This window comes from Lygodium microphyllum, chromosome 27 (genome assembly GCF_053477565.2).
Source record: "Lygodium microphyllum isolate KBCC chromosome 27, Lygodium_microphyllum_v1.1.10, whole genome shotgun sequence".
In the NCBI taxonomy this organism is placed as follows: domain Eukaryota; kingdom Viridiplantae; phylum Streptophyta; class Polypodiopsida; order Schizaeales; family Lygodiaceae; genus Lygodium; species Lygodium microphyllum.
Genome location: NC_141161.1, coordinates 84,086,231 through 84,158,319, shown reverse-complemented (window position 1 = coordinate 84,158,319; position 72,089 = coordinate 84,086,231). Strand labels below are relative to the sequence as shown.

The following is a 72,089-nucleotide window of genomic DNA, read 5'->3' as shown; positions in this document are numbered from 1 at the left end:
AACTATAGGCTGATGTATCTCATCATCATAAGTATCCTCAAGTAGATCATCATCATATGGGTATACATTCTCATCCATTTCTGCAAATAACTCTCTTTGTAAGCCATCATCACATATCTCTGCATCGTCATGCTCTTCATTGTCTGTTACACACTCTTCTTCACTTTGATCTTCATCTTCTTGGCTATCTTCATGCTGAAATTCCTGCTCTTGGTCTTCTTGTTCTTCAGCTTGGTCCTCTTCCACATCTTCTTCATTGTCATCCTCTTCTTGAGTGTTGTCTTCTTCATTAGCTTCCTCATTTCATCTATGCTGTAACCTCCTTCAGTTTTCATGGTATACAATCTTGCATTGGTTACCATAGGCTGATCATAATGATTTCCTACATTACTTGGTTCATGCTGTCCATGGTCAACTAAATGTGGCCGAAAATAAGATATATGATGCTCATTCCCATAAGATTGCTCTATCCAAAGCCTATGATATCTAGCATCAAATAGAGGTCCTAGTTTGAATTTTAGAGTGCCAATACCTTTCTCCATTTAAGAATTTCCAGAACTGTCCACAGTAGACAACACCCTGTCCCAAGTACCTAGTTGCATTATTTTGACCATAACTTGAGAAATTCTTATCGGAATGAGGTGTTTGATAGCTTCCCTCGAAGCCCACAATGTCTACCTTCAATTAGAAATTCTGGTTTGCATTATTTTGTACCTACACCCCATTCTGGAAATGGTTCTCTAGGTCTATCCACAATGAACTGCTAGTGAACTGTTGGAACAAAATAGGCTCTAACTTGAGAAATATGTATCCAAATGAAGCATTTGTTAGCTCCAATCCAAGATTGTGATGTCTAGTATCAAGCCCAATTTTCCATTTGTCGTTAGAATGATGCTACTAATTTTTGTAGCAATTTTTCTAGATCTGTCCCTATTTGGACTGCACCCTTTTTATGCCCTGTTTTAGCTTTGTTTTGCCTCATAATCAATACCTTTCACCCAAAGAAAGTTTCAAGGCACTTAAGATCAACAAGAACATTGAGTAGACATGCATAAACCCTGCAAATACATCCTTGATACATCCAAGAGTTGCTCTACAAATAGCTCAATTGACCCTCACTGCATATTCTCAACCACTTGATCAAGCATAAACCATAAGCATTGAGAACTCTAATAGGTTGCTTCAAGAATGAGCTAACCAAGAAATAAGCTCCAATATAGCTTGAGTTGGTTGTAAGCTTCAAATTACCCAATGAGTTTGAATCATATCAAATAGATTCAAAGGTAAGAAGATACCCAATTGCTTGACCCTGCTTGTAGTACATTCTCCAAACCAATCTTGTAGAGAGATGCCAAAGAACCATTCAATCTTGCAAAGTACTTATTGTTACTGACATTAAAGAGCTCAAATACATGCAAAGAATCCACAATTTGAAGAAGAGACCAAGGTTTGATAGGTAAGGTCAATGCTTACTGCCATTAGTTGAATCAAGAGAAGAAGGTAACACATAAGCTTGATCTCCCAATGAAGTTTGATCAACAAGCTTCAATGATCATTCCCGGGCTGACATTAGACAAAAGCCCCTTGAAATTATCTAAGATTGACCAAGAATTGATGCAAAGGCAAAATACCCTACTGTCCAAGTAACAAATTGGAAAGAAGAGTGCTCCAAAGCTTGATTCAATCTCAATACCAACCAATCTTGGTTCTACAAATGAAGTAGACACTTCCCGTAATGTAGATAAGCAAAAGCCCCAAAAGATTACACCAAAATTTGCCCAAGATGAGTGAAAGAATGCTTATTGTCCATAATACCTCAATATGCACTTGTCCAAGAGCTTGAATCCAAGAAATTGCTTCAATCTTGTGTCCATAGTTGATATATGAGTTGAAGACTGGTAAGTTGAGCCTCCAAAGACCAAGAAATCTTCAAGATTAGTGAAAAATTGTCAAGAAAAAGCTTGTTGTCCCAAACTGTTATGCATAGGGTTTGCAATCTCCATATCCATGCTCCATCAAAGCTTCAAGCTTCAAGATCAATCAATGTCGGTACTAGGATGTATGTAGAAGCCTCAAGGAGTATAATAGAGCAAAAACCCTTTGATCTTGATGAAAAAATTTGAGACATCTTAGTGTTGTCCAAAACTGTCATAAAGCTCCATACCTAGGGTTTGAGAAAGCTCCCATCTTCAAAAGGAGTGAAAGATCAAATAGAAGATTATGTATACTCCATAGTTGCACTCCATTTGATCATCCTATGAAGAGTATAATCTCCAAATGCATCATGTTTTGTTGATCAAGAGGGGGGGCTCTAAAAACAGTGCAAACTGCTGCAATATGTCCTCTTATAGCACATGATGAAAATGAGATGGATATGAAGCATATAGGTATTTAATAGGTAGCTCAAGACCCATACAAAATTCCTACATAAGCCATTTGAGCATTGGAGGTCATGGGAAGAAGATCTGAGAAGAAATCTCCATGGCAGTTTGTAGGGAAGCTTGAAAGAAAGAGGAAAGAGAAGAAGAAACCCTTCCTTCTCAAAAGTAACCATAGTTAAAGTGTCCTCCAGCCATGTGTGACCCTCTTTTGGTCCATAAGCCTTCAAAATGGGGTAAAATTTGATGACAACCTACCAAAGTAACCATGAACCTCCATCTTGCCACCATGTCCTTGTCAAGAAGCCCTCAAATAGTCACAGTTTAAACTAGTGAAGCCTGTCTAGTCACTGTCAAGAAGAACTAGGTCTAGGAACTATGCCTTCAACTCTAGTTACACAGAGAAGATGAATGTAACCAGATCTTCCATGATTAAGACCTCCCCAGCAAGATCATAATCATGAAAATGATGGAATTAATGCCTGCCTTGGATCAAAGCAAGGCTCTGCTACCATTGTAAAAAAGGATTCTTAACCTAAACTGATTTAGCCTAATTCTAGCCTATGAACATGAAATTGACAAGAAATGGACAAGAAATTGGCAAGAAACCATAGCTAGAACTATCATTAACTATGAAATGAAAATGGTTACAAGAAGGGAAGAAACAAACCAAACTTCTTGTTCCAAAATAGCATGATCCCCCAAATTTAGTGGCTACTCCCCTATTTATAGGTAACCCTAATCTAACCCTAGCAAACCTTAAAATTCCTACATTACACGTGCTAAGGTGGTAGTGTGGGGGTTATATATGATGGGGAAGTCGTAGCAACCATGGATGTTTGTATCAAAATCTACCCCTACCCTATGAGGATATGCCATGAAGGTGGGGTTGTTTCTCTTAGAGGGGAGGGTATTACAAAAAGCAATCCAAGAGAACACATTATCGTCGCAAATGCATCTCCGCCACAGTGGCTGGCACTCGTATCCGGGTGGCACGGGCTGATTCTTCTTCCTTTGTGGCGAACTCTTCCATGCCTCATTCGATCTAATCTATTTTTGCTACCGATTCCTCATGTTGCATGATTAGCAACTTATGTTCTCTCTACATTTTCACTAGCTCTTGAGTTTTATCTTCAAGCCATTGCTGCTCGCTTTCCTCCTTGTCATATTTGACCTTCAGTTCTTGTTTTAGCTCAAAGATGTCCTTTTTTTGCGTACCTATTTGCCTCATCTTTTCAAGTTGGAAGGTTTCCACCAACTCCTTTTCCACTTCCAACTCGGCCACCGCTATCTTTCTTTCCTCCTTTGCCTTCTCTAGCTGAGAGAGTAGTTCATCAACATACTCACCATAGTTTGCTAGTGGTGTCATAGTAGCAGGGATTGGAGTGGTTGAAGCCTCCACCTTTTGGTGTTTTGGATCTTGCCTAGACTTGGCATCTGTGGCCGATCTTTTCTGCCCCATGGTCGTAGTCTCCATACTCTTCCCTTGGGCCAGTTCCTTATTAATGAAGTATTGCATCCACACCACAAAATTGTTTACATCGGCGCTAGTCATGATGCTTGGAGTGAGAGTGGTTGCTTCACTAGTGGGCACCAAGAGGGGCGGAATGGGATGAATGTGAGCCTTTCCTTTGCCTTCGATGACCACAGGCGGTATGACTTCGGGTACCTGAGAGCTTGAACCAGGTTTCTCATCCCTGGATGGACTTAAAGCCCCTAGGTCATCGAGTCTATCTACTTTGTTGTTCTATGGACCGGCAAGTTGCTTCAGTCATGTCTTCCTCCTCCTTTCTCCTCAATTCTGCCTCCTTTTCCGCAGCTCTTCTCTCTCTCTCTTCCTTTCTTTCCCTTGATTCTTCTGCCATCTTTTTAGCTTTTTCCTTCTCATTCTTCTTCCTCTCTTCAACTTCTCTTAAGGATTCCCTTTTGGCTCTCTCTAGGTCCTCGATGGCTCTTTCTCCTGGTGGATCAGTGACCTATCTGGAGTCTCATCCACTCCTTCTTCTCCTTGCTGAGCTTCTTTTACAACCTCCTGGATTATGGATGTTAGCACACTTCCATATCCGATGAAAGAGGCTTTCAAGGAAGATCTCTTCCTCTTGGTACTTTTAGAGGTTGGAGACTCTTCGCATGCATGTCTGCTGCCCAAGGCTAGTGCTTTGGATGCTTGGTCTATAGTCTTCTACACGTAGCCATTCCAGTCTACCTCATCCAAGGTGTAGGCTGCCACATTCTCTAGTACAGCCACACTGAGTTGGTGCATGAGGGAGTTATAGCATTGGCTGGAGAAGAGTGAGTGCACCAATTTTGCATGTATGTGGACCTTAGCATCAGGGATATCTTGTATGTTATGTCGTTATTTGTCAAAACATCCTCCCTTTTCATCTTTAACATAGCATACACATCTCTCTTATGTTTCTTCTCCACCTTAGGTTCCAACCCCAATGCCTTCTCCACCAAGGCCTGGTTCAATGGCACCTGCACCTGTTTAGCATTCTCTCCTCTTCCCACAATCACTGTTCTGCATTCTTGATCGGGGTTGTACGTTCTCAGAAATTCCACACACTTTGTGTGATCAAGCTCCTATGCAAACTTCTCCAGGTACTTCAAGAGGTTACACTGTTCCACCACTCTCCTTGCTACCTCCTCCTTGGCTACTACTTCCTCGACTCCTTGAGCTCCGTGGATACTATGGATAGCCCTATTCATGATGACTTGGATTCCTTGTTATCCTCTACAGGTTCTTCAGTTACAGATGTTGTATGCTTCCATTGTGGTTTGGGCATGTTAAAAGAAAATGTTTTAGATAGATTAGAGAACAGCAGAGACAGAGATGGACTCGACATGAGTAGAGAGTTAGTGATGCAGCAGGTGTTACCACTCTTTCTGGTGGTGAGGTACATGCAGTTACCCATGATGATGCAGTTGAGCATGTCCTCTTATTATCTAGTTTCCCTATAACTTACTTGCTCAATGATTAGGCCTATGTCTTTGATTGGCTATTGGATTCTTTAGCCTCTTGTCATGTTACCCCTCATAGAGGATGGTTCTCTTCTTACAAGGAGGTTAACAGATGTATTGATTTGGGCCTTGAGCACACTTATGCTATTATTGGTACAAGGGACATACACCTAGCTTTGCCTGATGGGACTTCTCTTGTGCTCCATGATGTATTGCATGTTCATATGCTTAGTAAGAGCTTGATGTCTATCCGTCAGTTGCATGATGCAAGTTACTCTATTTCTCTTCAGGATAGGTAATGGAAGATCTATCGTGGTTGCTTGGTTTTGGCCAAAGGTTCTAGATTTGGTTCTCATTACCCAGTGCATGTCTCTCATGTGGGAGATTCTATGGTTGTAGTTATATGGATACCACATGCATTGTTATGGCATTATCGCCTAGGCCATATGCACCACAAGAGATGGAGATCTTGTCTTATTCAGACTCATTGCTACCTCCTTTATCACATGCAAATCTTGATGCTTGCCCTGATTGTACTTATGGTCCTTGCAGAGCCCCTTTGGCTCATGGCGATCGTGAGAGGCATGATCCTCTAGAACTTGTCCATTGTGCAGTATATGGACCTATGCCTTCCCAGTCACTTGGTGGAGCATCGTACTTTATGACCTTCGTGGATCATGCTATCCACCGTGTTGGGCTTTTCCCTTGGTACGGATTGAGGATGCCGTAGTTATGCTTGACAAGTTTATGGATTCTGCTGGTTTGCAGGCCTAGGTGCTTGTAGATGGATTATGAGAGTCATGCTATCTCTCCCAGCTTTCAGTCCTATTGTCAGCAGTCTGGCATTGATTTTCTATGTCCATAGTATTACAGGATTGCTCATGGCATGTGCTGACTCTATAGGCAAAGGTTGCATCTATGCTTACCACAGCTAGGTTATCTTATGGCTTTTGGGCTAAGGCCCTTATGAAGGAAATCTACTTGCTTAATAGGACATCGTGTCTAACTTTGGATGGTATTACACCACACGAGGCATGGAGTGGCATGAGACCCTCCTATGATTACTTGAGGATGTTTGGTTGCCAGGCATTTGTATGTACGCGAGATATACCTATGTCACACAGATGTATCCTCCTTCATTACGGAGATGGTGACTTTCAAGCTTACAGGTTATGGGTTTTGGATGCCCACCAAGTTATACGCAGCCGTCATGCTATCTTTTATGAGACACAGACATCTCTCAAGCCTCTTGATGCACGTTCAGTGCGCTTTATGGTTGATGCTACAGCTGTATGTTAGTCTTCCACTTCATTGAGGCCGCATACTATCTTGAGACCCCGTCTGACATGTGTCCGGGATGCTAGCCTTCTTCTATGATTGACTTTGGAGAGTCTATGTGCTCTCAGATGTCTCATATGCGCCACACTGATGCTATGTGCTACTCTAATGCTTATGCATTATAGCCTTGCACTCATGAGTTGTGCTTGCTTCATGAGAAGCATTCTTGGATTGCTTCGCTATATGGAGCTGCGGGATCGCTTATCTCCTGGATGTCATGGACTCGGGGATGCTTGACTCTTCTTTCACAGAGGTTCCCGCTTATTGCACAGCTCGCTTTCCGATTGGGCATTGAGCGAGATGTCATGATTCCTCATCTTGTCTCTTTTCCTTTTTTCTTTGTTTTTTCACTCCCTAGCCTATTGGCCTTTTAGTGGGAGGTTGTTGGGTAAAAGGCCCTTGGGTGTGCCCATGTACATTGACCACCCATATTCTTTATTCATATATATGAGATAGTGCAATAAGGCTATCATATCATTCTTGACAACACCTACATTGTGTGTGCTCCTCTCCCGCATCTTCCTCTTCTCCTTCTCCACTGCCATTGCATCCCCTTCAACTAGTCTTATAGCTTGTAGGTAAAGCTTTCATTCTAGATTTTTTTCTATATATTAAGAGAAGGTTTTGTTTGGGGAGGGGGAGGGGATGTTGTGCTCTCACAAACCCCCCACAAAATGCACTATGTTACTACCCCCATTTGTGATGTCCTATGCTCGCCCCATCATGTGCAATCTTCCACCCACCCAAAATTGTCTCTACCCACCTGCGATGTTCTATGTCTACCCATGCCCATTCCCACATCTATGGCCATGACCCCCCCTCTCTCTCTATCTCACATCACACATATATTTGCATATGTAACTATATATATAATATGAGGTTATAATAATATAATGTTACATATAACTAATGATATAATTTTGTGTGTGTGCATGCATGCATGTGTACACACACACATACATGTATACTTGTATAAGGTTACCATATAATTATAATTATATATAAGATATATGTATGTAGATACCTATTAATATAATACATGTTAATTTAGTATTACATACTTTGATTATATATGTTGATACATATATCTTATATATTAATTATAATTAATATTATATGTATTCTCTCTCTCTCTCTCTCTCTCTCTCTCTCTCTCTCTCTCTCTCTCTCTCTCTCTCTCTCTCTCTCTCTCTCTCTCTCTCTCTCTCTCTCTCTCATCACACATATAATTACATACACAATTATATATTTGACAACTCCCTTGTATGGAAGGAGAGGTCAAAAGAAGGAGTAAAGGGAGACTTAGTGGTGCCTTTTACATTCACTTACTAGGGGGAAGGATTCCTTTTCTTTATACTTTTCTATTAGTGCAATTAAAGGTTGGGCTATTCCATCATTTTATTCATTGTTTCTCCTTTTGTCCACTCAACTCTTGTTAAGTGCACCTAAGATTGTGCAACTATCACTAGTGCACCAAGCCTGGACATGTGCACTACACTAGTGCGCGCACACACATACTAGTGCATAGCACACTAGTGGATCATCCCAATATGCGTGTGCTTTGCATTTGTGCACCATCCACCTAACACCCTACACTTGTGTAATCTGCACTTTGCATTAGGCTCACTTAGTGCACACACACACCTTCCTTGCACCTAGTCCAACACACATCATTTTCTCTAATTTGAAGCTCTAGTGCATATGTGTACTAGCCCCACACCATTGATAGATACTAGAAGCACTAACACCACTACACACACATGCAATCAGTGTACCTAGTTCCACATACCAATGCATACATCTCAGTGCATGTCGTCCCCTTCTTAACTACTCTTATGCACTAGTGCACTAAGTGCAACCCCTTTGCCAAGTGCACACAAGTGCATGTGCACTAGTGCATCAACCCCACACACAATCTAGTGCACATACATTTGTATACAACATCATGCACACCACCCCTACATATGACTTTAGGCAGATTAACACCCTTAGCCTCGCTCATGCACAAGGAGTCCTGCATTGTATTGCACGTAGTATCTAACATGTAAACATTTGTGCACATAGCCCTACCAAGAACCCAGAGATTGACAGGCATATGCCTTGTCCAAGGGTCTTGGACACTATCACAAAAGTGAAGTCTAAAAGTAGAGCATTAGAATTCATTTAGAAACATCACACCTAAGTACCCACCCACCAATGCACATGTGCACATGTCCACTTGCACTAGTGCACCCTTAGTCCATCCTAATGCACACATGCACTAAAAATATACATTCCACTAACAGGCCCCATGTGCATTCTACTCGCACATTTCACACGTGTGCACTAGTGCACTCACCTTGCACCTTGATTAGCGTATACATCCCTTAGGACACATTATACCATCGCATCTACTTGCACTCATTCTTGGTACACTATCAAAACACCCTACACCTAGTGCATTATACCCTAGTGCATTGTATACTAGTGCCCACAAGTGCACTTACCTTTCACTATCCTAGTGCAAACGTACTAGTGCACATCCTTGTGCACAATCCACCTAGTAACCTAGCACACTCGTAGTACACACATCTCTACACCATAGTGCATTGCACACACATGCACCTGTATACTTTTTGAATATCCCGACACACCTTATGCACGTGTAGATATGCACCACATTGCACTTATTCCATGACAGCCTTCATAGTGTACACTTTGGGGTGCATACCATTGCACTTCAACCTGGTCCCTTGCACTCCATAATCTACCTATGAATTTGACCACATCAAAATACTCATTTCATTGCACACTACCACACAAGTGCACTAATATGCCCCTAATGTACTAGTACTTGCACATATGCAGTAATATGGCCCTAATGCACTAACATCCTACACATGCACATTAGTATGTCCCTAGTGCACTAGTCCCCTACACATGAACACACCTTGTATACTAGTGCACTACTTCCACATACCATTGTGTGCATTCTTCTTACACACATAACCTAGTGCACATAAACATCAAAGTTATCTTAACCTCATTATCAAAACATACATTGTAGCAAAGACCATCTTCCCTTGAAGTGCTCATGGCCAACATGCACTTGCACAAACTATGGATGCTTTGAACATGAAGCCATGTATCGCATAGCCTCTCACAGGCTTCCAGGTCCTAATCCAAATTTTGGTTATTAGTAATTTAATCACAATCTTAATTATCCAAAACAACACCAATAAGTTCCTGAGTTAGTTTTACCAATCCCAATCAATCAAGGATCAACTATTCTTAGAGCCAAAATCAATTCATTAGGAATACTTAAGCCTCGTAGTCCCATCGTTACTTACCTCCTAGCAACCATGTTGCATATTTGATAGAAGAACCATATGACGAAGAAGAATTACATGAATCCTTACATGGCATATGATGAAGAGGGTAGTGTGATCCTCACAGATGATCGGCCTATTCAAATCACGACCCTAAGACGAGGGAGAGGAAAAATAAAGAACCACTCAAGTCAAATAATTGAGTGTTGCAATCGCTACTAACAAGGTACATCTAAAAATGATACCCTTTAAAAAAAAGAATCTTCATCATAAAATCAAGCAAACCTGAGATGCTAGATGAAATATCTCAATTCAAATGATCAAGGCCATAACCATTGACCTCAAAGATGAAGGGCTGATCCTACCTACTTATCTTAGGGTCAAACTAGTCGTGAAATGAGAGATTGAGGCTCCTGTTGACAAAGGAGTGGATTATAATATCCTTACCCATGATGTGTAGACCACAATTGGTCAACTTGAACTTGTGCCTAATAATGCAGTAATCAACCCCTATGGCAGATCCCCATATTTGCTCCTTTGAAAATGCAAAATCTTGATGACCTTGGAAATTGATAGTGTATCCATTATGTTTTATGTGCTTCCAAATTAAGAAGATATAGAGAAGGAAATCCTACTTGACAAACCCTTTAAACATGTAGCCAAATGTGAAGTAGACTATGAAGCACACCAAATATACTTGATGATACCAATTATTAAGATAATCACAGTTTTTAGCAAAGAGAACCTTGCCCACCCTCAATGGAGGAGTAAGAGACCTACCTTCGAGTTGAAAGAAAGACCTAGTGAGGACAACAAAGAAGTTGTTAGTAGAGAACTACTAAATACACAAGAAGAAAAGCCAATACTACCCATAGGAATTCTTTTAGTCTGAAAACAAAAGCCAAACTTGATAAAAGCCACAACACAACATCAAAGGTTGCTAGGAAAAGGCCGCTATCAAGTAAGAAATGAAGAGTCAACGTAAAGTCGTAATGGGTCCCCAAAGCACCACTACATGCTCAAGGGTATTATATGGGAAATTGATGGATCTAGTTAGCTAGACCACTCGTGCCACCACCTCAGTTAACCAGAACCCAAATCCCACCCAAAGCAAAGAAATGATGAAAGAGTTAAAAACATAGATAAAGTCTAGGACCAAAGTCACTAAGAAGACCAAGCTAGTCTCGGTAGAGACTAAAAAACCAAATCTTATCCATCCATAATAGATGTTTTTGAGTCCACCTTAACTAGGATGCAACAATCTAAGGAAGTTGACACTCCACAAGAGAAGCCACTAGATCCCGAAAGGACATCAATGTAATCAAAGCCTAAGAATCCAACTTCTCCCAATGATATTGCTCAAAAAGAGAAGCCCTAGGGAGAAAATAAGTAATCCACCTAGTTGTCAACTGAGATATTCGCTAATACTATTGAGTGTTTGAAGTCTCCCAAAGTGAACACCCCTTTATCTTTTAAGAAGAAATGAGAAAATCTATACCAATAGCCTAATGTAGCTACTCAACTCAATAAGGAGGATGCAAAAAAGTCAATGGATTCTCCTAAGAACCAATGATCTCTATTTGAGCACAATGACAAGGTGACATCAAAAACCTCTAAGAGGTCATCTCTTCAATTTGAAGAGACAAAACTTCTAGGTCCTAACAAGCCCACTCGCTCTAATCAAGGAAGCAAGATGGTAGAAACATCAAAGATAGCAACAGTCCACATCTATTGGTTTAGTCAAAGTATTGAAGCCTCCTAAAGCGAAAGTTGTTATCACCAAAACAAAAATGTGAAGCACAATAACAATAGCCTCATGCCACTACTCAAACCACAAAAGTGGATCATAAAGGGAAGCACTTGTAGGACAAGCAACAAAAAGATGCCAAAACTACCACCAAGGGTACATCCAAAACTAGTGAGCCAAAGAACACTTACAAACTATTCAATGATCGCTATACAATTGTCCTCAACTATTGCCACAATCAAAACCACTGATCCTACAACCACTCATTCCAAACCTAAAGTGGAAACCCAACACTTGCATCCCTCACTTGTGACTAAAACAATGAACTCTGCCCTAGGATAAACCTATAGTGGTTCAATGAAGCAAGATACAAATATTGAAGCGAGAAGTTGTCAAAAATCTTGTGGTTGGGGGACTTACTTGAGCTAGTACATTAAACACACATAATACACACAAGAGAAGTTCACTCAAAAACACAAGAAGAGAGATGGAGGCCAAAACATTTTATTGCTAGTTTTTATTTCTTCTTCCTCTCATGATAAGAATATGCTAAGTTTAGATATGCGAATCTATCTAACTAGGTGCTTCATCATCAATGTCGCATGTGTTGAGCTTACCATCTTAACACTCCCCCTCAAGCTCAATTGCATCTATGCAACTCCAAGTAAGCTTTGAAATTTTTGAAGCTTCTCTGTACCCAATGCCTTTGTGAAAATGTCAGCTATCCAATCCAGTGTATTGATATATACCATGCTGATCTCTCCTACAATTATTTTCTCTCTCATAAAATGGTAATGCACCTTAATGTGTTTTGACCTAGCATGGAATATTGGGTTCCTAGCCAATTGTAGCTCATGTTGTCATAGTGAATGATGATTGGACCATCACCTTGCACATCCAAATCATTGAATAACTTTTATAACCATATCACCTCACATGTTGCCATAGCAGCATCTCTATACTCATCCTCTGTACTCAATAAAGCAACCATTGGTTGCTTTTTGTTGCTCCAAGTAATTATTGTGCTACTACCAAGGGAAAACATAAATCTAATGGTAGGACTTCTATCAAACTTGCTACCAGTGCAATCTTACATGTATGTACCCAAACACATATACATCCTTACTTGGCTCATAAAAAATTCCATAATGTAAGGTGGACTTCACATACCTCAGTATACATCTGATTGCATCCAAATGAGGCTTCCTAAGATATCTACATAAACTAACTCATAAGTCCAAAGCACTAGCATTGCAATAGTCATATACATCAAACTCCCTACTATCTTCCCGATTATAGTAGGGTCTTTTATCTCATCTCCAAAATCAGCACACTCAACTTTATACTTTTCTCTGGTGGCAATGAAAGTGGCTTACATGCTATCATACCATACTTGGATAACATATCTTAGCCATGCTACCTTTGGGACGTCCATATATCATCAACACATTTGATCACCTCAATACCAAGGAAGTATCTTGACTCACATAGATCCTTCATCTCAAACTTTTGTTTCACAAGGCTCTTAACATTAGCAATCCCACTATCACTATTACCTGTAATAATTAGGTCACCACATAAAAGCCAATATTGATAAGATACTCTTCAATCTTGTTAGACCATACTCTAAGTGCTTGTTTCAACCCATACAATGCCTTCTTTAACCTGAACACATATGTGGGATGATCTAAATCTACATAACCTACTGACTACTCCATATACACCTCTTCTTGTAAATCACCATGCAAGAAAGCATTCTTCACATCCATTTGTTGTAAACTTCAACCTTTGGATGTTGCCAAAGTGACCACAAATCTAATATTTGCCATCCTAGCAACGAGACTAAATGTCTCTTCATAATCTATGCTATATGTTTGTGCATAGCATTTTGCAACTAGCTTGGCCTTATATTTGCTAATATAACCATTTGAATTATGCTTTTTTATAGACCCACTTATAACTAATAGCTTTATTGCCCTTGGGCAATGGTATTAGATCCCAAGTCATGTTGGCCTCTAATGCACCCATCATCTCATCCATTATTACACTCTAATGAGCATGGCCAATAACCTCCTCAAAACAAGTGGGCTCAACATCCTCAATTATATTTACCCTATAAGCACAATGATGGGTTGCATAACTCTCAAAACCAAACCTCATAACAAGGCATCTCACCCTGCTAGACATGCATACCACTAGATCACTCGATGGAGCCTTCACATTACCATGTGTTCTCTTTACACATGGTGTTCTAATTGAAGAAATACCAAGCCAATCATCCAAACTCCTTGAACCACTAGAATCTCCATTAAGAACCACATGACTAGCAGATGCATTATGACTATATTATACTTTCTTATTCCCTTTGTCATTGCCTGCCACACTAGTAGCTGCACCTAAAGATGTGGGAGCTCCCGAGTCTCCTAAACCAAGGAGTAAGTGTAGATTTACTACTAGATAATATCTCTGGTCCGCTAAGAGTTTGTGATTTCTACTTTTCTGTCTGCACATGACTATCATATATCTCACTAGATCCATACCAATTGCTCATCTCATAAAAAATAACATCCCCCCTCACATGAAATTCACCACTAATAGGGTTATAACAAGGATGCCCTTTCTACTTAGTAGAGTATCCAATGAAAATATATTTTTAAACCTTTGGGTCCAACTTTTTTCTTGACTCATTAGGCACATGAATATATGTAATATAGCCAAACACTTTCAAGTGTCAAACATTAAGTTACTTTTCTGTAAAACATTCTTCAAAGGTCATACCATGAACTACAGCCTATAGAAGACCTATTCATAATAGAGATAGTAATATAAGTAGCCTCAAATAAAAAATGCTTAGACATATTCTTTTCAACCATCAATCCACATGCAACTTCTAATATATGTTTGTTTTTCCTTTTGGCAATCCCATTTTGTCATGGGATACACCTACATATAAACTATCACTTTACCCCATGAGACCTCAAAGAATCACTAAACTCATTAGAGAGGCATTCCCCCCCCATCTTACCTCAAGCATCTAACTTTCAAGCATGTTTCTATTTCAACAACAGCCTCCAAAGTTTTAAAGTGCTCAAATACTTCACTATTTTCCTTCATAAATTATACCCAGAGTTTCCTAGAGCAATCATTAATAAATTTGAGAAAATACTTACTACCACCAAGGGATATCTAGGTAGGCACCTAAATATTAGTATGCACCGTATCAAGTATATTCTTGCTTGCATCCTATCATGCAAAAATTGTTGCCTTGCTTGCTTTCCAAATTGACATGCTTTACAAAATTTACGTAATTTTGCAACCTTAAATGTAGGCAAACTTGCAACCAACCCATTCAATTACATTAATTTTAGCCTTTGTAGATTTGTATGTCTAATGTGTTTGTGCCATATTTCAATGTCTCAAACCACATCTTTGCCTTTAGTATACATAGCAACATTTCTAGTAGGAATTCCAACATTCAAAGTAAACATGCAACCAACTTTGCTTCCTTTTATAACCAGTTTGCACTTATTGTTGAAGTCTTCAACAAAACAACCATTTGCATTAAATCTAACATGTAGCCCTTGCTCTATTATTTGACCAACAGATATCAAATTCTTTATGATAGATGACATATATAAAACATCGAACAAATACTTTGTTTAACTATCGTGCAAGAATAAGAAAAGTTTTCTAATATGTGAAATTAGATGACACAAATCATCACATGTCTCTACATAACCTAGACTTTGTAAATACTATATCTCTCCAAACCATTTAGCATGGTTGGTTATATGATTAAATATACTTGAATCAACATACCATACACAATCACATGTTCCCTCTCCTATAACAACATTTATCATATGTTGGATAATAAATAATTGCTCATTTTTATCTTTATTATGCATTGAAGACGATGCATAAATTTCTTGTTGCAACTTGCCACTGCAAATGCCATATTTCTTATCAAAACAATGGGATACAATATGACCTATTCTTTCATAATAATGACAAACAATACCATAATTATTAGAAATTTTATTTTTCCATCCACTTTTTCGTCTTGAGTTTCCCTTACCTCTAGAATTACAATGGCCTCTTGAAATCTACATGTTACCAAACTATAGATTTTACCTATTTTACTGGTCACTACTAACATGACCCATATCATAACCTCTTAGAGAGGATCTACCATGTCCCCTTTCTAAACTTGAGTAAAAATCTTGGACCTATTTGCCAGTTTTTTTAGATGATTCATTTTGCATGTTGATCTCTTAGTGATCAACAGAGACCCCAACTTGTCAAAATTTGGAAACGGCTTCTGTACATATACAGAAGTGACAAAGGATTTCCAATTATTCTCATTATTAAGGCCATCCAAAGTAGATGAAACCAAATCATCATCGTCAAGCATTGGATTGATAAGCTATTAAGATATTTGCAATGCTATGTACCTTCAAAATATACCAATTTACATACACATATTTTCTTCTTCAAAGTATTTAACTCTTGCTTTAGTTGAATCTTTTGTGCCTTCATATTTATTGAAAACATATTAGCAAAGGTTGTCCAAGTTGTATGTGAACTTTTTACATTTTTTATATGCTCGACATAGTGTTATCAATGATTGCAGATAGCCAATACATTACTTTTTTTCTTTTTCATTCCATTATTTGCATGACTTTCATTTTTCTATAGTCATAGGATCACTTAGCTTTGGTTCCTTTTTTTCACTCGAAATATACTTGAAGAGGCATTTTCCAGTAAGGAAGTTCATCACATGAAACTTCTATGATGGATAATTGTTATTGTCTCACTTCTCGATAATTGGATTTTCAATATTCTCAATCATTATGACACAACGGAATATCAAATAGTAAGCAAAACTTTTGCAACCCTTCACAAAAAGTGCATAGTAATAAATTGTGTAATCTTTTTTTTTCATTGCTCAATAATACATAATAATCTACAACCTATTTGCAAATAAACCTGTTTACTTTTTGACAAATACTTCAAAACTTACAAATTTGAAATTTGTAACCTATGCACTAAAGAATTGTTGATATAGCCAAAATTACAATATACCCATAAACCACTATCCATAATCTTGCGAAACTAAAACAAGGCTTGAAATGACCTCATGGCAAAAAATACAATGGTAAGCCCTGAAGGATTTAGTAGAAAATACGTCATTTTGCTGCCTGCCAAATCTCATAGCAATCTGAGATTTTTGCCTCACTCTATTTTTTATGTCTCCTTAGGTGTTATCCACCACAACAAAAAGAGAGAAAGAATGGTAGAGCTTCTTACCGAGTGCTTGTTTTCTTGAATCTTTGGTCATTCTCCTTTGCTTCAACCTTCAAAACCAACCTCTCTCAGTAGCATTGCTCCAATATCATGTCACGAATCATTTGATGGGGTGACTTGCTTGAGCTACTATGCCCGAACACACATAATATGCACAAAAGAAAGCTCACTCAAGAACACAAGAAGTGAGATAGAGGCCAAAATCTTTTCTTGCTAGTTTTCCTTCCTTCTTCCTCTCACAATACAATGAACAAAAAGTATGGATAAGACAAAATAAAGAAAAGTAGCATATACAAAGTCAAACAATGTATAATTGATTATACCAATCAACTGGTGCTATAACTATGCTAATTATAAGTAGATGTAATACACCAAATATAATAACTGATAAGTCAATAGCCATGTAAGGATCATAATGGCCATTGACGTGCTAAGTGTAGACATGTGGATCCATTTCACTAAGCAGTCCATTATCAATGTTTGCACGTGTTGAGCTTGCCATCTCAACAAAAGTATCATAAACTAATTATTGGATAAGATACGTTTCACTTTACCAAAATCTCTTGCAAACTTGAAGGCCAAGTAGATAGAAATATATCTTATGAATATAGCAAAAGAAAAGGCATGAGACGACCCTTGAGTAGTAATGGAGTGCTACAAGGAGATTGATAATAATATACAATTATTGATATAGGCAATCATGTATACCGATCTTGGCTATTTGCATGAGGAACACGAGGAATTTCTATGTGGGCCATTAATATGAGACTAGCAAGAACACGTTTGCAATCACAACCTAGAAACGATACATGCACTCATACAACATATACCAAAAGTTAAAGCTGAGGAGATTCACTTAATTCTCTCTTCACAAACCAAGTTGTACGAATGACTAGGATATTATATAGGCATTAGGCTTAAAAGCAAATGGATTGAGCAAGTTCAATAAGAACTAGCATACTATACAAGTATCGGCTGCAAAACTAGGTACTCAAAATTGACAACTTTAATTGAGGAAATACTAGTTATGTGGACTTCCATAAATGACTCAATGCATGTAGCTTCAACCTCCTTGTGAGTACTTGCAAATGTGCAAAATATTAAATTACCTGAACTGGTTCTAGATCACTCTATTGAATAAGATTCTTATAGAGGAGGAACTACGCATTGCTAGTCGATTGGGCTAAAGAAATGTGGTACTCGTCATTGCATATATGACGAGCTTTGAAAAAGCTCCATAACTCCTCAATGCTCATGTTACACTTCAATAAATCCCAACTTCTATAAATGGCTTATCCCTAAGTGGAGTAACATTGTACCATAACTTATTAGCATACATAAAAAGTGAATTCATTATGATTATTGTACATCATAGAATTGATTGTATTAATTTAGAAAACAAAAAAAAAAACCACGCACACCATAAAAATGATATGCCTACAATCATGTAGCATTTTTCGTGCAAGGAGGGAGCAACTGAGAAGTGAGTCTATAGTAGAATTGGTAAGTACCAAAAGTTAAGTTAAATTTTTCAAACATTTGAAATTTTAATTCAACCATGTATACTCTCAAAATCTATCAAGTGAACGTAGATAAAACAAGTGAAAAGTAATATGCTTGAGCCTAACGTTGGTATCAAGAAAGCAATAAGCCAACAACTTCTAAAGAGCTCATGATCATAAAAAGCTTGAATAACAAATACATAGAATCCTTGATTTACCTTAATGACACGTAAAAAAAGACCTGTGGTGAGGGATAAAATAGCAGGATAGTCGCCTAAATGGGCTCTGAAACTTTGGAAGGTGTGCAAAGTTCCTTCCGGGCCAGGTTGTGCACCCCTACGAAGTCTTAAATAGCAAGGGAGGGTCACCTCTCTTTTGTTTTGCTATCTCATCCGGCTTCGACCTTTTTCCTTAGTCGGAATATACATGGAAGATCTAGTATTCTATCAATTAAAGTATGATATGCATGGTTGAATCAAGATCTTTCCATTTCATGATATGCAAGAATAAAATGGAATATGACTGAATCGAAATGGATATGGGTAAGGAATACCTACAGTAGTGACTCACTACTTTACAATTCTATTCCACTTACCGATTGATTCTTATTTTTAGCCATATTGCATTTCATCACAACAATAAATTCAAGGTTAGGATTAGCATAATTTTCCAACAAATGGAAGGGATTAGCAACAATTGGCTACTGATTTTTATTGGGTAAAATGAAAAGAATTCAGCATGACATCATCCAACCCAAAGTTGGGTCTACATACAATCAAATGGTAATTCTTAGATGAGATTACTCTTAATTATCCCTTTTCAATAAAGGAATGGCTTAAGCAATTTATGGAAGTAGATGATTATGGAAGCTCCAATACCCATATGAGACTTAGAATTCTTGAACTCTCGCTTAATGTAGCAAAAACTATTCTCAAAGTACAATCCCCATGATGAATATGTAGCTTATAGACTCCAATTTCTCTTCAAGGAAGCTCCAATATCCAAAAGCTTGATAGAAATGATCCTTGTACCCCAAATGTGGCTGGAAACTTGTAAGAGAGTCAATGATAAGCATCTTCCATTGTAGCACATAAGCTTGCATATGCTTCCCATACACTTGCAATGCCAAGAAGAAGCACTATTCTTGCAATATTGATGCAAAGGCCATGAATTCTTGATATAATCCTATGCATAGAAGCTTTATGATGCATAAAGAACCAAAAGCCCCATGATAACATGCTTCAAGGATAAAAAATTCTGAGAATTCAAGTGGTTTCCCTATTTTGACTCATTTTAAGAGTAGAAATGCTCTAATCTTGCAAGAAATCTTCAATGTCAGTTCAATGAGTGCTGAAGAAGCTCAAGGATGCTTGTTAGAACAAAAGCCCTTTGATATTTTGAAGAAATTTCAGAAAAAACTCACTACTATCTTGAATCTGCCATAGCCAGGGTTTTGAAAGCTCAAGAATGATAAAGGATGATCAAGGAAGTGTGAAGAAACTATGTATGCTTGCTGAAGACCTTCCATAATGATTGTTTAAACTTGTTATGCCTGGGCTTCAGCCTGACATGGCTGATTTCATGAGGAAGAGAGGTCGGTAATTCAACGCAAATTGCGCCAGCTGCTCCTCCTGTCTTGGAAGATCAGGCTCACCAAGGTTAAGTGATATGCTACTCTACATGAAGCTCATAGCACTAGGAGTCAAGCTCTGATATCTCCTCAGTGGCCATTGGAAGAAGATTGAAGTAGTAGAAGCCATGGATTCTTGGAGAAAAGCTCGAGAGGAAGAAGAGAGAGAAACTAGTCCCTAAAAACTAATCTCAGTTTAACCTCCGTATCTCCAATTAGATTCCAGTTAGGGTCAAAAACCTTCAAAATGGACCTCCATTTGACCATGTCCTGCTATTTCGGCCAAGAACCTGTACCAAACCCTGTGACCAAATCTTGGTACTCCAATTAACTAGTTCTTGTCCCTGTAACTAAATTCTCCAAGAAAATGGCTCTTCCTATGGATCAAAGTCTATGCTCTAATACCAATGTAATAAACCAATTCTCACACCAAATCAAATAATTGAAAATTCATGAAATACACAATTCTTGCAAAGAAATACAAGAAATACACCATGTTTGCAAGGTAGCCATAGCCAAGCTAGCTAAGCTTGAAATAATATTGCCATCAAGGCTGAGTATCAAAGATGTAAGATCCAACATAAATACTCACCTCATTTCAAGGTGGGACATTGTATGCACCCTATATCTTGGTGGCTAAGAGTATGCACCCTCTTAGTTGGTGAAAGGAAAGAATCTCAAAACATGTATTGTTTGAAATGGCAAAAAGATACCTCACAAGTTACATCTAGACCTTTTATACTTAACCCTAGCCTACTCTAGACTAAGGTGACTTATGCTTTATTGCAATTATATTATCATATTATAATTTTTGTGTTTATTATGTACACTATATGTGTGTGTGCGTGTATAATCTATCTTATTATTGCTTATTATGTCTCTTGGAGTTGGTTTCTTTGTGGTTCAACTACCTATGAATCCTCTTGCCACATGAAATGTGCCTTAGGATGCAAAATGCCTTAATTATTACTTATATTAGTATTTCAAACTACACTAGGATAACATTAATGAGAAATGCAGAGAGAATCTAAGTGTAAAGCTCCTTCTCTTTTCCTGCTTGTGTCTCCCCCCTCCCCCTTGCTTGCTCAAAGCACATTAAAGGCAAGACATAACTAGTGAGCCCATCTCACCTATAGTTAGACATGTCACCTTGAGTCATGCTTTTCACTCACTCACTCACTCGCTCTCACTCTCTCATTTACCTTAGTGCCATCACGATCAACAATGAAAGCAAGGTGGAAAGACACTTGAAAAGGAAACCGTTCTCTCCAACATCACAAGGAGCTACAACTATCGAAGACCCTGATCCTTAAAATCATTTAGCTACGATACAATACCTTGTCTAACATACTAGTGGTGTCTCCCATGATGGAAATATTCCAACAGTATCGCTGTTCCGCCAAAGAGACCGGTGCTGGCATTGGCACGCTCTGGTAGCAGAAGCAGTAGCCGTAGCGGTAGCGGTAGCGGTAGGAGGCTAGAACGAGAAGGAGCAGAAGCAGCGGCAGCAGCTATGTCTCCTCTCGAGGGCAGCGTAGGGGTCGTCCGGGTCGACAACCATAGTTGCTCGCACCTCGCCGTCAACGAAGTTCACATGCTGCCCTGCTGCATCAACTACAGCGGCCCTGCCCCAGTCTCTGATTACTTCAAGCCCAAGACCTCGGGTAAGCATCTGCATACTCATCCGTGCTTCCCGACCTTCCGCATGTGGGCTCCCCATGAAAGCAGGAATTGGGCTCTTGTTGCCCGTACAGTGGATGCAGAACGGCAAGAACTCCTCCAAACTTGAGTTTAAGAATCGAAAGAAGATTTGTCAAAAAATAGGCTAACAAATGCGTTCTCACCATTGCTCCTACTTGGCAAATACAGCAAATATTCATGCTTGCACTTCACGTCATTTTACCTGCAGAAGCCAGTTTTCTCTGGCAAATGAACTTTGTCAATCCAGAGAGTTTAAAGTGGATCACAAGCTACACTTTGGTGTCCCCTGCAACGTTACACGTAGGTGAAAGGGTGCTCGGCGAATGTTTTTGGTTTGGTTTGTTTTTTCTGGGTGCGGGGAAGGAGGCCACTGAAGAAGAAAGCATGGACTCTCTTAATCATGTAGAGACTAACATTTTGCTGGTACTCTTAATTTGCGATTTAAGCCAGTATAAACCCTACACCGCTGCTTTTATATGAAAAGTTACTTCTAAGGTAATAGCTACTCGCACACAGTTAAGTCATAGCTCGTTCTAGTCCTCAATGGAGCATCCCTGCCTGACGCCGGAAAGGAAAATGCTGTTTCCTTCTCAATGCTGTATGATGCAATGTGAAGATGGTTGGACCAGCAACAGAACACAAACAAATTCATGTGATAGGACGAGCTAGGACCTTGTCAAAAGGTGCCCTGGTGATAGGTGCATAGTTGGCCAAAGTTCTAGATATATTATATGGTTGCAAATGGTCCTTTAACGGTTGAAAGTGTTATTTATCGATTTGGCTGACCGTGTAACTTTATTGAATGACTGGTTTAATGGTTGAAAGTGTCTTCTATTGATTTAGTTGACCTTGTAACTTTATTGAACGACCGAGCCTACCTTGTAACTTGTTTTGGAGTTAATGGCTATTTAAGGCCACCATCTAGACTTACATTTGTCGTTAATCATGGATTTCTTGTCTCTTAACCAGAGCGTGTTTAGCTTCTGTTGATCAGCAGGCAACTTCTTCAGCAGTAGCACAGCTTTAGGGAGGTCCATTTCACTTGACCGTTGCTTTCCCACTATTTTCCTTCCTAGGTTTATTCAGCCACAGCTGCATTGGGATTGTTTGCTGTTGAACCAACTCTTCCTCTGGGTTTTTTTCAGCAGCCACACCTTTTGGCCAGTGCAGCAGCAACCATCGCTCACTGCATTTCCAGCACAGTGCTGCCTTTGTAGCTGCTTCTCGTCCCATACAGCTCACTACCAGTTGTCTTTTGACTGCCTTCAATCAATCCAGCTCAGAATGGGGCTGTTCAAGTCAAGTGCTACCAATTTGGGCATCAGTCTCTGTGCTTTTGATGGCAACAAGTATTTCATCTAGTTTCTCAACTCAAGGTCACGCATGTTACTGCCACATTCATCCTTGTTGGTTCATGCTAGTGTCTGCAAATAGGGTGTTGAGAAACCCTTCACCCTTCACCCGCAGTTTGCGTTTTTTGCGTTTCTCTGTTTTGCGTTTAGGGTTTGCAGCCCCAAAAAGGGGCGCCATCCTAGATTGACTGTGCCTATTTATAGGCCACTCTCTGATTCATTCCTTATGGCTGATTCATTTAGTCCGTCACCTCTTCTCTCCAGCCTCTCCACTACCCTCACACCCCTTCAGGAGGACATTGCGGTTTGTGGTTCGTGGGTGTCTTCATCATCTTCCTTGTGCTACAACACCCTTGTTCCCTTGTATCACATTCACTCCATGATTCAAAACTTCATCATTCCATTCATCAGAGTTTTTTCTCTCTTCTCTTCTCTTCTCCATGTTTGCCGAGTTCACTCCGTGTTCCTCCCCGCCAACCCTACTGTCTCGCTGGTATGTCATCTTTTGACATGGTATCAGAGTTGGATTTGCTTACCTAGCAACAAAGATCCTCCACTCCAGTGAAGGCAAAGACCGGTGGCGGGTTCGACATCCACTTCTCTTCTTCTTCCACTGCATCAAATTCTCGTTTTTGCAGTTTTCAGGTGTTTTCAGCTTGCTGCCCCATACCCCTTTCGCAGAGGACATTGCAGTCTCAGCTGTTCCTTGTCATCTACAGTCTGGCACCTGTTTCTAGCCTTCCACGCGCAGTTTGTAGTTGTTTACAGCAGAGCGATTATTGCTGATCACTCTCCATTCAAAAAACAATCTCGTTTTTGCAGATTTCAGGTATTTCAGCTTGTTGCCCACACCCCGACGCGGAGGACATCCCGGTCCAAGCTGGCCATTGCTGTCTACAACAATCTGGCGCCTATTTCCAGCCTACCACACACTATTCGGAGCTGATTTCAGCATATTGATTGTTGTTGTTGGTTTTTCTTGCATTTTTAGTCTTTCTCTCTCCTCACCTGCGTTTTTAGTCTTTCTCTCTCCTCACTTGCGTTTTTCTACTGGTTGCAATCTCTTACTATTGGTCGTATTTTCCTTCCACAAGCAGCTCACTTCCAGCCCTTCCACTACCCTTTCATCCCTTGAGGCAGACATTGTGGTTCGTGTTTCACACTGTCCTCACATCCCTTAAGGCGGACATTGTGCTTTGTGGTTCGTGGTTCATGGTGGTTGACCTCTTCCTTCTTTAGCAAGGCATGCTGGTATCCATGGCTTCTTTACCAACAGATGACCAGACTATTGGGTGTTCCTACTGTGGCATCATTGGACACACCACCGATGCTTGCTGACTTTGATCTTTGCTCCCCATTCCCTCGGAGTATATGGGTCTTCCACCCGACACTCCTTTTGCCATCTCTCCTTTTTGGGCCACAGAGATCGTTCTACATCGGCTATCAGAGTACGATGCTTAAGGCAATAAGACGCATCCGATGCGCACTAAGTCCTTTCGAGCACATGGAGGATCAATTCACGTTACGACCTCCTGGAGATCGTCGCAATGCCAGCGGTAGTCTTCTCCCACCTATTTTCGAGTACAGTGACTACCACGGCCCGCGGTTTGGCAATCCGCTCCATCGAGAGATAATGATTATTTGATACCGTCTCCTCGTCAGTCTGCTCCTTTGAGAGACAGTGGTTGCTCAACTCCGTCCTCTTCTTCGGCTACCCAATCAGCTCCATTGAGAGAGAGTGACTGTTGCCCACCTCTTGCTCATTCTGAGCCCTACTCTTCTCCACCCTCGACTACTCAGGTTCGAGAGGCTACCTCTGGGAGCTCTTCGGCACCCCAGATACCTTCTTCGGCCCAACCGGTGACACTTCCTTCATCATCAAACATTTTGGAGTCCGTGATTCATGAGTTTTTGGATTCCCTATCTACTTTAGAGGGAGATTCTGAGGGGGATGTTATTTCTTTGCCCTCAGAGGAGGCATCTACTTCTTTTTCGACTTGAGTGGGGGTTCCTCCACCTCCCACTTGAGAGGGGGAACCTACTCCACTTGAAGTTCTTCACTCATCCTCTACTTTCTTGGGGTGGCTGTCTTTGACCAGTCATCTCTTCTATTGATACCCAGGATCTTCCTGTGCCACTTAGATCGGGACCTCAGAGGTTCAGCCGTGACTTGGTGACGAGGCCTTCGTATTTCTTCCATTATGGATGCATAGAGCTAGTGGCATCTCTCCTGAGGTTGAGCTTCGGATTCTCCAGTTCACTCTATCTACTGTTCTTTACTACAAGTTCTCTTTGCGGTGGAAATCTTGGATCTTAGGGATCCTCTACATCTTCTTGCCTTGGTCACTTGGTCGGCATGGAACCATCTCCTGAGATCGAGTACGGGCATATCCTTATGGTTCTCGGCGCTACACTAAGTCCAACATTTCTCCTATGCATTGCATGTTTTCATCATCTTTGTACTAGGGCACTTCGGCAAGTGAACAATTTTTCCACGAGGGACATTATCCAAGTGGCACCTGTTGCATGAGCATTTTTCAGCATGTAGCATTGCATCTTCACCTCACTCTTCTCTTGTTCCTCTTTTTGGGCCTGAGAGGGGGTGTTGAGAAACCCTTCACCCTTCCCCCGTAGTTTGCGTTTTTTGCGTTTCTGCGTTTTGCATTTAGGGTTTGCAATCCCAAAAAGGGGCACCATCCTAGACTGACTGTGCCTATTTATAGGCCACTCTCTCATTCATTCCTTACGGCTGATTCATTTAGTCCGTCACCTCCTCTCCAGCCTCTCCACTATCCTCACACCCCTTTAGGAGGACATTGCAATTCGTGGTTCGTGGTTGTCTTCATCATCTTCCTTGTGCTACGGCACCCTTGTTTCCTTGTATCACATTCACTCCATGATTCAGAACTTCATCATTCCATTCATCAGAGTTTCTTCTCTCTTCTCTTCTCTTCTCCATGTTTGTCGAGTTCACTCCGTGTTCCTCCCTGCAAACCCTACTGTCTCGCTGGTACGCCATCTTTTGACACAGGGTGCATCATCTCTTCACAAGTCGCATTGGCTAGTCTTTCCCCTACTGAGAGTATGTGCAGCTGAGCCATGGGTGGGCAACACAATTCTCATCCATGAGGATCCTTATCCAAGTTGTAGGCAGAGTTAGAGGCACCTCTGGGCCCCTTAGCTACCTTCTTTTCCTTACAGGAGAGTGGTCAGGTAGCTCTAGAGAGAGGGCATCAAGGTCTTGCTTTTTGTGAATTCGGCGTAGTTTGCAATGACTACAGGCCTGAATCTCAGCAACAAAGGACTGATAAAGCTCACGATTATGACGATGCTTGAGCTCTTATGCTTAGCTAACACAATAGTGAGCTTACTTACCAAGCAATAAGTGCCTTACTTCATTCTATTTTTTGCTCTCTTTTCCCCTATAACCCTATCAAGTAGGGCATTGTAACCACAATTGTGTCTTACTCCATGGAATCAAGCTTGTCAAGCTTTATTGCTCAGTTCATACTCTTGTGAGCTCCATTTTAAAGATATTCTTCTTCTTTAGTTCTTTGCTAGAATACTTGTCAATTTTTATTAGAATCTCAACACCCCTTGAAAGTGTTAGAGTGTAGTGTTCTTAAATAGGGTGAAGGTGACATGTAGCTTATTTTGAACGGGTAGGGTGGTGCTCATACTTCAGAGGTTCTTTATGTACCAAGCTTGGCCTATCATCTTTGTTTAATGAACAAGATTTGTGGGGTTGACCTCATAGTTGATTTTGATGCAGTTTCCTTCAATGTTCTTGATAGATGTTACGACTAGATAGATGTTGTGCCGAGAGCTTGAGGAAAATGGTATCTACAAGATGTGGAGCTTTATAGCCTTTACTTGCTTCTTTCTTCATAGTTTTAGACCGAGTTATGGTAGGCTTGGCTTGGCCACGTTAACTATGAGTACCTTTGGAAGGTAGCTTGTGACGAACTTGTTCATGGTTTGCTAGATTTTGGGGTGAGCCATTCAAGGCAAGCAGCATTGAGATTTGATTTCCAAGAAGGATTTTAGACGGGCTAAAGAGCACATGGAGCTTGTTCTTGCATATCTATGTGGGCCTATGAGGATGGAGTCCCTTAAGGAGAGTCTTTATTTCATGCTAACTATTGATGATTTTAATAAGATGACTTGGGCCTACTTTCTAGAATTGAAGTTAGAAGCATTCTCTTAGTTTTGTGATTGGCTTATCTTTGAGAACCATTCACAATAGAAGCTCAAGACAATGAGAGCCAACAAAGGTGGAGAGTCTGTCTCCAATGAGTTGGCTTGTTTCTTTTGCGGAGTGAGGGATTCATTAGGAGTTTGCAAATTGCCAATACCAACATCTCTTAGGAGAATGGAATCTTGGAGCGGAAGAATAGGAGTGTGATTGAGATGGCACAATCCATGATGGAGCATTGGTAGACACCCTAGTGTTTGTGGGCCGAAGCAGTGGCCACCATAGTTTATATCCTCAACAGTTACTTACTACCTTAGCTACTACCCACCAACCTCAAATAGTCACCTACCATTGTATGACTCCATTTGAGGCTTATTTTGGACTTAAGCTATATACTTCTTATTTCAGAGTGTTTGGATATAATGCATATGTTCCCATTCCGAAGAAGATATGTGGCAAATTTGAGCCCATGTCCAAGAAATAGGCGTTCATTGGCTATAATTCCGAGTCATAGGGGTACAAAATCTATGATCCAGTCTTTTGAGATGTCTATATGAGGCTCCTTCTACTGAGGACATTGCTTCTCCATTGGCTGCTTCATTGGTGGATGTTTCAAAGACTTTAACAAAGGCAGAGAGATGGAAGGAGTGTTGGCCATGGGAGGAGTGTCGGCCTCCCCCTTGTTGGGCATGTGATACACTTTGTGATGTAGGAATTGATAGATTTCTGAGGAGTTGCAATTGTAGGATGGTTTGTGGCGATCTCGGAGGAACTAAGCACATTTTGGAGAGCTTGTGTGTACTAACTACAGGTTGATGACCCGTGCTATGCAGGACCGAGAGTCAACATCTGTGAAAGAGGCATTACTATGTGGAAGGCCATGGAGTAGGAGTTGGAGGCTATTGAGTGAAATGGCACTTGGTACCTGGCTCCACAATTTGTTCATAAGAAGGTTATCGGAGTGAAATGGTTCTTTAAGACCAAGTATCTCAGTGATGGCACATTGGATAAACCCCAAAAAAGATTGGTTGCCAACATCATTGCCAAGAAGCACATTTCCTACAGGCAGGAAATGTTAGAAATGTCTCGGCATCTCTAAAATGTAGAAAACGGCTGAATTGAAAATTTGTCCTTGAAGATAACAATCAATTCAATTTTGCATGTTGGATCGAATCCTCATTTTTTGCCTATTAAAAGATGGCCTATAGAGATGTGGATTTGAAGTTTGAACACATTTAGTAGCAGCTTTCATATTTCATGTGACATGTCACACTTTGATGCCCTATAGAGACATGGATTGTTATTGCTATTTTGAATGATTGTAGTTTATATATTTGAGTAGTTTTTAAACTATGAAATTTGGATGATGAATCATGGAGTATATGTATCGTGTATGTAAATTGTTAGCAGGGTGATTGTTTGCGTCAACTCAACCAATAGTGGTTTTATCCATTGTGCCTTGTGGTATCTTAGTTAATACTTAGATGGCTGTCCAGGCACAGGTTCCATTTTTGAAGCTTGCTGGCTTATTAAATGAGGACCAAGATTCCTTCCTTAGGCGATTCGAGGTGGCATGTATGTCAGAGTGCAGCGGTGCGGAAGCGAAGGACTGAGAGAGAGAGAACGCAGAGAGATGCTGTTCACCTCGAAGTCCGCTGCAGTCTGCATTGTCTGCTGTCTGAAATCTACGAACAGAGACGGAATTTGCGCGTGTCACCGGTCTGTAATCTGCGAGCAGAGAAGTGTACTAGACTGCTGAAGAAGTCGGGTATAAATAGCCGAAAAACCGGGCAAAAGAGGGCGCCAGAAATGCCCAGTCGGCTACTGCCTGCTGCAGGTCGGACTACCACGTGGCAGTCCGACTGTGTAGTCCGACTGCATGCAGTCCAACTGCACCAGGCCACTTGCCCTGCTGCCCTGATCTGATCGCTAACACCCCCTCTCAGAGCTTGGGCAGGGCAGAAGCCTGAGGGATCTGGAATGTCTCCGAAGTAGAGCCTGAGGAAGTGCCTTCGTAAACAAATCCGCAAGATTGTCCTCCGTCTTGAAGTACTCCACAGTGATGGTTTCATCCAGAAGCTTCTCTCGGATGAAGTGGTACTGGATCTCTATGTGCTTCGTCCGGGCATGAAAAATAGGGTTCCTGGCCAAGGCAATGCAACTTTCATTGTCACATCGCAGCAAAGTAGGACGAGTCTGGGGGCACCCAAGCTCCTCCAATAATCGCCGAAGCCACACAGCCTCGCATGTGGTGGAAGACGCGGCCCGATACTCCGCCTCAGTAGACGAAAGGGCTACCGTGGGCTGCTTCTTGCTACTCCATGAAATAACACCTGCACCCAAAGTAAAACAGTAACCTGTAGTAGACCGCTTGTGGTCCACATCACCGGCCCAATCCGAGTCGCTCCAACCTGCAAGTACAAGATCTGACCCATCTGTCCCTGCGGGGTAATGAATCCCTAAATCAGACGTCCCCCTCAAATACCGAAGTATCCTCTGAGCAGCTTGCCAATGCACCGTCTTAGGTTCACTCATGAACCTTGCCAAGAGCCCAACAGCAAAACATAGATCAACCCTCGTGTTGAGAAGCCAAATCAAGGACCCAATCAACTGACGATAGCGGGACGCATCCGCCAAAGGAGAAGGTGAATGGGAAGCGGCCTTCCAGTTCGGATCCATAGGAGTAGATAGAGCCCGACAATCCTCCATCTCAAAAGACACCAAGAGCTCCTGTACATATCTCTGTTGAGAGAGAAAGATCCCCCTCTGAGACTGATAAATCTCATGGCCCAAAAAGAAATGGAGTAGACCCAAGTCCGTCATCTTGAACGTCCGATGTAAAGCTGACTTCGTCTCTTGGATTTGCTGTGCATCATCACCTGTGACAATCAAATCATCAACATATAAGACAAACAACACACAACCATCCTCAGAAGTGTGAACATACAGCTACGGATCGGCCTTGGACCGCCGATATCCCAACTGAGATTGGAGGAACGAATCAATCTTCTCGTTCCACGCACGCGGAGCCTGCTTGAGGCCATACAAGGCCTTCTTCAACCTGTAGACTTTCCCATCTGAAGATCCAAAGCCAGGAGGCTGCTCAACATAGATCGCCTCCTTCAAATCACCATTGAGGAAGGCCGACTTCACATCTAACTGATAAATAGGCCATCTCCTATGGCCAGCCAAAGCAAGAACCGCTCTAATGGTCGCCATACGAGCTGTGGGGGCAAAAGTATCATGACAGTCAATACCTGGGCGCTGTGTAAAACCTTTAGCAACAAGGCGAGCCTTGTGCTTATCCAAAGAACCGTCGCTAAGGTATTTGGTCTTGAAGACCCACTTGACTCCAATCACCTTTTTCTTCGGGGGGCGAGGCACGAGTGACCAAGTGCCATTCCTCTCAATAGCCTCCAACCCGGCTTCCATAGCTTTCTTCCATGGTGCGGACTGTAAAGCCTCCTTCATGGAGGTGGGCTCTCGATCCTGCATAACACGGGTCATCAAACAATAGTTGGAGCAAACAAGCTCCGTAGAATGTGCCTGGTGCCTCTGTGACTGCTGCGGACCATCCTGCGGTCCCCACTCCTCAGGAACCCCCTCGATCCCTGAATCACGGAGTGTGTCACGGGCCCAGCGAGGAGGAGGCCGAACCTCCCCTCGTCTTTCTCCATCAGCAGAAGACTCTGGAATATCCACCGGTGGTAACTCCTCAGAGGTGTCCGGTGGAACAGTAGACTCTGTGTCAGAAACAGAATCATAATCAAAAGGCATGGGCTCCAGTGGAACTGTAGAAGGAGCCCAACTCTCCCCTGGATCTCCAAGAACGGGATGCTCCTCACCCATTGAAGTAGCCGGAACCTCCACAAACCGCACATCACGGCTAGTGTACACATCCCGCTTGACGGGATCATACAGTCGGTAGCCTTGGGATTGGGAGCTGTAGCCAACAAATACCTGTTTTGGGAAGCTGCTTCAAATTTATCACGGTGAGCCTTGGGAATGTAAACATAGGCATCACACCCAAAGACCCGAAAGTAAGAAACATCTGGCTTTGTCCCAAAATAAGCCTCAAATGGGGTCATCCCTTTCACGGCTGAAGTAGGGGATCGATTAAGGATGTGGACTGCAGTAGCCACAGCCTCGGCCCACAGAACCTGAGGGGTCTGTCGGTGCTCCATCATGGTGCGCGCCATCTCGATCACACTGCGGTTCTTCCGTTCAAGAATACCATTTTCTTGAGGAGTTTTGGTATTGGCAAACTCCTGGTGAATTCCTCTATCTGCACAAAACCGAGCAAACTCATTAGAAACAAATTCACCTCCCTTGTCGGATCGGTTCTCCTCAAAGAGAAGCCAATCCTTGAAGTGTGAGAAAGCTTCTGACTTTAATGCCAAAAAACAGGCCCATGTCATCCTGCTGTAGTCATTCACGATCAGCATGAAGTACGAGCTCCCACGCAAGGACTCATTCCTCATAGGGCCACATAGATCCGTAGATACTAGCTCCATCGGTGAAGTAGACCGCCGCGAAGCTGTGTGGGGAATGGCATCCCTATGCTGCTTCCCCCGAATGCAGGAGACACATGGCTGCTGGCTCACCACTATATCCGGCAACCCTCGAACAAGCTGTCCACGTGACGCTCTCCGAAGATAGTCATAGTTCAGGTGACCAAACCGAGCATGCCATAACTCTGACTGTGACTGAGAGGTAAGAAGAAGAGTAGAAAGGGCGGTGGAAGACTTCAGTTTGTAAGAGAACCTTCCTCGATCCACGATCAAGGACTCGCACCGTAGTACTGTCAAACTCCACCAGAAGACCAAGGGAGCAAATCTTATGAACTGAAAGGAGATGGTACCCTAATCCTGGTACATGCAAAACCTCTGAGGTATGGGTACCACCTCGTCCATCGGGAATAAGCTGCATCTTACCTCGACCTGCAATAGATACTGAAGAGCTGTCTCCAATGAGAATCTGCCCACGCGAGGGTCGCAACTGGGCAACACCATCTGATGGAGTCATGTGCCGTGAGGCACCACTATCAACAATCCACTCTCGAGCCTGGGGAGCTGTCATCGCAGTATCAAAAGCATTCGATGAAGCGTCCTCAATGACAGCTAAATGAAGAAATGCAACTGATGAGGGTGCAGCCACCGCTCCAGAATCTTGGTGTCCTTCTTTTTGGTGTCCTTCGTGTCTTTATCAGGGCAATCCTTCTTCCAATGGCCAGTCTTTCCACAAATATGGCATGTGGAGTCTTTGTCCTTGTCCTTCTCTTTGTCCTTCTTGGACTTGTTATCCCCCTTCTTCTTCTTTTGGTCCTTCCCCTTCTTCTGAGAGGCTTGACCTGTCAGCGCCTCCGACTTGGAAGCATTCTGTCCCTTTAATTGTTCCTCTTGGTCCAAGACCATAGGAACCAACTCTTCCCACCGAAGAGTAGACTCTCGCCCCGAAGCAATAAGGGCAGAGTAAAATGTACCGAATCGTGGCGGTAACTGGGACAATAGTGTGATCGCCATGTCTTCGGAGGAAATCGGCTTCCTCGCATTCTGAACCTGCATCTGAAGCTGCCTTAGCTTGTTAATGTGCTCCCGTAGCGAAGAAGACTTATTTACGGACAAGGTCCGCATCTGTACCTCCAAAGAAACCCGCTTCATGAGGGTCATCCGATTGTACATCTGATCAAGCTCCAGCCATATCTCCCGAGCCACCGTCAAGTGCTCAATGTGAGCGATCACGGCTGTAGTGCATGATAGAAAGAGAAAGGATCGAATCCTGGCATTCAATTTGTCCCAATGAGACTAGGCCTTGGCCAACTCCGCACGAGCATCGGAAGAGAGTTTGGACTCATCTCTTACCGAGGGCCGGTCAATCTCCTGTACTAGCTCTGCCAAATCATAGGACTCAAGGATGGCCAACATCATGACGCGCCAAATGCGGTAGTTGTCGCCGTCGAGCTTCTGATCCGCAGGAAGAGCCGGTAAGACAGGCACCTTCCGGTCCATAATCGCTTGGGACTCCAAGTTAATCTCTGTAGACATCTTCACCTACAATGCCTGCACAAACGCAAAAGCAGCCCCCTCTGACTGGGAAAACTCAGCCTGCTAAGGCTCTTCCGCGTCCTGGACCTTCTTCACCCGCCGGAGGCGACGAAAAAGCAAAACCTGCACTTGTAGGCTGAAAACTCAAACTTCCTCCGCGTCAAACAGCAGTAAACAGCAGCGAATCCACCACCTGTACTCCTTTCCTGTGCGCCCACACTCGTTTCAGCCTTATTCCAAGGCGCAGCCCTCCTATCTGCCCTTAAACGCAAAAAACACAAATTTGTGTCACGATGGAAACTCCTCTTCAGGTTGATTCTGCGCTCAGTCAGCCTTCAAACACTGCTCTGATACCATGTCAGAGTGCAGCAGTGCGGAAGCGTAGGACTGAGAGAGAGAGAACGTAGAGAGAGAAGAGAGTGTGGACGATGAAAATCTGCTGTATAAAGAATGCTGAATACAAAGATATGCAGATATATACATGGGCGCAGTGCGCTGGACTGTGTGTCTCCACCTCGACGATGCAACCTGTTGTTCACCTCGAAGTCCGCTGCAGTCTGCACTGTCTGCTGTCTGAAATCTGCGAACAGAGACGGAATCTGCGCGTGTCACCGGTCTGTAATCTGCGAGTAGAGAAGTGTACCAGACTGCTGAAGAAGTCGGGTATAAATAGCCGAAAAACTGGGCAAAAGAGGGCGCCAGAAATGCCCAGTCGGCTGCATTTAATGCAGCGGACTGCCTGCTGCAGGTCGGCACGTGGCAGTCCGACTGTGCAGTCCGACTGCACCAGGCCACCTGCCTGTTGCACTGATCTGATCGCTAACAATGTAATGAAGCATTCAACCAAGAAAATAAATCTAACTAAAACTGGAATAGACATGAAATAACAAGAGAACTATTGCACCAAGATATCTTGCCATGTATTAACGATGAGAGTTCCAAAAATACATGACAGCCATAGTTGATGCTTCATCTAGCAAGAAGAAAGCTAACAACAAGAAAGTAAACATCCAAACTTAGTGAATGAGTCCAATAGATGTCTTCTCTTAGCCTCTTGCTTTCTTTATCCTAACCCCTCATTTCCAAAGTTAAGGGCACATTTACATAGGCAAGTGTTGAATTTACAAGGGTTGGAAATTACTAGGTATGGAATTAGCATGATTCCAAAGTACAAAAATATCAAAGTATTTTTCCTTCATGACAAACCATCCCGTTCTAAGATAGTTTTGTCCTCAAAACCAAGGATAAATGGACCAAATCCATGCCAAGGATGATAGTAATCATGCCCATGTAGCTCCGATACGATAGGAAAGCACTTTCCATGTAAGAGAGACCTTTATGTATACCAAACTGTGAGTAAACTGGCTGCTGTCCAAACAGGGCTGATTTACAAAAACTGTCATAACTTTTGACAAAAGTGGTCCAAATGACACATATGAGGTATAGAAATGAAGTATACAATCCCTAGTATCACCTGATAACATCAAAATCAATTTTTGATAAAGTTAGGACAGCTTTATTGCCGATAGTAATATCTTAGAGCAAGCTGTCACTGCACAGTCTGTCATGTATCATCGTGCAACAACCAAGGAAAATCATTCACATAAGTGGATGGTTGCTAGGAAGATTCCTCTATAGGTAGGCTCTTCCACTTAATGAGGTACTTAGTAAGAGTACGATTTCTGAGCACTTTTTCTCTCTTTCCAATAATGCTTTCAGGTTCATATATGACAAGTCCTGCTTCATCCATTGGTGGCAACTCTTCCAATACCTACACATCAGGTCTAACATACTTCTCAAGCTGTGAAATATAAAATACATCATGTATTCTTGTGGAAGAAGGTAGTTGGAGCTTATAAGCAAGCTCTCCAACTTTGTTCACTACCAAATATGGTCCATAAAATCTGTGAGCAAGCTTAGTGTTCCCACCCTTCAATGAAGCATATTGTGTCTTGGGCACTTTAAGAAATACCCAATCTCCAACTTTGAAGTCCAAATGTCTTCTCTTATCATTGGCATAGGCTTTCATTACTTCTTGTGCTTTCCTTATGCTGTCCTTGCATTGTCTCATGAGCATCTCCATCCTTTCCAACTCTTTCTTTGTTTGGAGGTTAATATCTTCATGAAACCAAACTGATGGGATTTGGACTTTGTACCTATAAAGTACTTCAAATGGGAACATACTATGCTCATGTGATACGTGTTGTTATAGCAAAATTCAGCAAGGTGGATCCAACGATCCCATAAAGCTTGCGTGTCATGACAATAATGCCTAAGGTACACTTCCACGAAGTGATTGACTCTCTCCATTTGCCCATCGGTTTGGGGGTGATAGGCTGTACTAGGAGTGAGAAAAGTATCCATAGAAGAGAATAGACTTCTCCAAAAGTTGCCCATGAATTTTGTATCTCTATTCGATACTATTCTCATTGGCATACCATGCAGCTTGAACACCCCTTCTATAAATTGCTCAGCCACTTGCCTTGTTGAATATTGTATTTTGGTTGGAATAAAGTGGGCTGGTTTAGTCAATCTATCAACAACCACATAGATACTATTCCATCCATGACTAGTAGTAGGTAATTCCGTTATAAAGTCCATGGAAATGTCGGCTCATTTTCTCTTAGGAATAGGTAAAGGCTGAAGGAGTCCGGCTGGTAATAAGGTGGAATCCTTATTTTGTTGGCACTTTTAAACACTTAGATACATGCTCTTTGATGTCCTTCCATAAACCCTTCCAATAAAAACTTTTATGGACCTTGTCAAAGGTCTTGAAAAGACCCAAATGACCAGCCATTGGTGACGAGTGCATCTCATGGAGCACTTTCGGCTTGAATTTACTGTTAGGAACCAAGTACACTTTACCCTTAAACCATAAGAGTCCATTATGCACTTTGAAATTTGGAAATTCATCATGTTCTTGCTGTAATTTTTGTAAAATCTGGACAGCATGCTCATCCAGCACATATTCTTCTTGGATGTCTTTTATCCAATCCTTATAAATTGTAGACACTGTAGATAAACTGCATGCCCACATTCTAGATAACGCATCAGCCATAGTGTTATCCTTTCCAACCATGTATGCTATTTCAAAATCATATGACTGCAAGGTAGCAAGTCATCTCTTTTGCTTGGGAGAAAGGTTGGGCTGTGAGAGAAAATACCTCAATACCCTATGATCGCTTTTGACTTTAAAATGTGTTTTATAGAGATAATGATGCCATTTCTTGATCCCATGTACAATAGCAAGCATCTCTTGCTCGTACACATGCATCTCTCTCTCTTTATCATCGAATTTTCTGCTCTCAAATGCAATGACACCATGCTCTTGAACCAAAACAGCCCCTAAACCTCTACTACTAGCATTCGCGTAGATGGTAAAAGTCTTGGAAAAATCAGGGCAAACTAGTATTGGTGCTGAAACAAGCAATTGCTTCAGCTCATTAAAGCTCTTGTTGACGATTTCGTCCCAAAAGGTCTCTTTTTTCAGCCGATCGGTAAGAGGAGGTGCAACATGAGCATAATACTTCATAAACCTACGGTAAAAGGATGATAACCTAGGAAAGTCTCTTAAAGAAGTGGCACTTGTTGGAGTAGGCCATTCTTTGACGCATTGCACCTTCTTAGGATCCACTTTGATTTCATCTTCTCCCACTATATGACCCAAGTATTCAACTTTCTTTGTCATGAATGAACACTTAGTTGCCTTGGCAAATAGTTTGTGCTTCCTCAATATATCAAAGACCTCTTTTACATGTTGTAAATGGTCCTCTTTGTTCTTGCTATAGATCAAAATGTCATCAAAGAACACCAAAACTGTCCGAAATAGCAAAGGCTGAAGTATCTTATTCATAAGAGATTGGAATGTGGCTGGAGCATTGGATAAACCAAAAGGCATAACCATGGATTGATAGAGGCCTCTTTCCGTCCTAAAGGCTGTTTTAAACTCATCCCTTTCCTTCATGCGTATTTAATGATACTCCGATCTCAAGTCAATCTTGGAGAACACCTTAGCATCCTTCAATTCATCTAGGAGGTAATCTATTCTAGGTATTGGATATCTATTCTTGATAGTGACCTTGTTAAGATCGCGGTAGTCAATACACATGCGAAAAGAGCCATATTTCTTCTTTACAAGAAGGATTGGAGAGGCAAAAGGCAATTGGCTTACCTTAATGAGAGCCATTTCTAATAGCTCTTTCACTTGGTACTCTACCTCTTCCCTTTCCACTTTGGAGAGGCGATATGGTGGTTTGTTAATAGGCTTGGTGTTAGGCAGCAAATCTATAGGATGATTCACTTCTCTTTTGGGAGGAATAGAAGTAGGTGGCTGAAAAATATCATCATAATCCTTCAGCAACTTGCAAATACATGGATCTATGTCATTGGTAGGAGGAGAGGGCTGATCCTCATCAATCTTCGAAAGAAGAATAGTGAATATGCATGCCTTTGCATTTATCTCTTTTTTTATCTTCTTGGGGCTGATCACCTCCATTTTCTTCTTCTCAACACCATGTAGAGTTACTTGCTATCCACACCATTGAAATTCCATTTCCAGCTTGTTAAGATCTATAGTAAATCTGCCCAAAGATTTCAGCCAATTGCAGTCAAGTATAATGTCAATGGGATCCATTTCTAATGCGATCAAACTCATTGATGTAGTGCACAACGGAGATAGAGTAATAGGAACATTTGGGCAGCATTGATTGCTATTTTCAAAGTCTCCATTTGCTACTTGGATTTTGAGGGAAGAAGGCATATCATGTTTACTCAATTTCAGCCCATTGAGTGATTTGGAATTAATGAAGCTATGTGTGCTACCCGTATCAATGAGTATGTGAGCAGTCCTTTCATTGATTTGGCTTTTGAGGCGTAGGGTATTGTCCCCTCTTGAACCACTCCATGCATCATTTGATATGGAACATAGCGAGGGATGTAAATCAGTCCAAGAATCATCCATGTAATGACTGCTCGGATCAAAAGGAAAGCCATCCATTGGGTCATAAAACTCATCATGGATATTCTCTTCATTTTCATGCATCTCTTCTTGAGTAGTAGAGCCTTCAAGCTGTGCTAGACTTCCCTCAATAGGTTCAGCATCAGAATCATCTTCAAAAATCATGCTAACCTTCAAATTCTTAGCCTTACACTTGGACTTATGGTTGGATGACCATTTCTCCCCGCACTTAAAGCGTAGTTCTTTGGCATACATTTCTTTGAGCTTATCATTAGACACATGCTTGCCTTAGTTAGGGGCTAAAATTTTGGCACTAATATTAGTCCTTTTTCCATCAAACTTATTTTCAGCATTAGATCTGAAATTACTGCCCTGCTTTGGTCCATAAACAGTGGGGAAAGTTGGTATCTTGCTGCAAGTATTGCTGTGAACATTTATTGGCTTCCCACCATGCTGAAAATCAGTTCTTATATGCCCATAATGGCCTGATGTCTTTGGGGATTGTGTAGGCTGAAATAAATGCCCTGTTTTTGGTTGAAAACTCTTGTATTTTTGCCCATAACGCTCAGCCAATTGAATGGCAGCTTGCAAAGATGTAGACTTCATGGCTCCAACTTCGGATGATAAGGTAGACTCCAAACCAAATATATACTTGTTCAATTTGGCACTATTGAAGACTCCATAAACATACATTGAGAGGTTTAAAAACTGATTTGAATACTCTCTAACCGAGAGACCTCGTTGCTCAAGGGCGTACCATTTCTTTTTCAAGCGCTCTTTTTCAATGGGAGAGACGAAGACTTCAATCATAGCATTCTTTAGTGCTTCCCGAGATAAGAAGTCATGCCCAATTCTTGTCATATATCTCTACCAAGTATGTGCATAGCTTTCTAAATGAAGGGCTGCAAACTTCACTTTGGCATTTTCAAGCCTTGGATAAAGGGAAAAATACATCTCCAATTTGCTGAAGGCTGAATTCTTGTTCCCTTGAGTGGTACCTGCACCTGAACTTAAATATGTGGGATTTGAGACTTGAGGGGTGTGCAAATTTCCCTCTCAAGCCGGTTTGTGCTTCCCTTCAGGGTCCTTGTCAGCAGGGGAGGGTCACCTCTCTTTTGTCCTACCAACTCGCGCGGCATCCACTTTTCCTCCTGGGTATATACATGGCAGTTCAATGCTAGGCTCTAAAAATCAGCATGAAATGCATGGAATGAAAATAATTTGATCGCCCTTTTATGATATGTAAGAACTCGAATGGAATAGGCTGAAATTTAAATGGGGATAGATAAGGGATAACCTCAACAGTGACTCACTGCTTAACAAGTCTTATTCCACTTACCATTGGGTAAAATTTCACTCATGTCAATGAAACAAAAAGGCAAACAATTCAATATCAGGGTTAGGTAAATGAAATGAGAATTTGAGACACTTGGAAGTGATTATTTCAGTGAATGAGAGTGATTATGCAATGATCAATCACTAAGATAGCTCTATGGATTTTCCATGAAATGCATTTGATAGAATGGATGGGATTCTTTATTATTTTAATCCCTCTTTTATCAATTGGACTTAGCTCAGCAAGAGGATTTAAAGAGGGATTAAAAGATGATTAGAGTACCTCTTCAGCTTGTAGGAGAAGAGTGTTGTTGTTGATGAAGGAATCTCCCACAAATAGAGCTTGACTTCAGCTTCAAATCCAGAATTTCCAAATCTCATGAATGCTCCATAAAGAAATAGGCCTCAGCTTCATTGAGTTCCATGATTGCTCCAATAGCTTCAAGAATGGTTGATGTAGGTAAAATTCTTCTTCTACTTGTTGTAGAGCTTGAAGGACCAATGAAAGAAGCTCCAATGTAGTGTGTAGACTCCAAAATTTGAAGAGAGAAGCCTAAATTTCAGTGTCATTGAAGGTAATGTTGTCCATTACCTTCCCTTGATCAATGTTGGATCAAAACTCTCCAATGTTGGATCAATGTTGATGAAGACTCGAGGGCAAATGCTTGAGGATGCTCCAGGGATGATTTTGCCACTAAAACCCTCTTCATTTGCTTCAAGAATTCAGAAATTCTTTGGTGCTGTCCCAAATAGTCATGTCCAAGGTTTCATGAGAGAAGGAAAAGCTCAAAGATGGAAGAAAGGTTGTCAAGGCTTGAAGGAGAGCTTGGCCAAAGGTAGAAGAGTGCTAGTTAAGCTCTCTAGCAGCTCTCTTACTCCATTTTTTTTCACGCTGATGCAGGAGTATGTTGTTGGCGCAGTTGCGGCAGCAGCATACTCTTGTTCTTCTACAAAAAAAAAAAGAGCTACGATAGCCATATGAGTATTCCAAGTGAAGCTAATGAGGAGAGAAACAAGGCTATGTGATCCATTGACATGGTAGAGATCCAGAAGAAGAGATTAGATTAGTCCATTGCCATGGATTCTTGAAGGCAGCTTGAAGGGAAAGAGAAGAAACCCTTGTTTCCTGAAAAGTAACTCTAACGTTTACCTTCAGTAAGTTGTGTATCCCTCAGTTTGTCCAACTTACCTCAATTTTTGGTCCAAAACTTGGTCACGAGTTGCCAAATTGGTTGGAGCTCGCCATTGTCCACTGGTTCATGCCAAGAACCTCCATCTTAGTCACGGTTTGTAAGAGTTCTCCATGTCAGGCCACGGTTATGGAAGAACTAACTCTTGTGCCTGAATTTTAACTGCGGTTTTTACTCCCTAGTCACTGCAACTAAATCTATTGCATGAAAATAACTTCTGACAGGATCTAAACTAATGCTCTGATACCAATGTAATGAAGCATTCAACTAAGAAAAGAAATCTAACTAAAATTGGAATAGATATGAAATAACAAGAGAACTATTGCACCAAGACACCTTGCCATGTATTAATGATGAGAGTTTCAAAAATACATGACAGTCATAGCTGATGCTTCATCTAGCAAGAAAAAAGCTGACAACAAGAAAGTGAACATCCAAACTTAGTGAATGAGTCCAAAAGATGTCTTCTCTTAGCCTCTTGCTTTCTTTATCCTAACCCCTCATTTCCAAAGTTTAGGGCACATTTACATAGGCAAGGGTTGAATTTACAAGGGTTGGAAATTACTAGGTATGGAATTAACATGATTCCAAAGTACAAAAATATCAAAGTATTTTTCCTTTATGACATGGCATATATGGTCAACTTACCTGACCAAGTAGATCCTGCCCTTATGGTGCCCATATTTGAGTCATCAATGCAGGAAGAGGCGGTGGCTTGACGTGTAGTGCAAACAACTAGGCAACATTTAACTATACCTAGACAGCATTTCATTCACGGTTCCAGCCAAACCGGACCGATGCCCAAAAATTAGAAAGATTTGCATAGATTTCCAGCCATAGGAGATGGTTGGTATCTTAGTTGGATGTGAAGTCAATCTATCTTAATGGTGATTTGCATGAAGAGGTCTATATTGAGTAGCCTCCTAGGTTTCTGATCTTCTCATGGTAAGGTATATAGGTTGAAGAAGGTCCTCTACAGCCTTAAGCATGCTCCATTTGCGTGGAATGAGAAGATAGACTTTTTCGTTGAGAGGAGTTGGGGTATCGGACATGCGTTTGTACTCTATTTGGACGATCTCATTTTGATAGTTGACCATACCCAAATGATTAAGTAGACTAAGGAGGCACTTAATAAGAAGTTTGGGATGACAGATTTGGGACTTTTTCACTTCTTTTTAGGCCATGAGATATGGCAAACTAAGAGGGGAACCTTTTTCTCCTAGCAATGATATGTGTAGGAGCTCTTGGCCACTTTTAAGTTGACGGAGCGTTGCACCATCTCTACTTCTATGGATTTGAATTGAAAAGCTTCGACTCATGTTGATTCATTGGTTGTAGATTCTTTCAAATATTGATAGTTGATTGGGTCATTGATTTGGCTTTTTAATTATTAGATCGACTTGTGTTTTTTAGTTGGTTTACTTGTAGGATTCATGAGTGAGCCCAAGAAGTTGCTTCAAGGTTGGATATACTTAGAGTAGATTGTTGATGTTGATCACAAGTGATTGACTACATGCTATTGTTTTCTCCTAGTTATAGGCAGTATTTCTTGGAGTAGCAAGATGCAACCTATTGTTGCTCTATCTTCGATAGAAGTGAAGTATTAAGTGGCGTCTTCTTCCACTTTTAAGATAGTCTGGCTTTGGATATTGTTAGGTGAACTTGAATGTGAGCACCTAAAGCTAAACTTCTATGTGACAATGAGAGTTGCATAGCCTTGGCATAGGATTTCGTATTTCATGTGAGGATGAAACACATTGAGATACAACGTCACTTCATCTATGAGAAGATCTTGGATGGGATTGTTGATGTGGAGTATTGTTAGATAGAGGATAATCAGCCATTCTCGATTAGCATTCTAGGTCCTTGAGTCTTATGATGTGCCCACGATCTGAGAGAGGGCGTTAGAGATTTATTCATTTCTAGGATAGGCATTGGACTTGGATAGGGCAATTTAGGCAGCCTTAGTCCATCTAGAGGTTTTGCTAGGACACAAGCTCCATGGGCACCTTAGCTTGTCTATTAGAGGCCTTGTTGGGATTGAATCTTGATGTTGCTAGTGACGAATGTAAGTCACACAAGGGGAATGGCTCACCCTAACATTTGGCAAACCATGAACAACAAGCTAGTCACGAGCTGCCTTTTGAAGATACTTGTAGTTGAGATGGCTGAATTGAGCATGCCACAACTAGGTTTAAGAAGAAAGAACTAAGGAAGTAAGGGCTATGGAACTCTGCATCTTGTAGACACCATTGTCCTCTTGCCCTTGGCACAACGCTTGTATAGACATACCATCAAAAACCTTGAAGGGATCGGCATCAAACTCAATTGTGACCCCAAGCATATTGATCTTGCTCACTGAAAGAAGATGATAGCCTAAGCTTCATACATCAAGAACCTTTGAAGTATGACTACCCTTTCGAAATAAGTTGCATGTGACCTTTACCTTGTATAGGAACAGAAAAGCTGTCACCAATTTGAATATACTCATACATTGAGCACATATTGGGCAATGCCATCTAGAGAAGGGGTCATATGGCAGGAAGCACCACTATCTACAATCCACTCTCGAGACTATAGAGCCATCAACATTGCATTGGACGTACCTAGTGTAAAAGGCTCTTCTAGATGAAGAAATGCCACTCATGAAGGAGCGACCATTGCTTCTTATGTGAAGATATGCTAGGGTTTGCATAGAGAAAACATAGAATATATGACCCCAGCTAAAACACAATAAATGCAAACCCTAATTGCAAAACACAAAATGCAAACCTCAAACTCAAAACACAAAAACTCAAACAGAAATAGAGAGAGGAGAAACTTTGAAGTTCATGAATCAATGTAGTAAGTGAATGGAAGAGTGTATAGAATGTTCAAGGGCAGGGGTGAAGTGCGACATCCACAGAAGATCGATCCCGAGTGTTGCAATCACCAGCATGCATTTCTTTTCCAATCGATTTTAGGTGTGTTCACATTGGTAATGTTTATTTTGAGGCTTGCATTTCTTTTTCAGTGGTTCAAGGGTGTTTTCACATCAGATTTGGGGTGATCAACATTTTATATTTTGTGCTAGCATTTCCGACATTAATTAATGCAGGTCAGCCAGCATTTAATCCATGGCTTGATGCTGGTTGGCCAGTTTCAGTATACTCAAAAGGCTGGCCATTCAACTTTTCAAGTTTTAGTATACTCAACATTCATGGATTGTCCTCTTTCTTCTAGTGCTGCCTCCCGTCATCAGCTCGATCTGGTGCCCTCATTGATAGGCTGATCAGTCCACACCTTGTATTCAGCTTTCATTCAAAGTTAAGTGCAGATTTTCTTCTTCCATTCTATTCTTTCATTGCAATCTTTCTCTTCCCTTCTCTCTTTGTTGCACACTCACATGGTATCATCGCCAAAGTGAGGGACTCCGAGGTTCTACAAAGAGAAGACCACACTTAGCTTGCTGTTTGGAGTGGATATCACAAAGAACATATATTTTCTCCCTTGTTCTGGCCTTCTATGAAGTGTGCGGGGCATCTACAACTTCTCTTTGTAGTCAGCCCTGAACCATTTCCTTTGATGGCCCCCTCGTATCCCCCCATCCCTTTCTAAGGGGGGCAATATTAGTGATGCAACTATGGATTCATTGGCCCCTTGTGTTTCAGAGAGGGATTTTGAGAATTGTGTTGAGCTTCTTCATTGATAGATTCCATCAACACTGGCACTTCTTTAGCCACCCTTGGATCCCTTCTGTTTTCTTTGGCCTTCAACAACCACATCCAGGATCTAAGAGGGGGTGTTAGTAGTTATGTGTATCTTGCATAGTCATCTCTTGCTTGTGTGCCTCAGTATAAGTTAGTTAGGGACATTAGGAGCTTTGACACTTAGTTTTTCATGTGTTTTGATAGAGGAACGAGCTCTAATTAGAGCATACATTTCTTTCCTAGTCAATTTTAGGTGTGTTCACATTGGTTGAGTTTTATTTCCAGCCTTAGATTTCTTTTTCAGTGGTTAAAGTGTGTTTTCACACCACGTTTGGAGTGGTCAACATCGGTTGAGGTTTATTTCCAGCCTTAGATTTCTTTTTCGGTGGTTAAAGGGTGTTTTCACACCACTTTTGGGGTGGTTGACATTTTTTGTTTTGCATAACTATTTCCTGCATTAATTAATGCAGCTAGACCAATATTTAATGCATGGCTTGATGTTTGTCGGTCATGTTTTGGCATTTTCAGTTATTTAGAGTTGTAGTCCCCCTGTGTGCTAGTTGGTTAGCCATTTTGCTTTTTAGGTCTCAATACACTTTGATATTTGTGGACTTTTCTCCATCTTTGTGCTACCTTTGGTCATCAGCTTGATTTGATACCTTCATTGACACCTTGGGTTGCATGCAGGGAGTGATTAGTCCACCTTGTATCCAAGTTTCCTTTAGAGTTTAGTGCAGATTTTGTTTTTCCACTATTTTCTTTCATTGTAGTCTTTCTCTTTGCTTCTCTCTCTCCATTTGTGTTCCTCTTCTGTTGCATGCTCTCATAGGCTCACTCCAACATCTACCTAATCATGAACAAGTGGGCCATGAGTTGCCTTTGGAAGGTACTCGTAGTTGAGGTGGTTGAACCAAGCATGCCGCAACTTGGGTTGAGACTGTGAATAAGGAAGCAAGGGCTATGGAACTCTGTGCCTTGTAGGCAGCATTTTCCTTGTACTCTTGGCATGATGTAGTCAATCCATTGAGAACCCTGAAGGAATTTGTATCAAACTCAATTATGAGGCTAAGCCCATAAATTTTCTTCAATGAAAAAAGCTTGGTAGATAAAGAACCTCCAAAGTATGAGCACCATCTTGCCCATCCAAAATAAGCTACATATTAGCTTTACGCTGTATAGAAACAAAAGAGCTATCGCCAATTGAAATATGCCCATGCATTGGACGCATATGGGCAATGCCATTTGGAGAAGAGGTCATTTGGCAGGAAGTGCCATTGTCTACGAACCACTCTTGAGCTTGTGGGGCCATCAACGCTACCTCACACATATCCAGTGTGGAAGGCTCAATCACTTCTAGATGAAGGAATGCTATTGATGAAGGAGCAGTGATTGCTCTAGAGTCCTTTGTAGTTTTCTCCCCTCCTTTTTGGTGTCCTTCTTATCTTTGTTGGGATAGTCTTTCTTCCAATGACTTGTCTTACTATATGCATGGGTAGATTCCTTGTCCTTGTTTTTATCATTTTTCTTCTTCTTATCCTTCCCTTTCCTTTAAGAATTTTGATTGTAATAGCCTTCAATTTTTGAAGATTGAAACTCTTCAGTTGCTCCTCTTGGTCCAAGGCCATAGGAATGACCTCTTCCTAGTTAGGAGTCTTCGTACACCTTGAAGCAACTAGGGAGGAATAGAACGCATTGAATTGGGGTGGCAATTGTGACAACAAAGTGAATGCCATGTACTTGGAAGTAATAGCATTTTTGGCATTCTATATTTGTGTTTGCAATTGCCAAAGCTTATTAACATGCTCTTGCATGGAGGCGAACTCGTTCGGGTTCAAAAGCCCACATTTGAACCTCCAAAGGTGCGTGCTTCATCACAGTCATCCTATTGTAGAGCTGCTCCAACTCTGGCTATATCTTACAAGGATTGGTTTGGTGCTTGATATGAGCAATCACGGTTGGCATGCAAGAGAGAGAAATGAGCGAATATAGGTTTTCAATTTATCTCAATAGGCATGTATCTTCACTTGCTGCATTTTCTCCTCTTGAGAAAGTATGGAAGAATCCTTGATCATTGGACTATCAATGGTCTCAGTTAGGAGCTTCTCCAAATCATAAGACTCCAGTATGGCCAACACCATCACCCGCTAAATGTAATAGTTGTCACCTTCAAGCTTGTGATCTTGTGGAAGAGCCAGTAGCAAGGGGACCTTGCATATCTTCTAGATAGCCTATCAATGAACCTTCTTGGGCTCGTGAACCCTCCAAGCAAGCCATTGGAAAACAAAAGTCAATCCAAGTATTAAGAAGCTAAATCATGACCCAATCAATTGTTGATATTTGGAACCATCCATGGCCAGTGAATCAACATGAATTTGAAGCCTTCTAATTTGGATCCATAGGAGTAGAGGTAGTGCGACACTCGGTCATTTCAAAAGTGGCCAAGAGCTCTTGCACCAAGAAAGCGAGAAACACCCCAAAACACCTTTTAGGAGGATTTCAAACATCGAAACATAAGGAGGTAGGCCTGAAACATGCTTGCCCAACCAAAACGTTTTGCCTTTGGGGAAATGGTTGCCATGTGACTACTTTTCGGCTTGGGGAAATATTTCGGATTCACCCGTTTCCCCACATGCTTGAAACAATTTTTTAAATGTGGCTAACTTAAGTATTAATTTCAATGTTTTTGTTTTTAATGTTTTGTTTTAGTCGTGTTTACATGTCTTCTTCAGAGTGTGAATATATGCATCACATTCAAACCTCTTGAAAAATCATGCTTTAGTCTAAAATAAGCCTCGAATGGAGTCATACAGATGACAACTAAGATAGGTGATTGTTTGAGGATATGAATTGCGGTGGCCCTTGCTTTGGCCCATAGATAGTGAGGTGTTTGTTGGTGTTCCATCATAGTTCATGCCGTCTCAATCCCTTTTGTTACTTTGCTCCAAGATTCCATTCTCTTGAGGGGTGTTGGTATTGGCAAACTCTAAATCCCTTTCTTTGCAAAAAAATGAGCTAACTCATTTGAGACTAACTCTCCACCTTTGTTGGATCTCACCGTTCTGAGCCTTTGTTGTGAACCTGTATCCTTGAAGATGTGCCAATTACAAAAATGAGAGAGCATTTTTGACCTCAATGCTAGGAAGTAGGCCCAAGTCATTGCGCTAAAATCATCAATAATTAGCATGAAATAAAGACTTTCCTAAAGGGACTCTGTTCTCATAGGCCCACTGTTTTTTGGAAATAAGCTCCATGGGTTCTTCAGCCTATCTAGAAGCCTTGTTGGGAATTGAATATTGATGTTGCTTGCCTGAAATGTAGGACTGAGGAGGGATGGCTCACCCCAACATCTGGCAAACCACAAACAAGCTGGTCACGAATTGCCTTTTCAAGGTAATTGTAGTTGAGGTGGCCCAATTGAGCATGCTATAGCCTACAACTTGGTTTGAGATAGGAAGAAAAAAGTAAGGAAGTAAGGGTCGTGGAACACCGCATCTTGTAGACACCATTTTCCTTGTGCCCTTGGTGCAATACTTGTCTAGTCGTACCATCAAGAACCTTGAAGGAATTTGCATTAAACTCAATTGTGGGGCCAAGCCCACAAATCTTAGTCATTGAAAGAAGATGATAGCCCAAGCTTGGTACATAAAGAACCTTTGAAGTATGAGCACCACCTTGCTTGTTTGGAATAAGTTGCATAGTAGCTTTACCTTATATAGGAACATAAAAGCTATCACCAATGAAGATATACCCATGCATTAGACACATATGGGCCTGCCTTCTGGAGAAGGGGTTTGATGCAATCACAGCTGGTGTGCAAGAGAAAAAGAGGAATGAGTGAATGCGGGCCCATTCACCTTATCCCAATGGGCATGCACCTTGGCCACCTACATTTTCTCCTCTCGAGAAAGTATGGAAGAATCCTTGATCATTGGATGATTAATGGCCTTGGTCACAAGCTCCACCAAATCATATGATTCAAATATGGTTGACATTATCACCCGCCAAATGTGGTAGTTGTCACCTTCAAGCTTTTGATCTTGTGGAAGAGCCGGTAGCATTAGGACCTTGCAGTCCATTATAAAAACTCCATATTAGCTTCGGAAGATGCGATCACTTGAAAAATGCCCCGCACAACCTGAGTAGCCCCCTTTGACTCCGAAAAGGCAGCTTGCTAGGGTTTCCTTCACTCTTCCCAAACATTCTTTTACCATTAGAGGCAATGAAAAACTCTAATTTGCTGCAAAAGGCCGAAATCCCCTGCTTTGATAACTTTTCATGCACAAAAACAGCAAATAAATCTCCTTTCCCTTGCATCTCCACTCATTCGAGCCTTGTGTCAATGCGCAGCCATCCTGCTCGCCCTTCAATGCAGAAAATGCAGCCTTGCTGTCATGCGGAAATCTCCTTGCGTCAAGTCTGTCGGGGAGTGCATATCGGCCTGTCCGACTTGCTCGTGTACATGTTGATAAAGCCTAAACTACCTTGTCCGAGTCCAGTGCTTGTCTTGGAGGTGAGCAAATCTCTAATAGGAGGATTCTAATCATAGGGCTCCAATAGAAGTTGTGGCAGCTCGATCCACATATTGCATGGCCAAACATCTAGGAATGGTGACTTGGGATTTGGGAGGGTAGGGCCCTAAATGAGTTGGATGGGTACCTAGGAGAGTCATGTTGGTGTGATTCACTAGTCTCCCAAAAGCTAGTGAGGTTCTCGCCTTACACAATCGTGATTGGCAGGCATGTTTTGATGTAGGGCGACATGGATTGGGCCCTAGTACAGAGCATAGCATCATGCATGCTTTCTATCGGACCTTTTGGAGATGCCTTCTAGATAGTTAGGCATTTGAGGATGGTCTCCTACTTCTTATGGCTTGTGGCACATAGGGGCTTGGCATTCGACAATTGGTTGGCCCAAATGTAGTAGGACGGAGTTTGCTAGTGGTGCCCATTGCAACACTTGGAGACACAGAAGCATTATCTATGGTGGTGGCGCAATTGGCGTGGAGAGGTGCTTGTTGATTGCTCCATTGGGCGGAGCCTAGCTTGGGGTGGATCTCTTGGGGTGCTTTTTGTTGTGTAGTTAATTAGTTAGGGCCACCACCTACTATATGAGGATGAGATGTAGGGTATGATATTCATGAGTAAGGTTGGCTTGTTTGTGATGGTAGGCATGGGGGGTTTGCCTAGCTATTAGGTACTCGACCCTACTGCATTGTGATTAGTTGCTAGATGACTTTGAATGGTGAGAGCCTATTGGTATATGCCGCCTTGATAGAGCTCTAGCCATTGAGGGAGCAGCTACAAGGAGACTCTCAACACTCATGGATGCTTTGACAAGAGTTCCTTCAGCCTTGGGATGGCCATGGCTTCTTCTTCACCTTACAAGATAGCAACTCTAGGAGCTATTATACTCCTCCATGTCATCTCTCCCCCATCCCCCTTAGATCACCTTGATAGGCCTTTATATATCATTTGACTTGATTTGTAGGTAGCTCCACCTTGTTTGTGTAGCATTTGTCCTTTTGAGTAATACAATTAGCCGCACTTGTTCTTGCAAAAAAAAAGGAAGGGTTGTTGAGATCTATTGCATCTCGTTAACTTATCCTCACTCTCGTCAACTTCCAAGAGATGACGAATTGTTTGCTTTATCTGCATCTATGTGAGGGAGGATTATTGTGTTTGTAAATGATCCACATGCGAATCTTTTTGCACGGAGTACTGGTGTCCTCAATGTATGATATAGATTGATGACACAGGGGTTTAGCCCACCTTGAAGAGGAGATACCATTGTTATAATGATTGATGTGCATAAGCCTTGCGATGATTGTGTGGATACCAATGATTATACATCGGGTGCCATCTAATTGAAGGTGGTTGATCTATTGCATTTGAGGTTGTTGAGATCTATTGCATCTCGTTAACTTATCCTCACTCTCGTCAACTTCCAAGAGATGATGAATTGTTTGCTTCATCTGCATCTATGTGAGGGATGATTATTGTGTTTGTAAATGATCCACATGCGAATCTTTTTGCACAGAGTACTGGTGTCCTCAATGTATGATATAGATTGATGACACAGGGGTTTAGCCCACCTGGAAGAGGAGATACCATTGTTATAATGATTGATGTGCATAAGCCTTGCGATGATTGTGTGGATACCAATGATTATACATCTGGTGCCATCTAATTGAAGGTGGTTGATCTATTGCATTTGAGAATTGCACATTCTTTACACTCCAATATGATATACCACCCAAGCAAAAGAATTATTGGCAATCATTCACATGCTAAAAGTTTGGTGTCCTAATTCATGCAATGTTTGATCCCTCTTATAGATGGCCTAGTTTGCCTTAATTTCTTTGCAAGTAACTTCGCCTTCGTAGTTGCAAGGCGAGACAAGTGGAAGGCTTTTCAGAGTTTACGTGTGACATAAGCTATTGTTAGGTCACAACTAAGTTGTCAATGTGAGGTAGGTGGAACTCTTCCTAGAGATTAGTTGTGACATTTACTACCATTAGGGCACAATTGAGTTGTTGATGCTCTTATAGCATCTCTAAGGTCTATGCCTTATCTTTCTAATTATCTCAACTAACTCCCATTTTTTTGAGGAGACATTACCAAGTAGGTCCTTAGATCGGTTGGTTTTGACATCCAGTCCAAGATAGAACCTAAGCTTGTAGAGCTTAGACGGTTTGAATATCCATAAGCTAGCTACCAAGAAAATTTAGCACAACAATACTCCACTATTGGTGGACTATTTTCAATCAAGGCAAAGAGTATATGTGCCCATTGTAAGGATATCACGAGTAAATTTTCTATGCGTATACGATGCACCTATGTGCTAGACACCTTGGCAGACATTGGGTTTGGCATTGGATGATTGGTACTTTTGTTGAGTGGCAGACATTGGATTTGGCATTGGATGATTGGTACTTTTGTTGAGTAGTAATGAATTTTGTGGATGACTATGTTCATGAGGGTTGATAGTGTCAACCTAATATATTCAGTAGCACATATGGGTAGTGCTTTACAAATTTGATGGACTGTTACATTTTTGCAAAAGAAAGACCATGCAAAGCCACAAATTGTCTTATTTTTTGTGGAGTGGTGGCACTAGTGGTTGGTTTGTTGACATTAGTGGTGGCTATTACCCTAAGTTTGCTATTGTTTCTAGCAATTGATTTTCCAACGGTTGGAGACTTGCTTTTACGAAATTCGTCCATGAAATTGTTAATTGCTGCCTTCACGAGTTTAGTGGCCATTTAAATGGACTTCCATATTTGGAGTCCCACGTCCTTAGAGTATCTTGAGACTGATGGATAGACCGAAACAAATGGCTACACCTTGGAGAATGTGTGTCAAGCATATGCCTTTTGTTGTCAATTTGATCTAGACCATTTTGTTTCTTGGACTAGATTGAGTTCACTTGTAACAATACTAAGCCTTTGGCCATCCAATGTACTTGTCCCTCAATTAGTGTGACCATTGTTTGCCTGAAGACAGTGAGAATGCAATCCCTACCTGACTTTCTTTATGATATGTTGGAAATGTTGACTGTTGCTGGTGTCTACTCAAATTCTTATGAGCATCTCAAAGGCATGTGGATGTATGTGAAGGTATCGAAGGACTCTTACTCGATGCACATTGACATGCACGATAAAGTGTATCAAGTGTCCCATGTAAGCTGCTCGAAAAACACTTGTGGCAAGTAGAGTGAATTGATTGCTCAATTGAGAAAGTCGTGTACTTGGAGGATATGACTTGTAGTATTCTGCTCAAACCCACAATAATTCTTGGCCAGTAGAACCAAATGATTCTACCGATGGTTTACGTTGATTAGTTGGTCAAGTGAAAGACATGCCTAGAGTCAGAGCTTACATAGGATTCAATATGCTTGAGCTGCTCTTTTTTCAAAATTTGTCCTTGAAAACACTGCTGAGGACAGCAATCATTCATGAGGGGATAAGCATCACATCCTTGGACATCCTAGATGGTTGCTTGTATCATTGGCCATTGACCACTTACCATTGAAACATAGGTGTGAATATGTCCTAAAATTTAAGATGGTTGAAGGGTCTTGTAATGTAAATGTGCCCTAAGGTTACGATGGTCAAGTAGTTCTATAAATAGGACTTAAGATTCATTTATGCAACATCTCTTGCGAGATCCATTCTTAAACTCTAGACCCTTCAAGCAAGGTAACTGTGAAACTTTTCATCTCTGAAACGTTGTGTTTTAGTATGATATCTTTCACCCGTTGGTAGATCCTAAGTGAAAAGCTACATGAAATTACAAAATAACACATTTAACTGCATATATTCAGCATTGTAAAAGCATAGAAGAGTTACCCCAAAGTGAGTCACTAAGAGTACTCGCAAACGAGTTGGAGCCAAGAATGAAGCACTGATCAAGAGTGAATGACCATTGTGTATAGCATCATGATGTGTGGGATGTTGAATAGGGTAGTGGGATGGGATTTTGGAGAGTCACATGGAGGAGATCCGAGATGACTCAATACGAGTGCCTCACAAGAGAAACCCCAATAGCATTTCATAGAGTAGTATACATATTTCAAACATTCCCTCTTGATATCTAATAAATCTAGATTACAAGAGAATAAAATACAATGATACAAAGAAGTTAACAAAGTACTAGAACCATGGATGCCCCAACCCTATGTATAAACTACGTGTGCCTTGGAGATAGCACAAAGGAGGCTTCTGAAGTATGAAGTATGGAATGGAGAAGTTGTTAGCAGATTAGTCAGTTCATGGTTGGGTTTGTGCATGTGGTACAATAGGTTGGGCATGAGAGATATTTTAGGCATTTTATTTGTCAACATTTATTGAGATTTGGCATTATTTGTAGCCAGTCGGCTTGCATTTAATGCTGGACGACCAGTCATATTTTATGGTATTTATTTGGCCTATATATTCTCAGGCTTCCTTCTCCATAGTCATTCATCATCTGATAGTTCTTGGGGAGAGGGAGCATGTGCCAGTGCCCCCACATCCGGTGACTCACATTACTTGTGTACTGTCTTATGTCTTGGTGTATGGATTCCATTTTCCGAGCATACATTTGAGTTCTTATTTGTATTGTGTCTCTCTTTCTTTTCTTTTATCTTGTGCTCAACAATTTATTTCAGCACAAGGTTATGGTTCCATTGTTGCATCACTTTTGACATGGTATAAAAGCTCGAGATCAGTGCTTCTGCTGTGTTTTCTTGCCGATTTCAGGTCTGTTTTCGCCCTTGCTGATCAAGCGACTGCTGCTCCAACCAGGCGACCTATTTTACTTGCGTTTTTTAGTGACATCAGCATCTGTACAGCTTGCGTGTCCATTTCAGCCTGCGTTTTGGTGCCTCTGTATCTCCTCTTGGCTGGACGCTTGGATTATCAGGCCGTTTTTGCTGTTTTGGTAGTTTTTGATTGATTTTTTGACTTTTTGTAGCAGCTTTTGTCTTATTTTGGTCAGATTTTGGATTATAGTGTATGTGAACTCTTGCTTTTTGCAATCTGTGCTTGTGTTTTGGTTGTGTTTCCTCTCCAAATAACTTCTTTTCTCTATTTTCCTTCTAAATCCTCTACATCCACCAATGACAAGCTCCATGGACGTGATTATCACACGTGAAGTGTGGCAATGAAGGCTTGGTTCATCCAAAAGCGGTTATGGTACGCGGTTTGTGGAGCTATTGCACGTTCTCAACGACCTTCTCTTGTTCCATTTGATTTTGATGAAGACAACCATGAGGAAGTAGTGCTTACATGGAATTCGGATAATGCCCGTACTTACTCGGCCTTACTTCGATGTATTTTCAAAGAAGTCCTACCGGCAGTCACCATGGTCAAAGTTGCAATTGATGTACGAGGATCCTTTCACCATGAGGGCCGTTACTCTCTATGGCTAGCTCCAACAACGGAAGTTTGAAACCAAAGATATGATTCAATCATTTCTACTTCGAGTTACCTAGATCCAGGACCAACTTCGGACTATGCAGTTTGCCCTATCAGAGGCACATCTTGTTGGTATAGTACTCTACAAGCTTCCTTTGGAGTTTGATGGAGTGGCGAATGCTTTACGGGCATAAACATCTACAATTCTTGTTAGTTTTCTTCACCTGTCCTTGATGCTGCTTGAGCATGAGGTGACTTTGCGACTACTAGGGTGGCTTCTGTCACATTATGGAGGTTCAGGTGAGGCTCTTGTAGCTTCAGAGAGGGGTTTGAAAACGAAGAAGTCGAAGGCCCAGTGTTACCACTGTGGCAAGAAAGGACATTTATGGAAGGACTGCAAAGAGTTAGTGGCTTCCATGAAGAAAAAGAAGCAGAAGGCGAAGCGGGGTGCAAACTCCTCTGACAAGTCATCATTTGCCTTAAGATTCCGACTTAGATCCTCTGGTCAAGGTGAAGTCCAAGGTGCAGAAGGGATCCTCTTCTTCGGATTGTGGGAAGGGCTTGGTGGCCCCTTCCTCAGCTGCTTTCTAGTGGTGGTGATGAGGTCATCCCTCACGACTCTAGTGTCAGAGAGGGAGTGTGAGAGGGTGGTGAGATGGGGCAGCTGTGCCTCATCTATATTTTTATACAGATGCACAGAATCCAGAGAGGGATATCCTTGACGTATCGACCGAAGTTTGGTAGGTTCCAATCCTGGAGCTAGGATTGACATCCAGGCTCATGAAGGGTTGGTCATTTGACAGAGCGGGTGGCTCTCGTTTGGAGCTCACATGAGGGGACACTTTGGTGGTTTGGCCAAAGGAGGGGAATTCATGGTCATTTATGCGTTGTAGCATTGGTGATAGGATGGTCACGTGTGCTACGTCAGAGGCATCGTTGATGGACGTGAGAGCTGCTATGATTCTTCTCTATTTTTAGGAGTTGGTACGATCGACATTGACTTAGGTTCTCTTCGAGGCACCTTGGTGGTGGCTTGCGCACCCACTACTTGGGTATCCATGGTTCTACTTTGATGGACATTGCTGTTTGTACTATGATGAGACATTATAGTTATATATTGTATTGTATTAGATCACCCATGATCTATGAGAGGGTTTTAGCAGATTAGTTAGTTCATGGTTGAGTTTGTGCATGTGGTATAGCAGGTTGGGCACAAGAGATATTTTAGGCATTTTATTTGTCAATATTTATTGGGATTTGGCATTATTTGCAGCCAATCGACCAGCATTTAATGTTGGCCGACCAATCATATTTTATGGCATTTATTTGGCCTGTATATTCTTAGGCTCCCTTCTCCACAGTCATTCATCACTTGACAATTCTTGGGAAGAGGGAGCATGTGCCAATGCCCCCACAACCGATGGCTCACATTACTTTTGTACTGTCTCATGTCTTGGTATATGGATTCCATTTCTCGAGCATACATCTGAGGTCTCATTTGTATTGTGTTCTCTCTTTCTTTTCTTTTGTCTTGTGTTCAACAGTTTATTTCAGCACATGTTTATGCTTACATTGCTGCACCACTTCTGACAGAAGCAACTACCCACGAGTAGCACCTCACCAATATTGAAGATAGTCCAAGAAAGAGCTACTCAAAGCTTCAAGAAGACCATCCAATAGTCTCCAACCATACATAGTGTCTTGAGGACCACACCATGTCGAAGAAGTAGAATCATGTCCCAAGCCTTTGAATAAGGCAAGGACTAGACCTGTGAAATACCTTCTGCTAGTTTTGGATTCCTTCAAGGAAGTGAAACAATAAGAGAGAAATCTACTGTGTGCTCAGGAAAGATTGAATTATTTGTGGGTTCCTTGTTCATTGACAATCTGGAATCCATAGATAAGCAATCTTTTTCTTTGAGAATTCATTTTAGAACATAAACTTTTTACTCATTATTGACTGAATCCAAAAGGGATCAAGCCATGCCCATTCAAGAGTTGCCAATCACAAAGCCCTCCTCAAGGTGAATGTCATATCCAAAGAGGGCATTGATTGGTGTGAAGGATAAGGAAACCCTAAGACCGTTCTGAGAGAAAGTGAAGAAGTGGTAGGGTTTATAGTGGAGACAATAGGAGGTATGTTAAATATGAACAATGTATGAACTCAAAGATCAAGAAATGAGTGAAATGGTGATTAATGTACAATGATGGTACAATGGGGTCTTAGGTCTCCATGTCTCTAGGATCGGGGTTGAGATGTGAAGCAAGAAGTTTGGAGTTGATGGATTGGCTTGAGATGATTGTATTGTCATGGTTAATTAAGGAAGCAACACTTGTAAAAGGAGGATCAATGGACGGAGTAGAACACAATCTTTTGAGCAAAGGGATGTTGAAGACATTGGATGAAGGGGGCAAAGGGGATGTTTAAGCCATTGGATGAATGGGACAATAGTGAAGTGAGCAAACACAATCCTCCATAAATTCAGCTTGGTCAACTTGATCATTATTATTTTTTTCTCGCAACCTCTTTATTGCTACATGGCCCTATGTGGTCTTATACTTTCTGTCAAAGATTGTGAGGTTGATTGAGGGCATATTTCCCTCACTCACCATGTACAATGGACATTCTCTGCTCTCAGATTTCAGTCTTCAACATTCTTTCCTTTTTGAGTTCTCTCTCTCTCTCTCTCTCATATTCCACTTTCTCTTAGCGCATGCATGTGCTTTTGCAACTCTACTCTTTGACATGGTATTAGAGTAGTGAAGGGCGGTATTGAGGTGGGAATATAGAAAGAGGAGATTTCAGTGTGACAAAGGAGCTGCATTTTTAGCGTAGGAGTGTGTTCTAAGGGCTGTGCATCAAGGAAATCCAAGCGCATCACTTCACGGAAGTGTTTGTTCACATCTTTGCATTCAATCCTTGCAAGGAAGCATGTTACATGTGCTAATAATAGTAGTTATGATGTTTGGTGGCTCATATTTTATGCTTCTAGATGTCTTCTGCGTGCATGGTATCACAAAGAATCTATTGTTCATTTCAGCTTTCAATAAGTATGGATTTCAGGTCATCTTTGAGGATGATAAGTGTATTGTTAGAGAGAGAGCTTGACTCCGATCTTCGATTGTCAAGTACCTTGTATAAGGGCCTTTTCTTGCTGGGCACATATGAGAGGAGTTCTCATGATGCTGTGGTAGTTAGCACTCTTATATCCAGTATCCTATGAAGCTATGGTATGCTTGATTGGGTCATTTCAGTTTTGGCAGTCTAATGACTCTTCAATGTTAGATGGTGGATGAATTATCTCTTGTGAAGACCCCACCTCCCCATGCATATGAAGAATGTATATTGGGTAAAATGCATAGGTTTGCTTTTAAAAAGATGGTGTCGTGCACGTTGTCTAAAAACTGCAGCTAATACACTTGGATGTATGTGGTCCTATGAGGACACGAGCTCTTGGGAGTTATCTCTAATTTGTTACTTTTATAGATGACTACTCACAAAAGCAAAATTTGATGTATTCATGCACTTTAAACATTTGGTTGCTAAGCTTGAGAGAGAAACTAGTTTAAAAGTGTAGACACTTTGCACAGATAGAGGGGGTGGAGTATATGTCTCGTGCTTTTGAGACTTTTTTGTTTGAAATAGGTGTCACATACTAGGCCACTGCGAGGATGATCCCTTAGTAGAATGGAGTCACTGAAAAAAAAACGTACTCTTATGGAAATGACCAGATGTATCCCTAAGAGCAAAGGGGGGCCATGTAATTTTTAGTTAGAGGGTCTTTAGTGCACTAATCATGTCTTGAATTGTGCACCAACAAAGGCTTGGCATGTAAAGAAACCAATGGTCGATTGTTTTTGGGTGTTTGGATGCAAGCTTATGCACATGTGTCGAAGGAGCTTCGTGGCAAGCTCGATAAAAGGTCATAAAATGCATTTTTATTAGTTACAATTCGGAAAGCAAAGTCTATTGATTGTATGATCCACACACAAGTATTTGTCAGTAGAGATGTCATTTTTGCTGAAAATGCAGCCTTTTTGCATGATCAATTTGAAATGCCCACCAGCTATGACCTTGGGTGATGTATTTGAAGACCTGTTACCACTTTCTTTGGGGTTCGAGTCTACTGTAAATGGCCAGACAAACTTATTACAGCAATTCGGAAAGGTCATAAAATGCATTTTTATTAGTTACAATTCGGAAAGCAAAGTCTATTGATTGTATGATCCACACACGAAGAAGTATTTGTCAGTAGAGATGTCATTTTTGCTGAAAATGCAGCCTTTTTACATGATCAATTTGAAATGCCAACCACCTATGACTTGGGTGATGTATTTGAAGACCTGTTACCACTTTCTTTGGGGTTCGAGTCCACTGTAAATGGCCAGACAAACTTATTACAGCAAGCTGTTGCTGCACCATATGCTCCCGAATAGTAGGTACTTGATGATACTTTGCCTCCAATAGTGGAACATGTATAGCAAGAAAGGACTTTTGTAAATGCAGCGAAAATAGTCCCAAGATGGTTGTTACAAACTCTTTGGGAGAGTAAAATGGAGGCTTCCTTACCTTAGTGCACTAGAAGGGCTGCTAGGCATGCATATATATTGCAGGGGGGGCTCATTTGGCTAATCTTTCAGAAGAAGAAGATTATTGTGATGAGAATGCATTTATGAGCTACTATTAGATGATGATGAGCCTACTTCCTTGAAAGAAGCTCAGTAGGATGTATGTTAGATGTAGGCCATGCAAGAAGAATTGGATTCTATTGCCACCAACAATACTTGGGATCTTGTTGAGTTGCCATTTGGCAAGAAAGCCATTGGTACCAAATGGGTTAATAAACTGAAGCACAAGGTTGATAGTACTATAGATAGGTATAATGCACATTTGATAGCCGAAGGCTATGCACAAAAAGAGGGCATAGATTATGAGGAGAAATTTGCTCCTACATCTCGTACGAGTATAGTTAGGTATGTCATTGCTATGGCTACAAATTATGGTTGGAAAGTACGTCAGTTGGATATTAAGATGGTATGCTTGAATGGTGACCTATACAAGGATATTTATGTGTCACAACCTCCAGGATTTGTGGTGAAAAGCAAAGAGCACATGGTTTGCAAATTGCATAAAGCTCTTTATGGATTAAAATAACCTCCTTGTTCATGGTATACTAAGATGGTATACTAAGATCGATCCTTATTTGGCCAGCATTGGTTTCACAAATAGTCCAACTGCACCCACTCTTAACATTAAGAACGAAGGGGAAGCTTGCTAGTTTTCATTCTATATGTAGATGATGTATTGCTAACCGGACCAAAAGAGCATAAAATTTCAGATTTCAAGGCTGAAATGAAACATACTTTTGCTATGTTAGATATGGGCTATTTACACTACTATTTGGGGATTCAGTTCACTCAAAATCAGCATTGCATCATCATGTCGCAACGGCAGTATGTGGAATAAGCTTTTGCATAGGTTTAATATGCAAGATTGCAAACCTATGTGCACTTCTATGGAGCCAGGGATCAAGGTGTCCATGCATGATGGTGAAGAGATGTTTGATGTTGCAATTTATAGACAAGTTGTTGGTTGTCGTATTTACCTTTGCAACACACGTCCTAACATACAGTTTGCAGTATTTGAGGTGAATAGGTTTATGCACAACCCATGGACAATATATTGGCAAGTTGTCAAGTGGATCTTTGGATATTTACAAGGTACTTAGTCATATGCCTTATTATTTTTGCCTTGGGAAGGGGCGGGGGGGGGGGGGGGTACTTGAAGGCTTATAACGATTTAGATTGGGCTTGATTCAAACAATAGGCAGTGTACTAGTGGACACTGTTTCTCTCAAAGCTGCTCATGCATTTTGTGGCTAAGTACAAAACAACCTACAATGGCTACCTCGTTTTGTGAGGTTGAGTATAGGGCACCCTCCACAGCAACATTGGAATGTGCATAGCTGCATAGATTGTTGGGTAGTCTATAGATTTCATTGGAGGGTGCTATGCCCATTCTTTCCTACAATTAGAGTGCTATTGCAGTGCACATAATCCCGTTTTTCATGCTCGCACGAAACACATTGAGGTACATTATCTATATGTTAGAGAGAGATGCTATGTAGGAGAGATCAATTTGGTGTATGTTCCTATGTACGAAAATGTTGTCGACATTTTCGCAAAAGCACTACCTTGTGAGAAGTTAGAGGCTTTTCGAAAGTCCTTGAACTTGCTAGCTTTTGATGATTGATCTTATTGTACTTCCATCACATTGGCATTGCAAACATGTGTTAGAATTTGCCAATTCTATGGATAGTGCCCAATGTTTTAGTCAGTCAGTTTGTAGTGTGAACACAACTAAGTTAATAAGTTGTGTCACCACATTTAGAGTTAGTTGACTCAAGGGTTGGTCTACCTTAGACCTAAGGTTGTATTTTCATCTATTAATTTTAGTTCAAGAAGTACACTATTGTTTCAACTCACATTGTCTACTCCATTGTCTACTCTTACTTTCTCATTTCTCTCTCCTCCATAGCTGGTGCATTTTGAACAGCCAATTTCATGGTCTACTCCAAAGAATCTGGTTGTTGTGCCTCCATATCAGCCAAACTGGTGGTATGCAAGCTGTCCATAGACTTGGAAATGATCCCATCCTCAAAAAGGGGAAAGGGATACATCAGTAAGAATTTGGTGAAGTGGCTGAAGAAAGTGCCCGCATCCTCCTCTTGTTTTTGCCAGGACTCCCACTCCTCTTGTGCAACAATTTGTAGCTCCTTGGGGTAAAGTGCTGAAGAATGACTGAATGCAACTCAGCTCAAGTGCTCATTGCATGTGATTTTAGGTATGACTCCCACCATAGAGCTGCCCTGTCTTGAAGACTCTTCCGAACATGAAGAATCTTAAATCCCTCCAGTTGCCAAACTGAGGCAAGGGCACTATCCATTGCCTTCACCCAAGTCTAGACAAGCTTCATGTCTCACTTGCCATTGAATTTCAGAATGGTTAATCTCTTTGCCATTGCTGCCCGTTCCTTCTGGTGAGAGAGATGCGAAGACCCACTAAATGGTTAGGGATAGATGTAGAAGATGGTCAAAAATGCTAGGGATGGCTCAAGGCACCCTGTGGAGAAGGATTGCAGGTACTGGAAATATGAGAGGAGTAGATGAGTGCTCCCGCCCTGCGTGTTCCATCCCTCTATGTGAACTTGGAAGTTGGTGGTGGGGACATTTGAATAGTGCTAGCCCTCTCGTTGCTAGCTGGCAGAGGGTTACGGTATGAGTGCACTGTGTAAACTCTTGATTAGCTGAATTTGGAACCACCAACTGCTCCAGTCGCTCCAACTTGCACTTCATATGCTGCTCCATGTCGGTGACCCCCTCAAAGCTAGGAGACCATCGAACGAGAGGAGGTCATATGAGTTTGGAGGATAGTGAGCTCTTGGTGAAGCCTTAACTGCCTCCAAGCATGTTGCCTCCATTGCTGCTCATGCTAGCTCCACTTGCATTGCGAGGTCTATGTACAAAGCATCTTTGAAACCAAAAAGGTGTGTCATTATTGGTCCCCGTTTTTATTGGCTCCTCTACCATATAGTGTTTTCTTAGGTCCCTTACCCACACTGTGGACGTCAGAAAAATGGTAATGTGCATTAGATAGGTGCCTGAAAATGAGGGTATTATGTATGATAAAGCAGTTCCACATCCAGGCCATCTAGGGACTTATTCCACCCAAAAGCAAATTGCTCGCCCTTACACACATTATCGGGTTTGAAGCCTTCTCTTTATGAAATGTATCAGTGACCTTTCCACTTGGGATATCACAATTTGCTGTTATAGCCACAGCAAACATAAGCAAGCAGAATGTAAATTGTGTGCATGTAAAGTAGTGCATTTCAACTTCCTATTCAAGCAGCTCCCCACCCAGCATGTGTAAGGGGCGTTAGACATTCGTCCTACCAAAACTCAAAAAAAGACATTTAAATTTATTTTCCTTTTGGTGGCTGCTCTAAATTGGCCAAAAAGTTTGTAATTAACTAGCAATAAGATTGGCACATTTTTTCATTGCTTAATAGGTGTTGAGATATGGAGTTGAGCACATACAATCTTTAGCACGATAGACATGTGCGTTTGGGTTTTTTTCCAACAGTGACTTGTGCTATATGCTCGGGAAATGTCCTTTCCTAAAAGGAGCTAACAAAACAATGTAAACTCTGCTGTATCTTTATGGATGTGTCTTGAGAACCTACCAAGATGGTATTTTACATTTCAGGTTTCACTGTCATAATTTAAGGCACTTTGTATTTCCACATTCTTGAATACCTCTTTGGATTCCAATGTTCATGAGTAGCTCTTTGGATTGGGTTGCAAACTGCGAATCTAGCTAGACACATTTCGAAGTTCTGTGCATAAGTATGACTTGTTGATGCTCATGGTCTGCATCTGCACTTCCAAAGAAACTCACTTCATGACGGTCATCCGATTGTACATGTGATCAAGCTCCAACCATATCTCCTGGGCCATTGTCAAATGGTCAATATGAGAGATAACAACTGTAGTACGCGAGGGAAATAAAAACAAGTGAATGTGAGCATTGAGTTTATCCCAATGTGCCTGAGCCTTTGCCAACTTCACCTTATCACTAGAAGAGAGTTTGGACTTGTCTCGTGAAGAAGGACGATGAATAGCCTCTACAACAAGCTCTGCCAAATCATAGGACTTCAAAATGGCAAGCATCATGACCTGTCAGATGTGGTAATTCTCGCCATCGAGCTTTTGATCTAATGGAAGAGTCAGTAAGACGGGGTTCATGATTGCTTGAAACTCTGTCTCGGCCTTAGAAGACATCTTCACCTACAATTCCTGCACAAAACACAAAAAGCAGCCCCCTCTAAGACTGAGAATACAGCTTGCTAGGGCTCTTGACTGCTCGTCCCCCTCCTTCACCCCAGCTCTGAACTTGCTTTGAGCTCATCCTGAGGTGCTAGCCTGTACTTAAGGATGTGTCTTGCAAGGTTTATGGGCTGGTTCTAGATTCTGATGAGCCGAGAATAATAAAGTTTTTCTCGATGTAGTTCTCTCTCCAAGACTTGCTAACATGCTGCAGGCAAAGCAGTGATTTTAGCTTGCATTTTCATCTAAACTGTGCTAGACCTATGTTACTTGTATTTGCACATGCTAAACTGTTCTAAGTGCTCTTCTTTCCCTGCATTCACACTATGCCGGACTGTGGACTACTTTACTTTCTTTGAGTGTAGAGGATTCAATTCAGATCTGGTAGTTTATCAACCCTCAGTGAATCTGTAGTTTTATTTTGAGGTTTGGTAGCATTGTGCGTTAGGGCATTTGTGATTACATAGGTATGATGACAAGGTGGTTCTTCTTCAAAAAAATTACCCCCAGTTAAATTAAGTGGCCCACCTTTAGACTTGTTAAGCGCTGATTTAGTTCAGCTTGAGTTGACTTTGTTTTGTCTAAACTCTGTCTTTCTTTTTAAAGCGAAATCTCGAGAGAGCCCTTACTTTTTGGAATTAAAGTAGTGCTATGAGCTCATCTTGTAAACAAAGGGCAATGCTCCAGCACACGCCAGTGTGCACTTGTTAAGATAGCATTATGCAAACTGATCAGAACATTACTTGATGAAACAGATCTTGTGATAGAGGGCATCGAAGTGAAGGAAGCAGCTTTTCGAGGAAGAAAGCTCCTAGGCGGAACCTCCAAGCTTCCAGAGGGTTACTGTGGTACACACACACACTCTTTCTCTCTCTCTCCTCCCCCCCCAGGGGAGAATTAGAAACTTAAACTTTGATCGTGTTGGCAAAATGCTATTTCTCATGAGAAACAAGTAGAGATCAGGAGAAATAGAAGATCAACCTTCGATTCTGTTGGTTAAATGCTAGGAGTGCTTCTCGAGAAGAATATTTCGACTCGAGAAGGTACAAGACCATCAAAGAAGAAGGATGACGGCGCTTGCGACGTTGACGTCTGGAGCACTAAGGCGACTTTCCAGGATTTGACATACTGGCGACACGACGACAACCTCCATGCGGTAGAAAGTGGGCACAAGGTTTTTGACTGGCTGCGTCTGGCTTCAGCGGTATGTAGTGTGTGTACTAGATGCTTTCGTGCTGAATGGGCATATAAGTATGTGGGTGTCTGTAAATAAAAACACATGTTTTGCTGGGCATGTGGGTGGCTAGATACACAACCCCATATCAGCGGCGGAGGTGATCGTGGAACAGAATGCACAGATGAAAGGTCGGTAGACATGCTAGTCCTAAAAGTTTACTTTTTCTTTACCATTTGACTTTATTCTACGGTTGATCAGTTTGCATCATAACCTGCAGCAAAATGACCAATTGTTTGGCATATTTATCGTATATGCCAGGTCAAAAACGGAAGTTGGAGCAATCATGAAACAAGTGAGATCCTCCTGCAGCTAGGGTTCAAACAGGTCTAAGTGACAATACCCTGCTAGAAAAAGAACTAGTGGTTGATTTACGCTTCTTTGAAAGGATAGATGATTATCAAATGCTCACATAATGTTACACCCTAACGATAAGGGATGCCTACCTCTCACTCCAGGAGATTTTAAGGATCATCGTCATCCCGCGCCTATGGGCCAAATTGTTGTAAGGAGTTTGCTATTAAAAGGAGGGGATGAGCAAAACTCACAAATATATAGTGCATAATAATGCTTCATCGACGTGAAGAAGAATTGTGGTTGGTCATGGCTGGTTCACTTGCTGGACTTCTCATGTTTGGAATATTCTTGTTGTGTGTGTTGAGGCACAGGTAGTTGTCTAATAATCAATAGTAAAATATGATACAGATTGCATGATAGGACGGACAAAGTGGATTGGCTGGAGTAACTCTTTTGTATAGCTACGTGCGTACCATGTGATGTATGGTGGACAAGCTTTTCTTGCCGCAAATTGTCCTAGTCTAAAGCGCTCTACCCAGCATGCTAGCGCGCACGCATGAGTTGAGTTTGAGTCATGGAAGATGCATACATGCTCATACTGCCCTACATGGCACCGACTTTGCTGTTGCGAAGTAATCCACCTAAGTTGTGGAGGAGTGGCTCAGCTCTCACGTGGATCACCATCTCGGATTAAAGCCTTTTATCCAATTAATTGTACACAACTCTCACACGGATCATTGTCTTGGTTTAATGCCTTGTATTTAATGGACAATTATACATACATAAGTTAGAACTATGTATATTGAAGTACATGTGCTCTTGTTACCCTTGCGAAATCACATTGTCTTGTCATTCTTTGATGGTGCTGCATTTGAAACCAACGACATGGTACTCTAGGTTTGCAGCAAGGTTAAAGACATTCATAACTCATCTGAAGATGAGTCTGGATGCATGGATATGGTTGAGAGTAATAGATATGAGGAAAAGGAGTTGGTAGGATACATGGATATGATTGAGGTAGCGTACATGAGAAACCGGATAAGTTTGGTAGGATGCATGGATATGGGTAAGGTATCGTATACGAGAAACAAGAGTTGATATGATTAAATTGCATATAGAATGATATGGTGGGGCTTCATAAATAGTTGAAGTAGTGTATTCTATAAGAGGGAGCCTATGGGGGACTTGGGATGCAACTTATAAAAATTGTTCTTTCTAGGTCACTATTGTATCAAGGTGGCTTGACATTACCATTTTGTCCTATCCAGCTTGGGGTTCCATTGGTATAGAATGAAATTAAGTGCCAAGGCTACAAGAGTTATGATATATGTTATGTTCTCTAGGTGGGCTAATGATTAGGCTTTTCAACGTTTGCTATGATAGTTTGGCTACCTTGATACACTACCCACCTTGGCTACTTTGATACACTATCCGTTTGTGCTCTTTTTTAACCATCTCCACCTTGGCAACTTCACATGGCCATGTTTTGAGTTGTGTTGGCGCGAGTTTACTTGTGATCCATGTTCTGGTTCCCTTGAATTATTTTGATTGCTTTAACCCTTTCACTTGTCTTTTATGGTTGCAAAATCTAAAGTCACATTATCATCTTTCTTTTTGATGCACTATAATCACCCAATTACACACTTACTCTTTCAATCATGATAATTGTTTGGTCTTTCAATAATGATAATCCTAGTCATGCAAGGGAATTCTATTCTTTTTGCAATGCACATCCATTGATTAAAACAAATTTGTCGTTGTTCCTTTCCTCCTTTGCTCCAATTTCCTTTTGCATCTACTCTTGGACTTGTATTGTTATTTCCTTCACTCCATCTTTTATCCTCCTCGTAGTTATTTTAGTATCAATCTCCTTCTCTAACTCACGCAAGCATATTTGCACTAAGATGAGTGAGTTTTTCAATTCATACTTGAATTTGTGGGAGTAGATACTCCTCCCACGGGCTTGGCTCTAGAATTCGCTTGGATGGTGTTGTGTTGACTACTGAGAGTCTTTGCAATTGCATTGAATCAAGTTTACTTCTTGGAGCTTATGCTTAACTCTTGCCCCATGCATCATAGGGAGAGGTGATGGGACCATTGGTTATCATGTGAACGAGAGAGAGAGAGAGAGAGAGAGAGAGAGAGAGAGAGAGAGAGAGAGCGTGTGTGTGTGTGTGTGTCTAAGAGGCTACTTTGAGACCCAATAGATATGATGTCATGATTTTGATATCTCACTTAGAAAAAAGAAAGGAATGTTGGCCTACGCTAAAGCTAAAATGTTATAGTTGATAAAGCTAGATTGCTTTAGATTTGTAATCATGATAGCTAGTGATGGGTTACATGTATATAGAACTCATGCTAGGGCATAATGGTCCCAAGAGGGAAATAAAATTTTTTAAGGAGTTGCATGTTAACTGAGGGTGGCAGGGTGATTAAAGCATATTGAATATGTTCTCCTTAGGGTGTTGGGGCTTGTATGTTGGTATACTAGCAATCGATGAACTATTGAAATTTTAAATGGGTTCTAGGGTAGGTTGGAGTTTGCAAGTGATTTCATAGAGCTAGACTGGGGGGAAGCTTGTATGAGGTGGATGGCTATATGTAGCTAGTTTTACTAGTTTGAGCCACATGTTCTAGTGTCATTGGTGGGGCATTCACAAGGTCTAGGTGGAGTTAATCAGCTGAGAGTTGGGCCCCTTCGTGTTAGCTTTGTTGCTAGCACCACAAAGATTTGTTGTGCTTGTGTGATGCTTAAGCAGATAGAGTTTGAGGTGACATTGTAGTGTGAGGAGGCGGCCCGTTTAGTGAAGAGGTGTGCCCCCTCTAACCTTTTGATACATTGAGCAATGTGTAATGGTCCTCTGATTGTGTGTTCTCTTACTAGAGTTGGCATAGGGTGTTTGTTGTGTTTGGTATAGTATACACCCACTCCAAAGGTGTCTAGTTGTCTCAACTTGAAGTGTGAAGAGGTGGGTGCTAGCCATTCTCCTATTAGGTCCCATAGGCCATCTTTGTCTTGAAGGTTCATACTAGTTTTTACCAAGTCCTCACATTGTCTCTTGCTTGCTCAATCATGTGGTTCCACACCCACATTGTATTGGGAAGGCGAAAGTACTTGGGGGATTAAGTCCATGTAGCATGGATAATACATCAACTTGTGGATATGAACACCCTAAGTTTGTGTCTACTATGATGTCATGAGGACCTAAATGCTAGTTTGGGGCATGCTCAATATAGAAAACATAGTCACCAATAAGACCTAGACCACAATGTATGGTTCCCAAGTTTGTGCATATAATGGTGTGTGGAATTGAGATCTTGCTTTGGATCATGTGGGACATCATTATCATCAGAGGATACTTCCATAGCTACCATCCATCATAACTCATTCTCATATTTCGCAACTTGCTTCTTGCCTTCATCTCACCCTTTGTGATCCTTGCTCTCACGTCTTCTTTACCCAATTTGCAAGCATGGAGGATTGAACACTCACCAAATTCATGGGTTTTTATAGAGCATGCAACTTAGAGATTAAGAAAACTTCTTCAAGATTGTAAACCCTTAGATCTCATACTACAATATGGTTTTGGCATGGGTTGAGCCTCAAAGGGCTTGTTGATTACACAAACCACTATCTTTAGGAGCATTGAAAAGCAAGTTTGTGAACAATGTATCTCATACCTTCTATAAGAAAATTACCAAGTAGGAAGCCAAAACACTTGTATATAGCACACTTAATTATCAATCTCTCTCATGGATAACCACTTTTGTCCTCCTTTTGAATAGGCTTGATGATTCCCATACTCTACAAATCAACATAGAGGGTCAAGTTGATACCATACGTAATGATGTTCATGACCCCAAGCCAGAGTAGCTAAAAAAACATAAGAAGCGTAATGATCATGACCCCAAGCCATAGTAGCTAAAAAAACATAAGAAGCGTAATGATCATGACCCCAAGCCATAGTAGCTAAAAACACATAAGAAGCAAAGGTGGCAAATAAAGAGCTTGTCGTAGTCCTTACTTGCCTCAAGGTGGATGAGAGCGGGGATGTAGACTCAAGGGTGTCTAGCCTTGTTAAAATCTTTGACCTTATAAAGTTCATCTTTCTCCACGATGTGGAGATGGTTAGTCCGAGAGAGGACGAGGCACTCTCCCACCCTATATGTGAGTTTCTAGTACGCCAACCCCCCCCAACCCAAAAAAAAAAGAAGCTTGAAGAGATCGAGGGTGTCATTGATGTGCTAGTGGTTGCAGTTGGAGCAAGCTCTAGTTGGGGTGAAAAAATATGAGACCATGTGCTAGGGTGTAATGCAACACGACGGAAAAAATTCAGGGACTGCATTTTATTTCGCGTTAGTTCTAGCAATGAGTAATCAACAAAAGCAACCTTGGAATCCTACCAATTGGAGTCAACAGTCATCTCAACAAGGAGTTTTGAATTAGAATCAGAACAAAGCCCCTTATGCATCAACCCAACTTGTCTATGTGGTGATCATAGAGACACCTTGAAACCCCATTGCAAGTGTATTAGGAGGAGAAAGCCTAAAGGACTATTTGTTAAACTTAGTTGCAAGGCGTTCACCAATTCAAGGAAGTTGATGATATCCTAGAAATGGAACTATGAAACTAGCCTTTCTTCGAAGGGTGATAAATGATGCGATTATATACTAATTATAGCGAGAAATAAATTCATATAAATTGAATCACAAACATTATTGATTAATCTTAGACAATGCCCAAAAATTGGTGCTCCTTACACTCTTTGCTTTGCAATTCATAGAAGTACATTGAGATTTCTCCAATCTTCTTCGAAGTCTAATGCCTCTTATTATCATAAATGAACAACAAGCCTTTCAACCTATTTGCCCCTTGATTTGACAAGGGATTGGCCTCCACTTGATCCTTAATTAGTCAAATCTAGCTTCAAATCTAATTGGGATGGGTTGATCTCTTATAGTCTTTGAGAATACCCAATTTTCAATAGTTCATTGTAAGTGCTAGCCCTTCATTTCTTGGGTGCGGGACTTGAGATGGTTGGTAAACCATAAATTTTGCCATAAATTAAACTTTACAGTAGCTAGCAAAAACACAATTGGTCTTCATCAAGGCCTGAGAATGGCTAAGAATTTTTGGAGATTAATGAGAATTGGTTGGAGAATAGAACATAATGTTAGGGAGAGAGAAAATGCAAAAGTGAACGATAAATGATAAAATGGTAGCCAACATTCAAGGTAATGCAAGAAATGGTTATTGCTCATTGCATGAGATCGTCAATATATTTTTCCCTACTCCAAATGTTGTCATTCTATTGCAAAGGAGCTCTAGGATTGGCTATGTGCTATATATGGGTGCTCAACTAATCAAAATTTCTCCAAAATGGTTGGCGCAAATAGCCAACTTGCTCTTCTCCTCCCACACATAGCTCAGAATGGATCCTCCAATCCCATCTGACATCTTCTCACTTGCATGGAAAGATTTTGTCAAGTGACAACCTTCCAAATGATTTTTTAGACATTTCAATTCAAAATTTTTAAATTAATTTTCAAAATTAATATGTAGAAAATTTGATTTAGGGCTTTGTCCCTACCTAAAAAAATAGCAATGCACATTTCATAATTAAATTGGTTAGGCCCTTTTAACTCCTAGGGGGTCATGTGCATTTTTTGGCCCTTGCATTAATTAATGCCTAATTTCTAATGTCAATACCCATAGTTATTGACCGATTAAATCATCTAGGATAAAATTGACACGAGTCACCCAACCACTAATATTTAAATAGTAGAAATCATTACAACTTTTGCCTTCAACACCCATCGCAAACTTGGGGTCATTGACCTGTCATTGTGACTTAATATAATTATTTGTCACATGTGCACCTCGCATGCACACACTTGACTAATGCATAAGCCAAGTGTTAAGTATATTATTAAAAATACACATCCTCATAACAGTAGCTCTATATGGTAGTAGTAGCTCCATGCTATTGTATCTTGTACGAAGAGTGTGATTTGAATGAAGTCACCACAATAAATATGTTTGAATGGATGGATAATCTCATAGGACAAAGGGCTAGACAGTCCTAATGAGCTTGGGAAAGAGTGTTGAACTAAATGTTTGAGGATGCAAGGGTGAGCAAGAGTTTGCATGTGTGGATGAGGATAAATAAGAGATTACAAAAGAGTTGGAGATTTCTCTTAGAGGGAAGTTATGGATTTAGACATTTATATTGATCTATGCAAATATGAAGTGAAAGATAATCTTTAGAACCCTTAAGCATTGTACACAACAAATTTGAGTGAGCAAACAATGTATTTAAGATACTTTGAAATTTGAAGAGCATAATGATTTCAACTCTAAAATTCTATGAGTTTAATTCACATATAAGTCAATCCTATGATCCGTTGTCACAAAGACGAGTCTTAATGGATGAGTGATAGTGAGAAAGAGAATTGGAAGAGTGGGAAAGGGATAGGAAAGGAAGGTAGAAAGTTAATAGTTTAGTAGAGAGAGGAATAACATTTCATACTAATTTGTTTGTTTTCATAAGTAGCTATTATACTTATCACCATGAAGCAATGCTACACAAATGGTATGGAGCTTGACTCATAGGAGCAATTTATATTGATGATACCAAGGATAGCTATGTCATGATCTTCTTCTATGTAGAGTTGGAGCATTTAGCTCACATCATGTAGAGCATGTGCACTTATGGTCAATGCTACTTAGATTCTTGTAGCTATGGTGGTTGCATTTCTTACAGATGAGACAATGCTATCTCACCGCATCAATGCTACCCAACAAGGCATAGTCCTCTTCCCCCCACAACATTGTAGGCCCATATTATATATATCACAAGTGTATCCTTTGGACCCTTAGTTTGTTGGGCTATTAACACCTCCTTCTGCCTAAACTTCTCAACTAGGTTCACCTATTCTTAGAGGGTAAGCAACAATGATCCTGCATAAGCATGGCTTTGTGAGTTTCAAAACTATTTTTGTGTCTTGAGGGTTTGGCACTTACTACCTTGGATAGAGGTCATATTCCCCCATCCTTGCCTTCACCTTAGCTCCTTAGGACACACCCACTTTTCTAAGGCATAGCATTACACAAAGCCCAACCAGTAGTGATGCCCCCTCC

The 72,089-nt window shown here is 41.1% G+C and overlaps 1 protein-coding gene across 1 annotated transcript; it reads left to right on the top strand.

Moving 5' to 3' along the window:
* The first annotated feature begins 21,484 nt into the window (after positions 1-21,484).
* On the top strand, positions 21,485-65,255 carry LOC148012543 (ribonuclease H2 subunit C-like protein). The gene is made up of 5 exons (XM_087669612.1): positions 21,485-21,835; positions 64,173-64,265; positions 64,425-64,621; positions 64,725-64,782; positions 64,913-65,255. The coding sequence occupies exons 1-5, from the start codon at positions 21,685-21,687 to the stop codon at positions 64,939-64,941; spliced, it is 528 nt and encodes a 175-aa protein (XP_087525738.1). The 5' UTR covers positions 21,485-21,684; the 3' UTR covers positions 64,942-65,255.
* Positions 65,256-72,089: the final 6,834 nt, after the last annotated feature.

Coding starts and splice junctions, on each gene's coding strand:
- LOC148012543 (XM_087669612.1), top strand. CDS start 21,685: ATGTCTCCTCTCGAGGGCAGCGTAGGGGTCGTCCGGGTCGACAACCAT. Junction 21,836..64,172: donor CTTCAAGCCCAAGACCTCGG/GTAAGCATCTGC, acceptor TTGATGAAACAG/ATCTTGTGATAGAGGGCATC. Junction 64,783..64,912: donor ACAGAATGCACAGATGAAAG/GTCGGTAGACAT, acceptor CGTATATGCCAG/GTCAAAAACGGAAGTTGGAG.